Here is a 72089-nt window from a genome sequence, read left to right as displayed (position 1 = left end):
ATTTATTTAGTCGTAAAAGTGAGGAGCCTTATCATTATTAGAATTAGAATGTATAGATCTGGAGACTTTTTGGTCAAATTATGATTAAGCTTATTAGGATTTTTTTTCATGTTTATAAATACCATCTATTATTGTAATTAGAGATTGTAGTATCATATTCTTTTTATAAATTTTCCATAGAAATATCTTTGGTTTGGTAGCGCTACGAAATATAATCTTAAAAAATTTAATTGAGTAACTAATTCTCATGTGTTTTTATCTCTTTTTCTCGACTTTGTGTGTAATTTCCTTAGAACTAATATCTGGACATACAGGTTCGGACGAAGTAAAATTAAGTTTTTTTAAGATGCTAGATAATTACATTTAAGCTAGTAGTAGATTCTGCGAATGGAAGAATCCTGGTTACAAAAAATCTTTCTGAGTCAGTTCCTTATATAAGAAAAGTAAGGTTCACAACCGAGATAGATATGAATAATCTATTTTGAATGATTGTTTTATCGATTACGAGACAGATGATACTAGGTTTAGTAAAGCATTGAAGTGGATCGCAATGAGATAAGTTTTTATATGTTGGGAAAACCAAGTACGAGGTCTTAGTGATTATTTATCTATGGATTTCATATAATACTTATGCAATACTTTAACTTATCAGAATTTATGAGTTTACTGTAACTCCATATTATTTTTCTAGATGACAAATAAATAAAAATTTAAAGATCGTGTCATGATGAACTCGAACCTTTTGGCCTCAAGCATTTACATTTTAGCCAACTCACACAAAACAACAATCCTATATTCTTCATATCTTGGATAGTGGTGTATATAAAGTTCATGGTTCTTTGTGTTAGAAAGGAAAATATGTAAGTAAGGAAAATAGGTAAGCAAGGAAAAAAATTAATTAGGGAATGAGTATTATGGCAAATCTTGCCAATTTTATGTAACCCTTGGCCTATTTAAAGGAAGTGTACCTATTGTAATTCTCTGAACAAGTTGAATGAATAATACTCATATCTTTCAACATGGTACCAGAGCAAAGGCTCATAACAAAATCATCATAGCCTAATACCTTTCCCGACCAAGAAGACGGTTATTTTCAACCTGCAACATGTCAGACGATGAAGAAAAACCAAATATGGAGGAGACACGATTAAAGATGAGTAAGAATGTTACTCTAGCCGTTAAACTCAACGGGATGAATTATCCCCTATGGAAACGGCTGATGAGAGTAGCCATCGTGGGAAGACGAGCAAACAGGTATATCATAGGTACACCGCAGCCGCCGGAACCTGGAATGAAGGGGTACACAGAATGGGAGGAAGCCGATATGACAGTGTTCTCATGGATAATTGACAACGTCGAAACAGAAATTGTTGTCGACTTTGCACATCACCAAACCGCGCAAGCTCTGTGGGAGAGCCTACAAACTACATTCGAAAGTACTGCAGATCCATATCTGTTGTACGATCTAGAGGAAAAGGCAGGCCGAATCGTGCAAGGGGAACATGGGCTAGAAACATATTGGCGACATCTCCACGGAATCTGGGTGTCAAAATTGACCGATGCCAACATCAACCTGTGGATTGCTGCGACAAGGGGATTAGCCAACTTCGAACGTATGTAGCAACAAGACGGCTGTTCAAATTTCTAACAGGCTTGAATGCAAGATATGACGGGATCCGAAGGGATATTCTCAAGGAAACCCCGTTGCCCTCAGCCGAGACCGCATACGGTCATGTAAAACGAGAAGCTACACGGTTGAAAATCATGCCGACAGCAGACATCGATCTCCAGACTGGCGCAATCAACGATGGATCATCATTGGGCCAAGTCGGACACGGGTTCGCCGTCAGAAACCAGCCACCACCGCGACCAAAACAACCACCACCACGAACCGCCGCGCAACAGCCCAATCGCCAAGGCGGTTTCAAACCCGACAAATCAAAATTTTGTTGCTCTCATTGCGGAAAACAAAGACATACTCGAGATACATGTTTCATCCTCGTTGGATTTCCGGAATGGTGGGATGAAAATCAAAAGGCTAAAGCTCGATTAGCCATCGGAGTCGAAGATGGAGGCGGATTATTTCTGCAAGGAGCAGGGAATAGGGAGATGACTAACACCCGTGGGAGAGCAGGAGATACCGGTCCTCAACCGGGTGGAGGCGGCAGGCCCGGCGAGGCAGCCTTCGTGGAGAAGAAATGAGGCGGGTCATATGGAGGTAACGGATTAGGGTTGAGAAACCCCGATCCCCAATTTGATTTTCAAAATAAACCCCAAAGCATGAGTAATTTAATTTCTGGTCCTTATAGTTCAGAATATATGCAATATGACCCGGGAAAATTACAGTTAGGACCCCAGAAAAACTATATTCCACGTTTGACCCCAAAACTGTCTGAAAGTTCCGTCTTAAGCCCAAATCGTTTTGCACCCTTGGAAAATATACCTATTGCATGCATTGCCCAAAGTAAAATTGACCCTAAGGAGAGTGAGTGGATTTTTTATTGTGAGGCAACTGATACTATGACCTACGATCTGAAAGATTTTTGTGAATTTAATGGGGCAACTAAAAGCCAAATTCAAACTGCCGATGGAGAGTTGACCGCTGTGGGTGGGAGTGGAAGCATTGAAATATCCCCAACCCTGAAGCTTACAAATTGCCTCTATGTGCCCAAATTATCTCATAAACTTATGTCTATCAGCCACGTGACGAAAGAATTAAACTGTACGTTACTAATGCATCCAAATTTCTGTGTATTACAGGATATCAGGACGAGGAGGATAATTAGGCGTGGCACTGAGCGTCAAGGTCTTTATTATGTGGATGAGATTACTCAACAAGGTGGCACCGCGATGCTTGCTCACGGATCTGCAAATCGGGAAGCTTGGTTGTGGCACCGCAGATTGGGGCATCCATCCTCGGGGTATTTAAAATTGCTTTTTCCAAAGTTTTCCCATTTTAAGGATGTTACTTGCGAATCTTGTGTTTTGGCAAAAAACCACAGACAATCCATTAGATCAAGTGATACTCGTGTTAAGACTATTTTTTCTCTAGTGCATGCCGATGTTTGGGGTCCAGCTCCTATTGTTGGTGATCATGGTTTTAAATATTTTCTCATTTTTGTGGATGACTACACTAGATTGACTTGGGTATATTTTTTGAAGCATAAATGTGACGTTTTTGAAAAATTTACCCGTTTCTTTACAATGATCCAGACTCACTTCCAAACCACGATCAAAATTCTTAGATCCGATAATGGTAGGGAATTTGTTAACAAAGACATGACTGATTTTTTTAAAGAAAAGGGGTTAGTTCATCAAACTACATGTCCTTACACTCCTGAACAAAATGGTGTAGCTGAACGAAAGAATAGGATAATCCTAGAGGTCACGAGAGCCCTGTTTTTTGACTCAAATGTTCCTAAATTTTTATGGCCCGAAGCTGTTGCCACTGCTGTCTACCTGATTAATCGTTTGCCTACAAAAATTTTGGGTATGAAAACTCCTTTGCAGACTCTCGCATCCCTTACTGATATTCCCCCACCTCTCATACTTCCGCTCAAAATCTTTGGTTGTTCCGTTTATGTGCATGTACCGAAACACGAAAGAGGAAAATTTTCTGCATGTGCAATAAAATGTGTTTTTTTGGGGTATGGGGTAAATCAGAAGGGCTATCGATGCTATCACCCGGAGTCTAGGAAGGTTATAACAACCATGAATTGTAATTTTCTAGAAAGTGAATACTTCTATCACACCCAACCTCGGGGTCAGGGGGGAGTGTTGTTCAGGGGGAGTGTGATAAAATTGGACCCCTCAGTTTTCCGATGCCACATCCAAGTATCTCGAACGTGGAACCAACAGAATGCAGCAATTGATGGTGATACCGGCCGCTATATACTCCCCAACAGAACTACTCGTGGGGTCCCGGCTAAGAGATACAGTCCTAAGAGGATTAGTAGAAGCCGATATTCTATGGCGAATCTGGCTAAAGCAAATCTAACAGAGATGGCTAGGGCGTTTGAAGCAGCACTTTACGAAGAAGAAGAAATCCCATATACGGCCGAGGAGGCTATGAAAATTGCTCACTGGCGAGAAGCAATGCTAGTAGAAATGTGGGCTCTAATGAAGAACAATACATGGGAAGTATGTCTTAAACCTGATGGAGTTCGAACTGTGGGATGCAGATGGGTCTTCACTATCAAACGGAGGCCAGATGGGTCGATTGAAAGGTATAAGGCGAGACTTGTGGCCAAAGGATACACTCAGACTTATGGAGTTGATTATGCTGAAACATTCTCACCGGTAGCAAAAATGAGTACTATTCGAGTGCTCTTCTCAATAGCGACAGTCAGGGAATGGCCACTACATCAGTTCGACGTGACAAACGCATTCTTACATGGGGAACTGAAGAAGCCCATTTACATGGAGCCACCACCTGGATTTGTTGGAGATTTAGAAGGAGGAAAGATTTGCAAACTAAAACGAACACTATATGGGCTAAAGCAGTCACCTAGAGCTTGGTTTGGGAGATTCTCTGAGGCATTGAAGAAGTATGGGTATGAACAAAGCAACTCTGATCATACATTATTCTTGAAGAAAAGAGAAGGAAAGATTACATGCCTCATCATCTATGTAGATGACATGATTCTCACGGGAGATAATGAAGAGGAAATAAGCAAGCTAAGGAAGAATTTGTTTGCAGAGTTTGAAATGAAGGACTTGGGATTACTAAAGTACTTTCTGGGTATAGAAGTGCTAAGGTCAAAGAAGGGGATCTTCATCAGTCAGAGGAAATATGTACTTGACTTGTTAACCGAGACAGGACTACTGGACTGTAAGCCAGCAGATACTCCTATGGTTCAGAATCATGGTCTGCGGATAGTTGAAGGAGCTGAAGCCACTCACCGCACGAGATATCAACGTTTAGTTGGGAAATTGATATACCTATCCCACACTAGACCCGACATAGCTTATGCAGTTGGAGTAGTTAGTCAGTTTATGCATGCACCTCAAGTAGCTCACTGGGAAGCAACACTGAGGATTGTTCGATATCTGAAAGGGACAGCGAACCATGGGATTCTATTCGAGAATCATGGACATTTAGAGATTCATGGATTCGCGGATGCTGATTGGGCAGGGAACCCAAATGACAGAAAATCAACTGCTGGATATTTTACCTTTGTGGGAGGAAATCTTGTCACGTGGAGAAGCAAAAAACAGAAAGTGGTAGCCTTGTCAAGTGCAGAAGCTGAATGTCGAGGGATTAAGAGTGGGTTGACTGAGATTCTGTGGCTGAGGAAATTGATGACTGAGTTGAACTTAAACTCACAGAAGTCGTGTAAGTTGTTCTGTGATAATAAGGCGGCAATCAGTATATCTGAAAATCCAGTTCAGCATGATCGGACAAAACATGTCGAGGTGGATCGACATTTCATCATGGACAATATAGAGGCCAAGACGGTAGAACTTCCTTTTGTAAGATCTGAAGATCAGTTGGTGGATATACTCACGAAAGCTGTCGATGCAAGAAGCTTCCATGAGGTATTGGGCAAGTTAAGTATCGGTAATCTCATTACTTAACTTGAGGGGGAGTGTTAGAAAGGAAAATATATAAGTAAGGAAAATAGGTAAGCAAGGAAAAAAATTAATTAGGGAATGAGTATTATGGCAAATCTTGCCAATTTTATGTAACCCTTGGCCTATTTAAAGGAGGTGTACCTATTGTAATTCTCTGAACAAGTTGAATGAATAATACTCATATCTTTCAACACTTTGTTGTAGTAATAAAAGTAGCAAGCACTCGTCTATAAATATAAGATATGCCATTAAAGGTATTTTCTAATCCCTTGGAGTATGCATATAACTTACTTTTATTTCAAATCTGATGTTTTATCTATTTGGGTTCTAGTTCGGATTTAATTTTATGAATTGATTTGTAAATTTTCGTAACTCCTCATATTTGATTCTCAAGAATTGAGGATCTTTGATAAATCTCACCAACGATTACATATACAATCAATTTCCAATTTAAGTTTGTTGTATCGTGATAGGAGATTAAAATTAAAATCTGTAGAAGAAATTCTAGTCAGATTTGAATTTTTCAAACTATAAACTTTCTCGTACATCATATTTTATCTAGTAATTTTCTAGATATTTTTGGCTCGATAGTACTTCATGGGATATAATCTCGTAGACGAATTGAGTAACTAATTCTCTTTTTTTTTTCAAGATGCACATGTATTATTTCCCACAATTGGATGTGTAAATATGGTTAAAACTCAAGTCTGATTCTAGTGATCAAATAAAAGTTTTGTTTTCAATAAATAAGCATCTGATTTAACACTTTAATTATATATCTGCATTATTCTTCAAACGTTGGAGTACCTTTATACAACCAAAGGTGGGAGTAAAATAATATCACTAGGGACCTCATGATGTGATTAAGTTAAAAAAGAAAAGTAGCGTGGCCTAATTGTTGTTTGATCTTTTCCATATTCTATAATTGGAGTAATATTAAACATTTAGTGAGGTTAACGAACTCAAAATAATATTGAACGACATATATCTGAGGCCCTATTATTCTATTTGATAATAGGATACACTTATCCTAGAAATATAATTAAAAAAGATTAGATCCGATAAGTGGCTTTTCAATTAGTAGTAATTAGTAACTGACTTCTACACCTTGATTATAAGGTTTATGCTAAAGTGAAAAAATTAAATTTACAAATAATTACTTTGTACTCTACCTTTATCTTTACGTACTTAGTACTTTAGTTTATTTTAATTATATATGCAATGATATTTAATTATTTTCATATTCTTCGTGAGTTCATATAGCTTTATGGCACAGGAGGAAATTGTGTTACTTCAGTTAGGATTTTTACTTTACGAATTAGTATACTACTTATATATGAGATATCATAGAAAAGAAAATGTATCATTTTGAATTGGATATATCTAACCTAATTTTTAGTCTAACTATTGTGTGTATTCGAAGTCTAAACTAAAACTAACACGTACATAGTATCGGTTGTAATTTATTTATGGCTCGGCGTATTGTAGCAAGTGTTCTAATAAACTCTTCAGACGTAAATAGTATTGGATGTAGTTTATTTATGGCTCGAATGTCGTTAGTGCTTTAATAAGTTGTTCAGATGTAAATAGCATTGGTTGTAGTTTATTTAGGTTATCCACAATGGCGCCTAGCGCACCGCCTAGCCGAGCGCCGGCGCTAGGCGGTGGCTAGGCGAACCATTGCAGCTTCCGAAAACCGCCGAGCGGTTTTTCAGAATTAAAAATCGCCTAGCGCTAGGCGGTCGACGGGCGCTGGGCGATCCGCTCGGCGCCATTGCAGCGTCGGGATCGCCCAGCGCATCGCCCAGCGGTTTTTTTTTTTTTTTTAATTTTCGAGACAGTATATATACGCGATTTGCACTTTATTTTCATTCGCACCACTTGTATTAACGAGTACTCTCTCTATCTTAATTTCTATACAAGATCAACACCGAGAAATGAGTAACGCGGGAGATGGTAGTGGAGGTAGTGGGGGGACGCTGAGGAGTACGAACGTCGAATGGCCGAAGCGTTTGAGGCATATACCAACCGCGGGATAGACCAATGGATGCAAAGAGCCTTGCAGCCGACGGTACCTCGACCTCGGCCAGTTGTCCATCGCCGACAAGCGATTGATCGTGATCACGTAGCTGCACATCAGCGCCTATACGAAGACTACTTCGCAGAGGAGCCGCGGTTCAACGCCAACATTTTCAGGCGACGTTTTAGGATGAGCAGAGCCATGTTTATGCGTATTGTTAACGCCTTGGAGCAGCGATATCTGTATTTCCGCTTCAGGCACGATGCTGCTGGCAAACCCGGCCATACACCAATTCAAAAGTGCACTGCGGCAATCCGGCAGTTGGCTTACGGAGGCGCGACAGACATGTGGGACGAGTACCTCCACATCGGTGAGACGACTTCCCTGGAATGAAGCCGGTCCAAGCCACGGCGTGGCCGTCCCCAACGCACGGAGTGGGGTACCTCACGATGAAGCCGGCCTCCTCCAAGCACATGCCGACATGCGCCAAACGGAAGCTCATATTCGACTCCAAAAGGATTTAATTGAAGAGTTATGGGCGCGGAGGACTGCTCGGAGTTAGTTTTTTTTTATTTATGTAATTTTGTAAAATGTACTTTTTTTTAATGTAATTTTTATTATTAATGTACTTTTTAAAAATTTTAGTACTTTTTAAAATTTATTGTACTTTTTTAATTTATTGTACTTTTTTTAAAATTAAAATAGTATTATTAATGTTTCCCGTATATGTCTCGTAAATTAAATTCCGTATATTGTGTTATTAGTGATGTGGCTATTGATGTGGCTGTGCTATTTATGATATGGCTAGGCTATGGTTGGGCTATTTCTGATGTGGCAGGAGGATTTTTAGTATTGATGATGTGGCAGGAGGAGTTTGTGGCTGGGCTATGACTGGGCTATCACCACTGTGTATACCTTATGGCTCGAATGTTGTTATTTTATTCGAACGTAAATAGCATTGAATGTATGGCCCGACTGTCGTAGTATTCTAATGTGACGTAAATAGTATTGATTGTAATCTATTTATGACTCGAATGTCGCGAGTGCTTTAATAAATTATTCCGACATAAATAGTATTGGTTGTAGTTTATTTATGGTTCGATTGTCGTTAGTGCTCTAATAACTTATTCCGATGTAAATAGCATTAGTTGTAGTTTATTTATGGCTCGATTGTCGTTAGTGCTCAAATAAATTATTCAGATGTAAATAGTATTGGTTGTAGTTTATTTATGGCTTGATTGTCGTTAATGCTCAAATAAATAATTCGGACTGTAGTTTATTTATGGCTCAATTGTTGTTAGTGCTTAAATAAACTATTTGTACGTAAATTGTACTCCCTCTATCCCTTTGTAGCTGCGTCCCACTGTTGCTGACTTGATTCCTTTTTTGGCAAAACGTATTTACTCTCTCTTCATTTCTCTATTTTTTCCTTTTTACTTTATTCTCTTTTTACTTAATCTATTTAAAATAAATTTTTAAAATTTCGTGTAAAAAAAAACACATCTATTCTAAAATAACTTAACCTATTTAAAATAAATTTTAGAATTTTGTTTCGGAAAAAAGCACATTACTCTAGAATAACAGAGGAAGTATTAATTGTAATATATTTATGGTCCGAATATTGTGAGTGTTCTAATAAACTATTCCGATATTATAGCAACTTCCACAAGAAATATGGGACATAGAGATTATTAATATAGTTAAGAATTGAGGCAGGTTAAAAGACAGTCAGGTGTTAATTCGATTATATCTCAACTTATCTCTGAGTGTACACAGAGCTGAGGTCACGTGAGTTGAGTGTAAAGTCAAAATGCAGAGATAGATTTCATAGCTGTTGGGCACGAGGCAGCAGTCCCTTTCCTTTGTAATCGGTCAAACCTACGTTTGACTGCCCCTCCACGTGCCCTCTCCCACTTCTTACTCACACAATTCACAACCTCAATTATGTGTAATAAATTCTTTTTACTTCTTTAATTGTAAACTTATTTCAGATATGTTAATTTTTTATTTCATTTTTCAGTTATTGTCTAATTTCATATTCGTTTTCAATTTTATTATTGTATAAATTAAAATAAATAACTCAATATGACATTAATTAAATACCAAAAATTACATAATGCATCTTCCACAAAGTTACATAATTTAAATTTCAATGTAGAAATCTAAATGAATTGTTGTTTCAGATGATTTATAGAAATAGTAGTAATAAAATTTTGAATAATGCTATGCGGCCAGATTATGGCCAGTCATAAATTAATTAAATAACAAAAAAATTGATTTTTTTTTCAAATTTTTGGTTTAATACTACTTGATTTTACTTTTATATCATCTTCATTATATGTTGCTCAACATGTTAGTGTTGCTCTTTCGTAGTTTTTGCTCAACTTATTACTACTTTCATTTCTTGATTGTTGCTCAACGTATATAGTAATTCGTGATATTAATGTGTTTTACGTAATGGAATTCAAAGATAAGTATCAACTCACAAGTCCATTCACACACATATAAGTTTATATCGGTAATTCTAATTTTTTTATACATGTAAATGGACTAAATTAACTCTTTATGGCCGGCCACATTATGGCCATTTAGCATCACTCTAAAATTTTAGAATTATAAAAAAACTCACCTCCAACCCACATTGGAGTGCGGTTGCGATCTAGTCACACCACACCTCTCTCCGTGGTCTATGACCACCGCAGAGATGTGAATCAAGGCCTGAACCAGACCCTACTTTTGCAGTCCCGCCTCAATTTTTATACTTATTGATGCAAGTGTTTGCAAGCTAGCTCTAAATGTTTGAATACTCAGTTGTTCAATTTATAATAAAATAGCATCATAAAAGGCAATAATAATTCATTTAGAGCAGTGGGACGACATTGATTGTGGAGCTATAATTAAGTGGAGTACTCTTTTGAAAGATGTGGAGTAGTATTGTTTTGAATAATGCTTTTCCAGAGTTAGTTTTACATAATGATTAATTACTGGACCACACCAACGCAAGTACTTAAAACAAAATTTAGTGATGTAATTTTTTTTAATATTAAAGCTTAATTAACGGATAGGGTTTTCAAACTATAGCATTGGCTGAGATATCTCTCACACATATATGTATAGGACTATGAAAGAGGCAGACGCAATAAGTTTAATGGAGTACGATATTTGTGATAGAAGGGGCTTTTGTACAACGATTTCATAAAGTACTAAAAAATCATCATATTTTATAAGTAAAAGCAAAATATAATATTGTGACAGTAAGTTTAATACGATTTTTGTAATATTGTACGATTCAATAAAATACTAAAAATTCAATCATATTTTATAAATAAAAGCAAAACATAATATTGTGACAATAAGTTTAATAAAAAATTTGTAATAGAAGGGGCTTTTGTATAATGATTCAATAAAATACTAAAACTTCAACCGTATTTTATAAATAAAAACAAAAAATAATATTATGACAATAAGTTTAATATGATTTTTTAATAGAAGGGGCTTTTGTATAACGATTCAATAAAATACTAAAAATTCAATCATACTCACCTACTAGAGTGTGTATCCGCCTACGTTGATCTAGTAATTAATCATGATGTACAATAGGGTCTTCATGTGCCACATCAAAAATATTAATGTAAAAATATATTAAGCATCTAGTGAGTTACTATTCATATAAACAATTAATATTATTTTGGAACATTGGAGTTTGGTTTATATCACCTTCACGTATCAAATTCAAGTAGCAGGCCCCTAAAACTATAACCAAAATTAAACTCCGGAAAAACATTCTTCCAAACATTAATTAGAAACTTTTAATGAGGTAAGTTCAATTTTATCGTGAATATAGTGATTTTATACAATGATTTTATACATTCAATGACGTCATAGTTTTCACAATAACACGTAATGTGTTATATTAACTCTACTAAATAGGAGAACAATATGTTCTTCTTTATATATTTACATATTTGCTTGAATGGAGAATGGATTATAAGTATGTAGTCTTATTTTTGTTAGAATGTACTACAGGCCATCTGCAACGCTCTCTTTTATCCGTTCTTTAACCGTCTCTTAAATTACTATTCTTGGACCCACTGTACTTTTTACTTCATTTCTTAACTAAGGGACAAAACCTGCAACCATCTATCTCTTATCCGTCTCTTAACCATCTCTTAAATTACTATTCATTCATTTTTTATTTTTATTTCCAACAAATTCAATTAATAAAAACACATTTCATTAAATAAAATAAATTTACAACATAAAATTCTTTAAAAATAAAAAAACATAATTAAAAATCCTAAAAAATGAAAAATACATAATTTGATTTCTTCCGCTCACTCTCACTAAATTCAAAATCTTTAAAGCTCAAAGAAGCAGAAGAACGGCGATGATGTGCGTCTACCGGTTGCCAAATTTTGCCCAAATGTGCTCAATTAGATCATCTTGGAGTTGGGCGTGGACGGTAGAGTCATGTGTCCTTGCTCGAATAGACAACCGTTCTTGTATAGACGGATGCACTCCACTGCGAGGCGGACTACTTGCGGTAGAGCTTCCAGGGGCTTCAGGGTTGAACCAGTTTCCCGCCTCGAGTCCTTCGTCTTGGACAATTATTTTGTGCAAGATTATGCATGTATACATGATGTCGACCATACTCTCCATAAACCACGTACGAGCCGGGGCTTTGATAATGTTAAAGCGCGCTTGGAGAACCCCGAACGCCCTCTCCACATCCTTGCGAGCAGCCTCCTGCTTCTACGCAAAAAGAGTCTGCTTTGCGTTCACAGGCCTGCTGCACGTCTTCACGAAGGTTGGCCACTTCGGGTAGATGCCGTCGGCAAGATAATACCCCATTTTATACCGCCGGTTGTTAGCGATGAAGTTGATGGCCGGCGCTTTACCATCCAAAACTTCGGCGAAGAGGTCGGATTGGTGGAGCACGTTTACGTCGTTGTTCGTTCCGGGGACCCCGAAGTACGCATGCCAGATCCATAGCTGGTAGTCGGCAACGGCCTCGAGTATAACGGTGGGGTGGGTGCCTTTATGGCCGCTCGTGTACGACCCCCTCCACGCCATAGGGCAATTCTTCCATTGCCAGTGCATGCAATCGACGCTGCCGAGCATCCCGGGGAATCCGTGCACTTCTTCGTGAAGGTGGAGCAGAAACTGGCAATCTGTCGTGCTTGGCTTCCGGAGAAATTCGTCGGTGAAGGCTGCCCGGACGCCTTTGTAGAATTGGATCAAGCACATTCTCCCAGTGCTTTCTCCAATGTGGAGGTATTCGTCGAACACATCCGCCGTTTGTCCAGTCGCAAGCTGACGGATTGCTGCAGTACATTTCTGCAGCGTCGTGTGGCTGGGAGGGCCGACGGCGTCGAACCTTTCTTGGAAAAACTCTTCCCGGACTGCCAATGTATTTGCGATGTGGAGAAATAGCGGTTTCCGCATGCGGAAACGGCGACGGAAGTAGGTATCTCCCCAAATCGGGTTATCGCAGAAGTAGTCGCGTACTAACCTTGCGGTAGCTTCCTCCCGCTTACGATGGATGTAAGTCCGGGAGCGTCTTTGGGGCGGCGCGGCTTCCTCCGCCTCCCGGCGTCGATCTTCTTCAAGTGATTCTTCCATTATTCGACGCATTTGCTCATATGGATCCATTAGATCGATTAACATTGGGGAAAGAATAAAATAGTTGATTTGAGATGAAAATTGGAGTGGAAAGAGAGATGATTTGAGAATAATAGATGTGTGTTTCTGTGTAAAATGAGGATGAAATATGAGTATTTATAGAGTAAAAAAATTTTTAAAAAAAATGGAAAAACTGTCGCAAAAACGGTAATATTACCGTTTTTGAATTTTAATTTTTTTATTAAATAAATTATTTTTAAAAAATGATTTATTGCGTCAGCGTGACGAAACCCACTCGCGGGCCAGCGAGTGGGCGTCACGCATCGCGCCGGAGGGAGCCACAACGCGCGCGCGTGGCGAGACAGCTCGCGGGCTGTCTCGACGAGCCGGGCGTCTCGGCGGGCTGGGGACGAGACGGGACTGCAACGCGTCCCGCGCCCGTCTCGTCACGGAGGGAAGGGATTCGAGCCACCCGCGTAACGCGTTGCGGGTGGCCTTAATAAACACCAATTTTCTCAATATACGTGCTGGACTTGTGCCATAATATAATAACATGCCAACCAAGACAAATTGGAGTGCCTTTCTTGAAACATAATTGATTGTACGTACAAAATCTAGTGAGCTTTTTCTTCAGGTATAATGAGCTTTATCTTTGCGTAAAGTCCTTGATGAACGCGAAAAACTATATACATACACAACAAGCATTTTGGAAAATATATGTGTACCACAAGCATTTACCGAATTAATAAATGAGCAACAAGTAATAAATAAATCCACAGACAACAAAATTCATGTACTCAATTCATTTGACCTATACATAAAGGGGATATTCGAATGTTCCACTATGATATGTTATTGATTTTTATGAAAATCAAGATGCTTAAGGCCTTAAGCCAAAATTAAGCGAGTTATAAAAATAATACTCCCTCCGTCTCAAGTGATTGACTATTTCTCGGCACATATTTAGGGAAAATGATAATAAATAGTTAAAGTGAAAAAAAATTAAGCAAAGTAAGTATATAGAATATTGTAGATATGACACTCTTCTATATTATTCTCTCTCTTACATTACTTTCACTTCACTTTAACTATTTATTATCATCTTCTCAAAACAACGACCAAAATGAAATCAATCACTTGAGCTGGAACGGAGGTAGTATTAAATTACAAAACCAACATGATCCTTGAAACCGCCTGCCACCAAGAGTAGGGGACGGAAAGAACAACAAAAGAAAGCAAAAGAAGGTAGAAACCAACGCAAAAACTCACCGCATTACCAAGACAACAATAATGCCACAAGAGAAGGTAAAACCAACTATACTATAAACGAAAATGGAAGAATCACTTGCTCTATTATTAGTCATCAAATGAGTTGGGTAGGTACGGCCCGGCGAGGACCGGTTCATGCGACATTTTTTATATGCTACACGGTATTAATGTCTCTGTCCACCATTACTTGTTACTAATTTCCTTTTTAGTACGTCCGTCAATAATTGTCTAACATTTTTATTACGTACTCCTTTTGGTAATAAACCTCACATTCTGCTAATTCATTCCCACGCTTATTTTATTATAAGGGCGTGTTCACCATATTAGATTTCCAATTGTAAAATCTCCATGAATTGAATTCTTTCTAGAATTGATGCACTATACTCCCTCCGTCCCACGTTACTTGATGCGTTTCTTTTCGACACGGGATTTATGAAAGTTGTGTTTAGTGAGTTAAATAAAGTAAAAGAGAGAATACAGTAAGAGAGAGGAGAAAAGGTAAAGTAAAAGAAAGAATAAAGTAAATATGATTAGATGTTTTATTTTTAGCTAAAAAGAGAAATGACTCAAGTAACTTGGGTCAGAGGAAGTACTATATATATAATTTTTGTCACTTTGTTAAGTTCACATGTTTTGAACTAAAATATAAAGGAAAATAGTAACCCCAAATTCAAAGTTTGACTAATTAGAAAAGAAAATAACAAAATTAACCCCCAAAAGAATGAGAGAGAAGGTAGTGAGGTGAAAAGTTTGGGCAAATGTGGTAAATCAACTCTAATTCTAGTGGAAAAATCAATGCTGAAACAAATCTTATTTATTGTCCAAGATTTCAATTCTTGTCAATTTCTATGAATAGTGCGGGTCTTTCCCTAATTCTAAGGCTTCCTCCAATTAATTAATGGAAGGTGAACAATCATAACTCCCCCAATTGGGCCAAGAATTGTCCAATGATGCCAAAGTGAACACGTCCTAAAACTAATATATAAAAGAATGACCGATATTCCACTAATTTTTTCAACTTATTTTCAATTACATTTTTTAAAATCATATTAAGTCAAAGTGTGGTAATTAAAAGGGAAGATTGAAGGAGTAATGTAGATTAACAAAGTTTATGGAATAGTGAATATGAATTGTTGGTTTTCCTTTTTGAAGAAAGAGGAATATGCAAATAGTAAAAAAGAATAATTATTGGATGAGTAGTAGGTAAAGTGTTGGGACATAAAGCTGTAAGAGCCTCAGTTCTCAAAACCTTAAAAACCCCACCCCACAATTTCCCGGCACCCTAACCTATGCTAAGTCCCTTTTTTTTATCAAATTCATACATGCCCACGCCACAAACTCCACTTTCATTCATTTATTTCCCACAAATATAATCTATTTTATTCGGCCTTCTGTCACATTCTGCAAGCTGCCAAAACAACATGCTTTCTGCTAAGAGCATACGCAACGGAGGACGTTCCGGCAGACATCAGATTGGCGTGTGGGACGTCCGCGCGAGACGTCTGCCATTAGGCATGTGATGGGCGGACGCGGACGTCGGCTGCAGACACCACAGCAGATCCGCAGCTTTCCGACGACGTCCGTCTGGACATCCGACGTGACATCCGCTATTGCGGTGCCACGACGGACGTCCCGATTTTTTAATTTTTTAATTTTTAAAAAAAACACTCTATATACGGCTCGTTGTAAACTCTATATACGACTCGTTGCAAACTCTATATATACGATTTTTTTAAAAACTCTAACACATGTATTATCGTCCGAAATGAATGCCTAAAACAAAAACATATCATACCCCGTTCGGCTAACGGAAAACTATAGAGATTCAAGGCATAACATATACTTTGTTTGAATTGTTTTTTGGTTTGAGTTTTTTTTTAGTGAACTATGTACTTTTTTTAATATAAATATGTATGCTTTCTTTAAAATAAAATCATTGCATTTTCTCCGTATTCGTGTCAAAATTTTAATTATGTAAATTACAAATTTGTGAATTTTTGAATTTTTATTATTGTGGATGTCCGCCGGAGGTCCAAATCACGTGGCAGTGTAGTGGGAGGTCCTTATCACGTGGCAGGAGGTGTTTTTGGAAAGTTCGATGGGATGTCCGCCGAGACATCCGCACCATTGTGGATGCTCTAAAAGAGTGGAAGGTTAAAGTAAAATTATTACAATTAGAGCATCCACAACGGCGGTCGTCCCGGCGGTCGTCCGCCATTAGGCGCTGGAGGGACGGTTACGGACGACGTCCGTCGTGACGTCCGCCATTGCGGGTTCCCGACGAACGTCCCGGTGGACGTCCCGATTTTTCATTTAAAAAAACTCTATATATACATCTCGTTGAACTTCATTTCATTCGCACCACTTGTTTTAACGAGTTTCTCTCGCTCTACGTTTCTTTTATATATTCAGAATGGTTATTGGTAGTGGTAGTGGTAGTGGCGCGGGTGGTACTCGTGGAATTTCTGATGACGTACGTCGGCGAATTAGAGAACAATTGCGGGCCGTTACGTCCAGGGAGATAAATCTCGCGATACAAGCGTCCTTGTAGCAGCAGCCGGCGGTACCTCGACCCATCCATCGTCGAACTATAGTACCCCGGGACCACATACAGAAGTGCACTGCCGCAATCAGGCAGCTGGCATACCGGGGTGCGGACGACATGTTCGATGAGTACCTCCACATAGGCGAGACGACTGCTCGCGATTGTCTGAAGTATTTTTGTGAGGGCTTTAGGGAGATATTCGGGGATAGGTATCTTCGGAAGCCTACCCCCGAAGATTGTCAGGCTCTGATGGATATGCACGGGAGTCAGCATGAGTTTCCGGGAATGTTGGGCAACATAGATTGTATGCATTGGGAGTGGAATAACTGCCCCGCCGCCTGGAAAGGGGTGTACACTACCGGTTTCAAGGGCAAGAATCCCATGATGATCCTTGAAGCGGTAGATGACTACCGGCTGTGGATTTGGCATGCGTATTTTGGAGTAGCCGGGTCGAACAACGATATCAATGTCCTCCAGTCATCGCCCATTTTCAACTACCAGTGTATGGGTGTTGGTCCAGCCATCAGTTTCGTCGCCAACGGCAACCAGCACAACATGTGTTATTATTTGGCGGATGGGATATAACCTATGTGGCTCGGCTTTGTGAAGACGATTAGATGCCCCACAGAAGAAAGAAGGTCTGTTTTGCGAGTCGTCAGGAGGCAGCGCGCAAGGATGTAAAGCGGGCCTTGGGTGTGCTCCAGGCTCGATGGGCGGCAGGGAATGGTCCATCACGGTTGTGGTATATTGACAACATCGATGATATCATGTACGCATGTATTATCATGCACAACATGATTGTCGAAGATGAAGGTCCAACACTGGCTGATTGGGCCAATCATGATATTGATGCTGCCGGTCCAAGCCACGGCGTGGCCACCGCCAATGTACGTATGGGGATACCCCATAAAGAGGCTGATCGAGTCTGTGCATTTGCCGACATACGCCAACGACAAGCCCATATTCGACTCCAGAATAATATTATTGAAGAGATACGGACGCGGATGGGTAGTCGTTGATATTTAGAATGTAATTTGTTTAGACTTTTTTTTTAAATGTACTTTTTTTATTTTTTTATTTAATGAAATGTATTTTTTTTTATTTAATTCCGTAAATTGTTTAATTCCGTAAATTGTTTAATTTGGTGAATTTGTGAATTTTTATTATTGTGGGATGTCCGTCGGGATGTCCTTGGGGATGTTTACCATTGTGGAATGGGATGTCCTTATAACTTTGCTGTGTAGTGGGATGTCCTTATAACTTGACAGGAGGTGATTTTGGGAAGTCGGTCGTCCCACCGTGGATGCCCATAGGGTTTTCTGTTCTAAATCCAATCGGCTTCCAGCAAGATCTACCAGTCCCTTCATACTATCATTTCAATCTTGTCAACATCACAAATCACAATCACTCTTTTGCATACACCATTATCTTTAAGACTATATTATACAGAGAGTATTATTTCACATCAAATAATTAAATACTCATAATTTAGTTAATTGAAAGAATCATGGCATAAGAATACACTTTTTTAATGAGTTCAAAGATTAGAAGGTCACAATAGATGGATGTGTACAGATGTTGTGGATAAAACTAAAGAAACTTGTGACAAATACTATATGGTGGACGGAAAGAGTACTAGCTAGTATTAATTTGTTTTGTTATTACCTAAAATTTATAGTCATTCAGTAGTACATTGGTCCAGTAGTTTTTCATTAAACCATAACATTTTTCATAGATAGATTGTTGAGACTATTTGAAGAGAAAATAAATAAATTCTTGGTTTTATGGCATTTTGACAAAAATAGAAATAATTAGTTATTGGGTGTATCTATATAGGGGTTTCTACAGACTACAATTGCTTTCTGGATAGTAACGGACAGCTGCTAATTAATGAGGTCTATTCCAAGTTTAAGAGCATCTGTAACGCAAGAGGCCGGGCCGCATCTCGCGAGTCCCGGCCCGTCCCAAGCGTTGCACGGAGGAGAGTCACGGCCCAGGCCCGTCCCGGGGCCGCGTTCCCGGCCTGTCGCGCGTCCCGCGTCCCGGCCTGGGACGGCGTTGCACGGTGACGGGCCGCAACTGTAGAGTCCCGGCCCAGCGTTACACGCTCCTCGGGCCGGGCCGCAACCAATTTTTTTTTTAATTCGAAATTTTTTTCTATAAATACTACTCCATTTTCATACACATTCAACTTCATATTCAACTTCAAATCTCTTCCTAGAATTCGAAAAAATGCCTCCACGTCAAAGAATATTCGAAGATCAAATGTCCCGGTCATTAGCAGAGGCGCTACCGGCAATCCAAGAAGAAATCAACAACGAAGTTGAACGCTACCAAGCTGTTATTCAATCTTGGAACGAACAACAAACCCGGGTACCACGTACCCAGATGTATATTCACCGAGACCGTGAACAAGCTGCCTTGCGGCTTTTCACGGATTATTTCTCTAGAGATCCGCGATGGAGTGATCAGATGTTCCGTCGCCGGTTCCGGATGCGGAGGCCGTTGTTCCTATGCATTGTCAACGCAGTTGTAGCTCGTGACCCGTATTTCTACCAAACTACCGATGCTGTGGGCCGGGAAAGTATATCGACGTTGCAGAAATGCACGTCTGCCATTCGTCAACTCGCTTACGGAACTACATCAGATATGTTCGATGAGTATCTCCATGTAAGCGAGCCTACTGGCCGGGAGTCCCTCGCTAGATTCTGTCGGGCAGTCGTCGAAGCATTCAAGGATACGTACTTGCGAAAGCCAACGACCGACGACGTTAGGAAGTTGGTCGACATGCACGAGCGGGCCCACGGCTTCCCGGGGATGCTTGGAAGCATCGACTGTATGCACTGGCAGTGGAAGAATTGTCCAACGGCATGGAGAGGACAATACACTAGCGGGCACAAGGGCACACATCCCACGATTGTGTTGGAGGCCGTTGCCGATTGCAGATTGTGGATTTGGCATGCCTATTTTGGTGTCGCGGGGTCCAACAACGACCTTAATGTGTTGAACGAGTCTCCATTGTTCAACGACTTGTGTGTTGGGCGAGCACCGAACGTAGAGTTCACGGCCAACCACCGTCGGTATAGTATGGGGTACTATCTGGCAGACGGGATCTTCCCTCGATGGCTCGTGTTCGTGAAGACTATCACAGCTCCGACAACCGATCGGAGGGCAATGTTTGCCCAAAGGCAAGAGGCGGCCCGGAAAGATGTCGAGCGTGCATTCGGAGTCCTCCAAGCGCGGTGGGCTATCGTGAAGGGAGCGGCCCGTGGTTGGCAGCAGTCAAACATCGCCGACACAATGTATGCATGTATCATAATGCATAACATGATTGTTGAGGACGAGCAAGATAACGTCACTTTGTGGAGCGACGATCCGCTCGCCAGCACCGGGAGCAACTACGTTGTCACCGAGCCGCCCGTGCAAGGCCTTCCTCACGACATCCGCAATGTCATGGCCCGTTCAGCTGCGATGCGCCAAGAGGAACAACACACTCGCCTCCAAGCCGATCTAATCGAAGAAATTTGGACTCGCACCAATGTTTTCCAGAATTGACGTTATGTTTTTATGTATTTTATTTTCAGTTTTAAAATTTCTATGTTGTAATTTTACAGTATTCGATGAAATTAAATTTTCCGTGTTATAAATTTCCAGCGTTTTTTATTTTACGAGTTAAATAGGTTGGAGTTGTGAATAGTGTCATTTATTAGTTGCGGCCCGGGCCGCAACCTGCAGGGTTACAGCAGTTGGGGCCTGGGCCGCAACTGTAGAGGAATGATGACGTGGAGGGGACTTGGGGCCGGAAATGAGGACGGGGTTAATGATGCCCTAAGTGCTAATTCTGACAATTGAAATTGGGATTTATTTTATTATGAAATATTTTAAATTATATTCGATGAACACAAAGGTGAGAGAGGGTGTGATTGTTGTGTTAACTTCTGTTTCTATTCTTTTTTCTTCTTTTTACAGAATAAATGGACTCTCCTTAATTAATTATTTGATGCAGCAGTTGGTTAGTAGATTTCATGATTTGGAGAGTGGAATATTTTAATGTTTCCTTAGCGAGCAATAGATTATTTTGGTACTTCTTTCAGTAATTAATTCAAAACAATAGCGATGTTGTCATTATTTGACAGAGTTAATTTATTCAATGTGAGCATACTCATCTTTCAATTGAATCGGTCAACTATGCCTTGTGCCAGCGACACATATTAATGCCATAGATTTATTTAAGCCATAATGAATTTCAGTGTGAACGAAGATGTTTTCTTTATTTTTTTATGTCAAATCTCAAACAATAAAATTCTACTACCTTCTTTTAAAAAACCTTTCTTACAAGGTTGACCTCATTGTAACAACTAACAACAATGTTTTTCTATATCAATATTAATTCACTACTCTGAGTCGATTATTTTAAATTCATATCAAATAACCTCAAAATTATTGTACAAAATAATTGCATAATTGCAGTTCTTGTCGCCGCCAGGTTGAATTCAATGCGACGAATCTTGCATCATTTTTTTATAATCCATGTAAAAGTACGTTTAGGAATAATAACATTGCTAGGTAATAGTTTTAACTAGTAAGTTAATAATTATCATGATTAAGTATTATATAAAGCGAGCTACCATGAGCAATATATAGTTTGTCACATGCAATATTAAAATTGCAACTTTTACCATGATGTTTAACTACTAGAACTAATCATTAAGGCCATCCACAACGTTGTCATTAAACCGTCTCTTAAATTACTATTCGCGGGCCCCACTGTACTTTTTTACTCCGTCCCTTAACTAAGGGACGAAACCTGCAACCCTCCGTCACTTATCCATCCCTTAACCGTCCCTTAAATTACTATTCATTCAATTTCATTTTTTAATTTTTTTCCAACATATTTAATTAATAAAAAACCCACTTCATTAAAAATAAAATAACATCACAACATAAAATTCGAAAAAAATTAAAAAAATATAATTAAAAATCCTAAAAAAATTAAAAATACATAATTTAATTTCATCCGCCAAAGTTTGCCCAAATGTGCTCCATTAGATCATCTTGGAATTGGGCGTGGGCGGTAGAGTCACGTGTCCTTGCCCGAATAGACAACCGTTCTTGTATAGACGGATGCACTCCACTTCGAGGCGGACTACTTGCGGTTGAGCTTCCAGGGGCTTCAGGGTCGAACCAATTTGCCGCCTCGGATCCTTCGTCTTGGACAATCATGTTGTGCAAGATTATGCACGTATACATGATGTCGACCATGCTCTCCATGAACCACGTACGAGCCGGGGCTTTGATAATGTTGAAGCGCGCATGGAGAACCCCGAACGCCCACTCCACATCCTTCCGAGTAGCCTCCTGCTTCTGCGCAAAAAGCACCTGCTTTGCGTTCACACGCCTAGTGCACGTCTTTACGAAGGTTGAACACTTCGGGTAGATGCCGTCGGCAAGATAGTACCCCATTTTATACCGCCGGTTGTTAGCGGTGAAGTTAATAGCCGGCGCTTTACCATCCAAAACTTCGGCGAAGAGGTCGGATTGGTGGAGCACGTTTATGTCGTTGTTCGAGCCGAGGACCCCGAAGTACACATGCCAGATGCATAGCCGGTAGTTAACGACGACCTAGAGTATAACAGTGGGGCGGGTGCCTTTGTGGCCGCTCGTGTACGACCCCCTCCACGCCACCGGGCAATTCTTCCATTGCCAGTGCATGCAATCGGCGCTGCCAAGCATCCCGGGGAATCCGTGCACTTCTTCGTGAAGGCGGAGCAGAAACTGGCAATCTGTCGTGCTTGGCTTACGGAGAAATTCATCCGTGAAGGCTGCCCGGCCTTTGCAGAATTGGAGCAAGCACATTCTCCCAGTGCTGTCTCCAATGTGGAGGTATTCGTCGAACACATCCTCCGTTTGTTCAGTCGCAAGCTGACGGATTGTTGCAGTACATTTCTGCAGCGTCGTGTGGCTGGGACGGCCGACGGCGTCGAAACTTTCTTGGAAGAACTCTTCCCGGGCCGCCAATGTATTTGCGATGTGGAGAAATAGCGGCCCCCGCATGCGGAAACGACGACGGAAGTAGGTATCTCCCCACACCTAGTTATCGCAAAAGTAGTCGCGGACTAACCTTGCGGCGGCTTCCTCCTGGTTACGATGGATGTAAGTCCGGGAGGATGTGGAGAATAAATTTGGGGGAAGAATAAAAGAGAGATGATTTGAGATGAAAATTGGAGAGGAAATAGAGATGATTTGGGAAGAATAGATGTGTAGTTGTGTGTGAAATGAGGTTGAATTAGGAGTATTTATAGAGTAAAAAAAAAATGGAAAACGGGTCCACTTTGTAATTTTTTTCATTTTTTTTTAAAAAATGATTTATTGTGTCAGCGTGACGAATCCCACTCGCAGGCCGGCGAGTGGGCGTCACGCATGGCCTGGGAGTGCGTGGCGAGCCGTCCCGTGCCGCGTCTCGGCGTGACGGGCGATCTGGCGAGACGGTGACGGGACGAGACGCTGCAACGCGTCCCGCCACAGTTCCGTCACGGAGTAACGAGATTCGGGCCACCCACGTAACGAGTTGCGGGTGGCATAAAATTGCAAATTTTACGATGATATAAATAAAATAACGGCGTATCAAGATGGAATCGGCCACCTCAGGACAATGGGGACCGAAAAATTCAATTAAATATATGTAGCTTTTAGAGTTGTCATCAATCCCACAATGCCACAATTCATCGACCATAATTGCTAGCAGCGATGATCATCGTTGCACCGCATCTGCCTTTGATGTAATCGACAACCTTATTCATTGTGTCTCACTCACAAGCTCTATTTCCTCAATTTTTCATTGACACATACAAAAATATTAGACCTAATTAAGTTTTTGGCCTTTTCTTAGATGTAGAGAAATGACCCCTCAATCCGCTAAAAGTTGCTTTCTCAATTCACAACTTGGACAGATTGTTTCAAAGCAAATACTGTCTTAATTTTCATTCTCGCAAATCAAATATGAATCGTTTGAACACTTGCGCTAAACTTGTCGCCATGTGCGCCTTAATTTATCATTAACTAACAACTCTTCTTGATAATCTCAAAACCAAGTCACCATCCACCAATAGGAAGGCGTCTACGGACTCAAATAAAGTTATTAATTCCTCCTAATCACATACTTAAAATCCGAGGTCCCCACCATGTTTCTCACCTAAACAATACTATACTCCCCCGTCCCCAATTAATTGTCACTCTTTGACCGGGCACAGATTTTAAAAAAAATGTAAAGAAAAGTTGGTTGAAAAAGATAGTGGAATATGAGACCCACTTTTTTATATTAATTTTATAATAAAATGTGAGACCTACTTACCATTTATGGTAAAAATGAAGTGTGACAGTTATTGAGAGGCGGACCGAAAAGGAAAATAGTGACAATTAATCGGGGATGGAGTGAGTATTTTTTAATACATGGTGCTAATGCTAAATGTAGTTGTTGGTGCACCAATCACAATGAACCGTTGAAATAAACAAGTCTACAATTATAATTCTAAGTATGTAGAATACAAACGATGAGTGAAATTGTTATCAAATTACTTATTTGTGGTGCGTTTTGGAGTGATTTCACAACATAAGAAAAAATGAGAATTGATAAGATTAATTGGTGCACCTGTCACACTATATAGGGTGAGTTTAAAATATTCTTGGTCTAATTAGGGTGAAAGATTGGCCCATTTAGATTTATTGGTTATACCAACTTTTATGCTGATTTTAAGCAACTCCAAGGTTTTGTCCAAGTGATGGCAATTATATCTACCAGCTAGATGTGGACCTTGATTTTATCAATTATATTATTAAACATTAAACTTTAGTATTTAACCCCATCCACTCAATATTTTTTATTTTCGAAAAGTAGACTTTTAGATGGCATCACTAGGTGGTGAATATAATTAATAAATACTGGGTTTTGATGTTGAGCATGAAATGAGAGGTTTAGAGTGCATAACCATAAAACATGTTCGTAATTAAAAATGTCAGTGATTTTAAAAGGAATAAAAAGAGGATATAAATAAGAATATTTTTAAGAATATGTACTATTTTTGGAATCATTTGGAGATCTATTGGTGAGGAAGAAATAGTGATTGAAATGCCTGGATTTTAGCATGATTTAATCTAGCAATCATTAGATTGATGATTAAGTACATTCAACTTTTGATTTAAAAAACATGTGCATTTCTTATTTCACAAATTTAGAAATAGGTTATGGAGTGGAGGTAGATATGAAGATATCGCATTGTTATTCTATTTAAAGAAGGCAAATGAATTGATTATATTGAAATAAATTAAATAATCAGCATAGGTAGTACACTGTACATAGTTGTTTATGTATTCCCCCTAAAAGGGTAACTATTTAATTAAATTTATTAAAATAATATAGTATGTACGTACCCTGTCGAATTTCGACGACAATCGTTTGGCGCTATAATTTATAAATATATACTGAAATTTGTATATTATTTTCGCATAATCTGTAGACGTGTCCAATTTTTATTTAAAGGTACTACTCATGAGCCTGATTTACATAAGTTATAAACACATCGAGTTTGGATAAAACAGTAGCATATTTTGTACTCCCTCCGTCCCACTTAAAATGACACATTTTCCTTTTTAGTTTGTCCCAACTAAGAGCATCCACTATAGGAGGAAAGGGGGCGGACGAAAAAATGGGGCGAGGGTGGGGCGGTCTATAGTGGAGAGAACGTCCGCCCCGTGGCGGACAAGAAAAATGGGGCGAGGGTGGGGCGGTAGAGGCTTCGCCTCCTACGGGGCGATCGCTGGGCGATGGTGGGGTCCGCGGGGCGAAATGGGGCGATGGGTGGGGCGGTCTATAGTGGGGCGCCGGGCTATGGACGTCCGCCCCACTTTGATTTTTTTATTTTTTTTTAAAATTTTTTCGAAAATTACATCTATAATATTTCGTTGTATACTTTTACCCCCACTTTAATACAACGAAAATGTGGTGTTTAATTTTAATTTCTTCACTTATACCCGTGTTTTTATAATTACGTATAGTCCGATAAATTTAATTAATTATTATAATTGAATTAAAATTAAAATAAAAATTGGTTATAAAATTTTGGGGCTATTGGAAGTGTCCGCATATAGTGAGGCAGTGGAGGAAAAAATTGGGGCTATGGACAAAAAAGTGGGGCTGTGGACAAAAAAAGGGGGCGGGGCGATTGAAAGCATCCGCCTATAGTGGATGCTCTAAGATGACACATTTCCTTTTTGTGAAACTTTCTATCTCCAATTAATACACTCAACCACTTTTTTTCCACCCCTATTAAAATATTCATCTTTCTTTCTCTCTCTATTTTAATACTTCCACTCACCTTTTCTCTCTCCAATTAAACTCACTAACCAATAATCCCATGCCGGCTAAGGAATGTATCATCTTAGCTGGGACGGATGGAGTAATTTATAAGTAGAAATTAAAAATTGACTTGAATTCATTATTTTATTTGGAGCATGAAAATTGTGAGTATTATTTCATTTGAAACTTGAAATATCAGAACTAGCTTTAAATCAACATAATCTAGTGTGGATTTTGAAAGACCATATGAGTTCTTAAACGGACTAATAATTGTGATCTCCAAATTCCAATACCGAATTACTTACAAAATAAAATTTAAATTTGAAAGGTAAACATAATATGAGATTTTTTGCTATTAACGAAAAGATTCAACAGACTTTAATTTTATAACATGTTAAATGCATCCACGCACATTAATTCAAAGAAGTTATTCTCAACAAAAAAGTAAGGAAAAAAAAATCGAAGACGTTAGTAAAACGTAGGCCCAATATGATAGTGTTAGGCCCATTTACGGTCACCCGAAACCCAATACATTTATTGGGCCCGAAGCTTAATTTATTGAACAAATTATGTTGCAGAGTTATCGTATTCTTAATATTTTCAACATATTTTAGCAGCAGCTCATGTCCAGTATGAGCCGGCTCAAGCCCAATCAGAAACAAAGCAGGTCTTGACTGGGCTTACTATTGAAGTGGACTTTAATTGTATCTTTTTCACTCACTCAGCCCAACCCAATCCCAAATAAGACCATAATTACAAATCCTATTCATCTTCTAATTTTAATATAAAATTAATTATGTTTAGTCATAATATTCTATTTTATAAATTCCTATTAAATCCGATTTTTGAAACTAATTATAATAAGATGATAAATTTGAATGTATAAATTTATTTAATACAATACTCTTTAGGGGAGTGATCAATTGTTAACTTATCATTTATTGCTGACTACAACTAATTTAAGACTATAAGATTTTAGAAATCTTGTGGTCTACAATTTGTCATGTGTAATTTCATTTTTCATTTTTAATATTAAAAATATAATAGCAACTATTAAATTTAGGGTTTAGAAACACAATATCAATACAGTGTATGAAATACATCAACACAAAGACATAACAATGTCAATACAATTTCATATTGACATTGTACAAGCATTGTATTGACATATTATGTGTCGTATATTGATATAAAGCTGTTAACGAAATTTATGAATATTTACGAAATTTTTTTCAAATTTTGACATCGAAACATATGCATGTTGGATCCACATATAAAAAAATTAAAATGTATCCTCCATCAACCATTTAAATTAATATTATTCTGACTTGCCACCGGCTTTAAGAAATTGCTTAAATTTGTGAAGAAAAGTAAATGGAGAATATGAGGCTTATTTTAGTATTAGTTTTATAATGGATTGTGAAGATAAAAAATTAGTAAAATGTAGGATCCACATATTAAAAATGAAAAAAAAAGTAAATATTCCTTTATATCGTGAACAACCAAATTGGGAAAATGGCTCTCCAAATAATAAATAATGGAGGGAGGAAGTAAAATTTATTTTTCTTTGCAACCAAGTCCAGAGTCTTGTCCAGACAGCCCACTTACTAAGAGCGAGTTAAGGCCTAATTTAAAAGAAAACACAGCCCAACCTACTTTTGTGTTGGGTCTGGGTTGGGCAGCAGGCACCAAGTTGACTGGTCTAAGCCAGTCCGGCCCAACCATAGAAGCCCATGACGACTGAGGCAAAATTTATGTGATATACATTTGATAATTAATCATTTCAAAAACTTTGGATATTTATATGTATAAGATAAAAAACTTTAATTTATGAAGTGGAAAAGCTTCAAACTTTAGTACTCACGACTCTCCGCATTCTCCCGGATTTCCAAAAAAAAAAAGAAGCAGATATCCCCTCCCAATCCCATAAATAAGTACTCTAAATATCGAACAAAATCTTTGCTTTACTTACGTTCTTCCAAATATCCGCTCTTCCCAAGTGGAGGTCGTGGCGAGGTTCTGCAGGCAGTGCGGGGCGCTGCTGCTGGAAGAGGCCCCGGGTGAGCTGAGGGAGATGCTTGCTGAGTTTCGCGGCCTGCTGAGGAAGGGCGAGCTGGAGCCGCGGCCTCGCCTCTTGATCGGGTGCGTATAGAGTGGCGTTTAGGGAGTCTGCGAGAGGGTTGAAGGTTGTGGATGATGAAGAGCAGATCACTCACCGTGTCACTCTGTTGGAGCATATTGATCCTGAGACCTACCTGCCTTGATGGATTTCACACCAATCCACATCTTCATTCTTCAGTCCTAGTTGCTAGTTTGGTTATTGTTTCATGTTGAGTCATTCCAATTTGATTTCCTAAATTCTTTCATCCTTGATTTGTGTATCCTACAATCATTTGCATTGTAACTACACAATAACATTCTTGTCTTTGATTCTATCTTACATCTTCCTCGCATCATCTAAACTTCTGCATTTGCTCTACATATCGATCACAACAGTCCCCGCCCGACAATTCAAACTAGATCGACAGCCAAGATGAGAATCGATCCACTTGCGTAATTCAAGGCGGAGTGGCCTCCCAAGAAGATCCACTGTTGTCATTTTAACACACCCCTACTACTATATCAATATATTTAATGTTCATCCTATTCGTTCCAACTTTTCTAGCCTTTTTTTTCTCTAACAAATTGGTACAGGGAATGTGGAAAGAAATGGTGGAGGCGTTAGAGAAAGCGGTGGAAAAGCACAACGCTCGTATGGATGCTATGAATTCCTACAACAAGACTTTGTTCGAAAACATCATACTCTTGACCATTGTGTCCTTGTAGAGTTCAACTCAGAACGAGGCAGCTGGGGAAATCAATCCCCTGATTTTAGATAACAGTAGCACCAGAACAGTGTCCTTCCAACTCTGTGGTTCCATCCAGACCTCATCCACACTTTTCCCTACAACCAACCTGATTACGTGGCAGCACCTGCTACTCGTTTCGAATTGACACTTATGATTGTTTCAATGCCTGAAATTATTACCAATGTTCAGTTCTCTTCCATCACCAGTTCTTGGAGCAACAACTAATGTTTTTTCCCCTCCACGTCGGTTAGATGCTCCATCCCTGTCAATCCTCCACTACAAGTTCCTCTCCTGCCACCGCAACAACGTTTCGTTTCAGTGTTTGTTACCCACCAATCCGTATTCAAGCATCTATTCCTGTATATTCTTGGGCCTCTTCATATACTCATACAGTATGTTTTTATACTCATGTCCTGAAACTTGAGTATGAGCCTCGCTCCCTCATCAATGCAATGTTTTTATGTTTCTATCCCGGTCTTGAGGACAAGGCTGTTAAGTGTAGGTTTTAAACCCAGCCTTGAGAGAATGAGGACAAGGAAAGAGGGCCTTCGTTTGAAGAAGTTTCCATTCGCTTCTTCTCTCTAACATAACAAACTGCCCCCATGGTAGCTTCATCGGGCTTCATCATCTGCCTGATGAGAACTATGGCCTCATTCGGCCTTCCACACCGCGCATAACCATCAATAATGACGCCAACTTGTCACGTCCATCTCTTCCATTTTTCAAAAAATGCTCTTGCCTCATCAACATTCCCATTTATTCCATATCCAATTATCACTGAAGAGAAGGTAATCAAGTTCCTCTCAACCATCAAGTCAAAGAGTATACGAGCCAAGACAATGGCCCTGCCTCTTTCGTAATTCTGACATATCTATCCGAGACAAGCCCAGATTCGTGAGCATAGCAATGCAGGGCTTATCCAGTTACAGGCTTTGAGGGCAGTAGCCTGCATAAATGCATTAGGCTCTAATTCCTCAATTAGCATTTGTACATATAAATTAAGAGCTTGTTCATAGATTAGAGACAATGTAACCAAGATATATAAAACATATATTCACAAAAAGATCAAAACAGAAGATGGCACATGCACAATCAACCATCATTATTAGGCTATCTATTGTGGTTGAGAGCAGGGCATGACAGTAACAGAACATATGGTCTCATATAATAAAATCTGCATTGAATGCCCATGAATTTTCATTTATGTAATGTACCCACTGAATTCATATTAATTTTCCGTACAGATTCCCTAAAACGAGTCAGACATTTCACCGAACACCTTGCACCAAAATTAAAGAATTGAAGCCCATAATCGGCTGTTTGTTCCTAACAGAAATTACTGCCAAACTAAAATTACACTCTAATTGTTTACAGGAAAACTAAAACATGTGTTGAACGAAGTCACGAAATTCAACAAGCAAAACCATAGAATCATGAGGGAAACGTTAACGGACATGCGAAAGCTGTTTTGGCATATAGTAACGAAAATGGTTCGAGGATTGAATTTCATACGCTGAAATATGTGGTTAACGTTATTGTCAGAGACATTACTCCATTTTATTAATTATTTAGTTGATTTGGTCGTCATGACTCACTCACATTTACTTTTTACATTTATTTTAATTTTAGTACACTATAGTACTTCAAAAATGTATATAATAAATAAAAATCAATGCTCAAACCTTATTCTTTTATTTAATTATTTGAAGTACAAGAAAGAATATACATCAAATTATTCATTAGTTTATAAATAATAATGTGATTGTATTTCATTAAGAAAATGTGGACAGAATTGCAGAAAAGAATAAAAGTGTTCACAAAAATTGTTATTCGATCGATATATATATATCTTGTCAACAATAATTAACGTGATTTTTTTGTTATACACACCGATGACATCTACTTCATTATTCCGACTGTCCTAGGAAATTGTGAGAAAATTGTTATTGATTTTATTAATTTTGTAAACTACTACTCACATAAAATTGAAGGTTAAATTTATTACTATTATTTCTATTTATTGAACTTAAAATGAATAGATGGAAAAAATGATTAAAGCAAATTTTGCTTTTATATAATTTGAAAATTAATGAAGCCAATAACAATTTATTATACATAAGAATTAATATAAATGTACTCCATATAACAAAAGAAACAATAATGGCAGTGCTCACAAAGTATGGCAGGAAACATTTTTTTCATCAAATTATATGGAGTATTTTTTTAGATGATAATTTGGGTACAATTTTATTTTACTTCATACAGATTTAGATTTCGAAAGTTGAAACATTCTTTTCAATGTTTTTTATAAAAGACTGATACTAAACGGTTATAGCTATTCATGTAAAGCAATTTTTATTTCCTATTCCCATTTTGTAAACAAAATTTGCTATTTCATTATTTAAAAAACTTGTCTAGCTACTCATGTTGTTATTTATAAAATTGTAAACAACCCTTTATTTTCCAATCTAAATAAGATTAATGTTCAATTAGAAACAGCAAATAACAGATTTGTTTCCCTTTTTTTGAGAGAAGAATAAAGATAAATGTACATAAACTGTATAATATCCTTATATTTTAGTTTTAATTTTAATTGACTAATTTATAAATAAATCTTGTTACCATTAGTTATGTTATTCTATATCAATAAAGAGGAAACGATGTGAATAATTTGTGATAATTTTTCACAATATCTTAAGCGTAATTCGAAACAATTATACAACATCAACAACTTATTATTTTTTCTTGAATATATTAGTATTTAATTTAAAATTTTAATAATTTTCTAAATTGATGTAGAATAATTAGTACTACTATGAGATTTATTTTAAATTTCAAAAAATAATTATATACGTACAATTTATGTACGTTATCACTAATCGAAAAGGAACATACTTCGTACTTAATTTTCCTTTTTTTGTTTTTATTTTGTTGCCATATTTAATGTAAATCTAGTTGTATCGGTTTTAATGCATGCAGAGATTTTTGACCAACCTTCCATTTATGCAAATTACACCTTCGTAGAAAATCTTAAATAGATTGTGTTTCACAAAAAATCGTTTCTTTATAGTTTTATTGTCATTTTATGATGTGTATCACAAAGCCCTATTTCCTGAAATTCTAGAAACAACAAATTTTGAAATTGAAAATAGAAATTGAATCACAATCCCTACTTCATCCACTACTGCGACGTTTTCAAACTGACTTTTCACATTTTACATATTGCTGAAAATGCAACACTGAATTGATGGAAGAGAAAAAGGAGAAAATAATAATAGTATAAGTTTCCAGCGCTCAGCAGCTGACTTTTCACGCCTAATACTCTCTCGCTCTCGCATCATAGATCAGTCCCTGTTTCTTCAATTTAATGTGGCTGCGAATTATTGAGGTTTTCAATCATAGTTTTCAGTGACAAATTGCAGCGGTAAAGGAGCCCCCACTAATTTATCATCTTTGTTGAAATCCTTGATTTTCTAGAATGTGCGGTGGATTTATGTGATGCGTATTTGTGCTTTTGAAATATCGATTGCATGAAATTGTCGTTATTGGAATTCGAGTTGTGTTTGTTTTTATGAATCAATTGGACGATGTTAGGTTTTAGTGTTCGTTCTTGACATCTCTGGGTCTTTCCCTTCTCGTCTTATTCACTTGATTTCATCTTTTGTGTAGTAATTGATACTACAGTTTTTCTTTTCTTTTCTTTTCTAATGGTGATGGATTTCAAGCACAATTGTTTGCTTACTGTTTCGTCTGTTTTAGGAGTCATTTGAATTTTGAGACACTGTGCTTGTTTAGTGAATTTGGATTTTGAAGTCATGTATGGTTTTTTTGTTATGCACCGTATTTATCCTCGTAATGTAATGAGTGATTTTCCGCGGTTATGCAACCTTGTTGAGCTCTCATATTGAGTGATGGTGGCATACAAGTGGAAGCATATGAGTAGAAGCTCTTGAGTATTTTTTTTTGTTTTTTTTAGTTTGGTAAAATCTGCTATGGAAATTTGAGCAATGTACAAGGGTTTTCTATGGTTGTAGTCCCTTTTTTCCTTCCATTGTTATTCTTATCACGGAGTTAGAACTTTGTTGTTAGCTGTCACTTTTAACCTTAAATTCTTGTGATATCTTTTTGCAAAAATTAGAGAATTTGAAGCTGAGAATTTTGGAGATTTCTTATTTCATGCCCACAATTTCTAAAGCAATGCTTACTATTTATCGAAGTGCATAAGTCTAGGAGTGAACTTTCTAGTGGATCTTGACTCTTTGGTCTGCTGCAACCTTTTCATCTCAAACTTATTCTTTTGCTCCTGTAAGTTAAAACAGTGTGCTATGAAGTAGTCAGCTTTGGTTTAAATGATTTTGGGCATCTATATACATAGTCAAAGACTTTAACTCAGTTTATCCTCTATTTCACTATCTGGAAGCATAAGTTTTTGGCTTTGGTGTTGATGCTGGAAATAAATGTGAAAACTTGCGAATAAGTTGTTCTGCTTACAATGAATTGAAAAAAATGTAGAAAAGTATTATTTTCAGCTTGCTGCCCATATAAGCCATGTAGGTTTTTCTGTGTGAAAGGTCATAACTTATGCTTTTTGGTTTGATTCTTTATCTCTAGATTCATGGTATTCGCTTGGAACCATACAAACAAATCAGATTCTAATTAAAATTTTCCGTGGTTGATGGGCTTCTCAGTTCTCGCACAACTACGACTCTTACAAAAGGGCAAAAAAGAAACTGAAATGAAAGGCCTTCTTTGTGCCAGAGTGTGCTGACCTTGAATGTTCCGAGTTTGCGTCTTCTGTGGACTTTGACCTATAGGGCAATGTTGTCTGGTAATAATCCTGCTAATGGCCACAAGGATAACGGTGGAAATCAAGAACGAAGCTTGGAATCTGCAAGCAGGTAATTGGTCAATCAACTTTTAAGGAAGAGGTAGTAGTTGATTGTGCCTAGAACTTGTTCAAACAAAAACCTATTTGTCCACAGTTACAACCTGGAAGCATCTTCTGGACCTAAAAATTCGAAGGGCAAAGAGAACTTGAGCCACTCGCAAGACCAAGAAATGATGGTACTATATTTGTTCAAAAGATTGGTATAGGTATCAATTTTGAAGTTCTAAATTGAATGAATGCTTCATAGGAACTTTACTCCCGGAAAAGAGCTCAAGAGAAAGAAATTATGTATCTTCGTGAACAAATTGCTCTTGCCAGTATCAAAGTAAGACATGCTTTTTGGCTTCAATGATAAATCTTAGTCTGTATGTTTTCCACTTGGCTTATATCGTTTTATATGATTGAAGGAATCACAGATGCTGAATGAGAAATATGCACTTGAGAGGAAATTCTCCGAGTTACGTATGGTATGTGCCTGCCATCCACCTTTCCTTAATTTTTTGTAGTCCTATATTGTGTAACTTATTTTTGTTTTAGGCTCTAGATGAAAAGCAAAATGAAGTTATAAATTCTGCATCAAATGAGTTGGCACGGAGGAAAGGCGATCTTGAAGTAAATTTAAATTTGCTTAATGAATTAAAGGTAAATATTTGGTTTGATCACTATTTGCTTTTCTCAGTTTTGCTACTAGTTACTATCTGGTTCTGCTGTAAATTTATCGGCTGCAGTTTTTCCAGGCAGACAAATTTCTGTCCCTGCACTCTTGTACTACTTTATGGCACATATGTCCAACTGCAGCTTAATTGATTTGATATCTAGGATAGTTGGAAGGTGGAACCTTTCTTAGGTTTCGGAATTCCTATACTCCAATGGAGTCGAGCTTTGAAAGCTGGGTTTTTCATATCAACATTCAGTTGTAGGTCTATTATATGAAAACTATTTGATTAAAGTAATCACTGATGAAAACCCACGACATGCTCTAGTTCCAATTGTTCTTTCTTCTAAACTTTGTGATTGTGGTGTACAATTCCTTAAAAGGCTGGGTTCAACTTTCATTGCAAAAAAATTCATTATACTTGGTATATGCCAGAAAATGCAGATGCATTGTAGTTATCTTTCATGTAACCTATTTTGGTTGCGAAGAACAAAGCCACATTGTTCCCATTAAAATCTCTTAAATTATGTCCACATCGACTTGGTGAAGATCCCATCTTATCTATATAAGCGTGGACAATTCTCCCCCTTATGAGGCCTTTTAAGGGGGTGAGTGACCCAGTTCTAATTGTTCACATTGTTACTAAAGATCTAAAAGACAGAAAGATGTATACTCTGCCTTATATCGTCTTCTTCTCTTTTTGACGATAAAGTAGACTAAGAGAGCTTCATTGTGGAAATGATGAAACACGTACTCTATCAGTAAGTGAGTGAACATGTAGAATCATACACTGCACATGAATTCTTAAGATACTCCCTCCGTTCCACACTAGTATAGTCGTATCATTTCTCCACTCGTTTTTGGGAAAATGATAATAAATAGTTAAAGTGGAGAAAAAGTAAAGTAAAAAAAGAATAATATAGATAAGAGGCTTCTCTACATTATTCTCTCTATTACTTTACTCTATATCTACTTTAACTATTTATTATCATTTTTCCAAAACGAGTGCAGAAAATGAAATGACTCTACTACAATGGAACAGGGGGAGTATGATATATATTCTTTTATTTGTTTAATATTATCATTTCCAGATTATTTATTTTAGTGGCGGAGTATGTAATGGGGCGATTGTCAGTGCTCTACTTAATGAATATGTATCTCATCTCCTCTGAATATTTGAATATTTCCAGTTTAATCAACACAAAATTGAATATTTGAGCAAAGCTTATGTCTTGTCATTCTGCATATGAAATGAATTTTAGACTTATTTTTCTTCAATATATATCTCTTTACCTCCCCACTTTTATCCATTTCTCCTACATTGCCTGGATTTTCATAGAAGCATTCACATGGGCCCAGGTTGCTGAAGATGAGAAACATATCTTCAAATCATCCATGCTTATGATATTGGATGAGTATGGTGCTTTGCCTCATGTTACCAATGCATCCGCCCTTACCAACAGCATCAAGGTATTTGTTTACATTAAAGTTCAGATAATTTTCTGTAAGTTTTCTGTGACTCCACAGTATCTTCATTCTTCACTCCACTGAGCCAATGCTTAACTTATTGCAAAAATGTTGACACTCTTTTATTGCAGCACTTACATGATCAACTTCAGTTGAAGATAAGAACATCACATGTAAGCTTGTACCATCCGTTTATATTTGCTCATTCTGTCACTTTGTGTTTGTGGCATCAAGAATCTTAGCTCCTGATTAGTTTTTTTTTGGTTCTATTTGATACTTTTCCTTTTTGTTTGTTGAGTAGCTGTGAAAGTGTGGATATGGTGTGCTTTCTAATGAATGAGATGATGCTCTCATGCGAGTGCGTTTTGCTTATTAACCTTTATCTTCATTTTGATAGAGTGAAGGGTTTATTGAGATAAAAGATTAACAAAACGAACTATGTACCCTTAGGAACAAACTCTGAGAAAGAAGGAAAAAACTTGCGGGGAACCTGTCATAACTGTGAGTGATGTCAGGAATATTACTTCCTGCCCAAGCAGAGAAATCTGCTGCAAATCGTTTACCAAATCCTAATCCTGCTAACTCAACTAAAGCATAGGTCATGCAAGGGTCCTATCATCTAAAATCCCAAACTCAATGGAATCTTATTACTAGAGCTAATTTATAGTATATTTTAACTGGAAATTAAGGGTAATGTGCACAGGACTGGATCTTAGAAGAGTTCATAAAGATTTTCATTCCATTTATTTTTATGCTTGTCTATCATCACGCTACGTAGGCTTACAGTTGGGCATCATAACTTCAATCAAGCTAATAAGAAATCATTAAATGCAGGCCAGACTTGTAGAGTTGAATTCCATGATTGGAGATAATTCCAGAAACAGTTATATTGATAAAGAAATTCCAAGTTTAAGACCCGAGAGTAGCTCATTTCCTAGCAGTTCAGTGGTAATTGCTGCATTTTATTTTTGTTTCTTGCTTTGGTCTTTGTTCACGCTGAAAATACTATTATCTGTTCCATTGGTTTAGGAGTTAATAGGTTGGCTTACTCATCATTTGTGGACAAAGTATTTTTTTTTGCAAATAGACATTGTTTCTTTATTGACTTCCTTCTGTAGGGTTTCCGCGGGTTTTCTCAGTATGGGCATTATATTGATGGGAAAAATATGGAACCAGCTGATGACATGTCAAGATATATGCAAGCTGACGATTCTAACAAAAGCCTGAGGCAGAGTGTTGAGATGCATCAACCACCTGATAATGAGCATTTTCAAAGGACATCTCCCAACTTTGACAGGTTCCCTATGATTGTTCAGAGTTACTCAATTTTCAAGGAGATTTTATGTACTGCCACAATTTTGTTATAACAACTCGAATAGGTTCATGAAGTGCTGGAACTTTGTAAATCCTACTTAGGCTGCTGCGCTTCAATTTCTTTATAAACTTTATGTCAGTACTACAGAACTGGACTGCAATGAATTTTCTATTATCTTACTAGTAAAATTTTTGTCAGAAAATATGTGTGGGGATGTGCGTCCTAGTTTAGATAAATCGTTGATTCGTGATACCTTTGCACCTGTTATTCAGGTCAAAAATAGAGTACAGAAATCCCGAAAGCCATGTGGCAGATATTATGCCTGAAAGAAATGGGCTCTTGTCAGGATCTGAGCAAAGAGCTGTTGAGCAATTTCCTCGTTCACCGATGATGCAAGTAGATAGAGTAGCTTCTTTTGGTTCAGAAGGTAACATGCCTAATTTCTTGTTAATAAGTAGCATATCTTCTTGTGTATAACACAAGTTCTACCTCAGAAGATGGTCCTGGAATTGAGAACTTTCAAATAATCGGGGAAGCTAAACCAGGATCCAAACTGTTAGGCTGTGGATTTCCTGTACGTGGAACATCTCTCTGCATGTTTCAGGTATGACAAATATATTCACTCAATGTTTTACATTTGGCATTACTTTTACTGATAAGTTGCTATTTTATATGCTGTCTCCTTCTAATTAGTGGGTTCGTCATTATCCAGATGGTACAAGGCAGTATATTGAAGGTAAGTGAATGAACAGATGCACACGCGTGTTGTTATGCACATATTTGTAAATGTGACGTTTTTAGGCAATTTATCATTCAATTTTTTATTTATTTCAGGAGCTACCAATCCAGAGTACGTAGTGACAGCTGATGATGTTGATAAAGTTATTGCTGTTGAGTGTATACCAATGGATGAACAAGGACGACAGGTAATGTAGCTTTGTTTCCTCTATTACTCTTGCATGACTTACTAAGCACTTTTAGAAAGCGCATCTTAGAAATAAATAAGGAATTGTAAAATGGTGAAAATATAATAAAGAATCAAGCAGCTTGTGTATTAGATATTTGATTGGGGGCAGCACATATGATTTACTGTGTATGCACAACTGACTGATGATGGATATCATATTTTTTATTTTATATCAAATTGCATCAGGGTGAGCTCGTCAGGATCTTCGCCAACGATAACAACAAGATTACTTGTGGTGAGTGCTTCCATTAACTAGATTATTTTATAAATATTTTTCAACTGTAATGCTTGAAATTTTGAAGACTTTTACCATATTTAGATTTCTCTATTACCTTGTTGTATGAACACTTACTTGGAATGTTATGAGTTCAAAAGCATTCTTGATGATTGTGTCCATACATGTATGTATTGTGTCTGGTTTTATACCTAGATGAACTTATGAAACTTTACAGTTTTAAGAAAGATAAGTTGTCTTGACATATCATGCATGTTAAGCCACAGAACTCTGATTCCTCTTCTTGCAAGTTGTTGGTTTGGTTGGAATTTTTATCTATATGAGCTACTGCTTTCCTAATCGGTCACCTGGCCTTCATGTTAGATATTGCCGAATGTTGTCACATTTTATTTTTAACAGTATGTAGTACTATGTACCATTCAGCCAACTCTCTTTACTGGTTCTGTCTCTTTTGGCCATACCTCTACATTATATGGTATCTCATATGCGAATGTAAATCTAATAACAAGCAAACTTCAAATATTACCACAGAACTGACACCCATAAAAGAGTCATAAAAGAATAGCACTGGAACCTGTATATGTTTGAGAATTGAGTTCTCATGAGGTCAGTTAGTTAACATGTCAGTTTTCTGAGACTCGATTTCATTTTGAAATAGACTACATGTCAGTTTTCTGAGGTCAGTTAGTCAACATGTCAGTATATGTTTGTAACCTACTTCTCAAATAAACGTTGTAGATCAGGTATGTATGAACTTTCACCTGTTTATGAAAAGGATATCTAAACTGATGCATGTTCAACCCTTAATGGGGGAAATAACCTGGTCTTCTTGTGATACTTGTATACAAATTTTTCAAGATGTAAAAATGTTTGAAAGTGTACATGTCTGCTTCATTGGAGAGAAACTTGGCTGCCTGCTAACTGCTAAGAATGAGAAGGACCTTTTCCTTGTTTGATGTACCTGTGCAGAAAATTATCCTCCCACCCTAAACATGGCAAAAATGCACTAGGAACATGACAATTTAGAGAATGACAAAAGGATTCTGATCTTTGTTGTGAACTTGTGTTATGCGAATCAAGTCAGATCAGTATAAGCAGGCCTCATCTTTGTTGCACATCCAGTGATAAAACTGGGAAAATTCTTCTTCTTAGTTGTATATTTGATGAGTGGTATGAAAAATGCAGATGCGGATACGCAGGAGGAGATTGATGCCTATATTTCTAAAGGATCGGCAACATTTCATGTCCTAATCATTGTATGTACTGATAATTCTTCACTTGTAGCATTACTTCATGTGTTGCATAATTTCAAAAGCTAGTTTGAACATGTTTATGATATTCCTCTTAAAGTTATGCTCACAATTTCTCTAAAACATTTTGACAGCTAGATGCTTCTGCTGAGAATTGGGAGCCAGCAACTCTATTCCTGAGGCGGTCGGGTTTTCAGGTTAAGGATGGGAGAAAACAGGATGTTATAATCTCAGATAAATTTTCTAAAGAATTATCGGTATGGTACTCTTTAAAGACCACCCTTGTCAGTTCCGTTTTCTACATTGTAAGCATGTAACAAATATATATTTTCCTTCTTATTTACAACCAAGTTCTATCAGAAAGATGTCACTTAAAGCTGAAGCTGGTAGTATTATTAGAATGGCTGTCTTATGTGCACCCGTGTTGTATTTGATAGTAAGGGTTTGGTTTACTATATAGATGGCGTTTATTTTGAGTGATATGATAGATTGATAAAAATAGAATTTGGTATTTGAATTATAAGATGATAAAACAAGCCCAAAAGTAATCAATCCATGATGGTAAACAGTGGATTAGTGGGGATTATTGTTATTAATCCATCCTATCACTCAAATTAAATGCCTCCAAAATCATGAAAAGACTTGTATATTCAAATTACGAGATCTTGACACTATTATGGAAATTGTTGTCTATCTTTCCTTTTTGGTAATGTTTACTTTAAGACTTTAACTTAAAATTTTCAGATCAAAATACCAATCGGCTTGCCAGTGCAGTTTGTCCTGATCTGTTCAGATGGCTCATCTTATCCTTTCAGTACAAGTAATGACCTACGGTAATACTTACTTTCACTTCTTATATCAGCTTCTTCTATCATGTTCTTTTCATGATTTAAACTTTTCATCATATGACTCTTAATTAATTGCATAAAAAAGTACTCCCTCTGCCCATTAAGTGGCTCGTATTCCCTCTTGGGTCGACCGACTCGTCCCACTATTAGTGACTTGTTCCCCAAAAAGGAACAACTTTCTTAATCTTCGTGCCCAAAATAAAAAGCCACTTTTAATGGATGGAGGGAGCACTATATTTCCAACTTGGTTAATGCTTAGGTAAAGTTTTGACCACATTTTTGTTGTTCAATATGTTGGGTTCATCAGGTAAATCAAGTAGTAGTAAAGTAAATTGTGTATGGTCAATCTAATTATAAATACAGAAAGCACTTTATACAGATAGAAACATCTAGCCTTTTTTCTCAAGTTCTCAATTATGTGAAAATCATTTCTGTTTAAATTTGATCGTATGCGACATACTGGTGACCAATTTGTGGGTAATGTAAGTTCTTGCATATATTTCTAACTTGATTTTTTCGTTTTCCTATGTAGACTGCGAGATACAGTTGTGCTGACAATGAGAATCTTCCAGAGCAAGGTACCTCATCCGGCATAATAAGATACTCCTAAAATATTTACAGTCAGAATAATCCCATTTTTTCATTAATGCTGCCACTGAGAATCACTTCTAAGAAGTCGATTTCACATTCTGCTGAGTAGTTTAGTTAGTTAAATAGGTTTGTGCATGCCATTCTAAACCGGTGACTTTTTTTGTTCGATTCAGATAAAATTAGTTATTACTACTAGAAATCAGGCGAGAGATCACATAATGTTGCATTAGGGAAAATTGACCGCACTGATGATCTAGAGTCCCAAGATATATGACGAGTGATGAAAATGCGAGTTTCTTGATGGTTCCATGATCATTTCTATTATCTGTTGTGCCTGCTTCCTTTTTATAAACACTAGTCATTGTCGTTTGAGCCTATTGTGTGTAAAATAGATGAATTATGCAGAGATGTAAATGTCTCATCATATGGGACTATAGATATGCAAAACCAGTTGAATTCCTTTTATATCCTTCAAACAGGCTGTAGACGAGAAGCGGAAGAGTAAAGTTTGATCGGCCATCTTCTTGTAGGTGCAGTGTTTATAGCCATTCTTCATTCTTTCTTGGAATAGGAATACACGCAGTTTTGCTATATGACTGAGAATAAGTAATTAGAACAGAGTGCATCTCCATTTTCCTTGTGTTGTATTGTGACACTGTAAATGTACAGTCCCATTACCTCTCATCGATCACGTTCCGTTTCATTATGTTCATAGGTTTAGCATTCGAAGAGGAATTTTTGTATGTCAAATGCTCATTTTTGACCTTGTATTGTAGCTACACGGACAAGATAAATATAAACTTGTATCTTGTACATACTGATGGTTTTAACTTCTAACAGAAATATCTGTTTCTCACCATTTTCACATGAGAAATTATATTTGTGGATGCTACAATTCATTTGATCTTGGATAAAAATTAAAGTCAAAGATTAGTGCATAATAATGAAATTTGATGTAATTCAAAATGCTTCAGTGAAAGAGTTGATCACCATTTGACTAGCTTAATGAGAGACCATAATTAGGCGTTTACTTGTGAAGTCCACTGCCATTATAGAGTTGGAATTATTTGACAGCTAGAATGTCCAAAATATTCAACCAGTTAATGATGAGATTTCCTGTTTTTTTGTACCTAAATTTATCATTAGCTGTTAACTTTTATGATAACATTCATAGTATCATCTTCCCTATTCAGACATAAGAAGGAACCCACTTTTAATAAAGCAATTTATATTGGTATACACTGTTACCCTATTCTTTGGATGGATCAACACATTTTCCCTCTAATATTTTACTACCAACCTATGACTCCCAATTATTTTAATCAAAGTGCTCCCTAATATTCCACCTGCTTATGAATTTGTGGAATTAACAAAATTAAAGACAGCCCACATGCCAATGATTCAAGCTTGATTCGTCACACTCACTCTATGGTGGGGGGCTCCCTCTCTCCTCTGTTTTTCTCTAACAAGATGGAGTATTAATAATGGTCAAAATACAATTACTGATAACTAGGGACAAAAGACTAAAGTTTGATTAGGCATTGTTGCTTGAAGATATGTTGCTTTCGGTCACTGCTACTAACTTAATCACAAGGGCTAAGTTGAAATATTGTAGACCACACAAAGAAAGGGCTTAAAAAGAAAGAGTGATGATAAACAATTAAATTTTATACAACTAAAATAAAGTTATATTAATAATTTGATGTATTAATTATATATTAAAATAATAAATATAGTAAGTGGATAAGTTAAAAAGACTTAATAGCCTTCAACCTCATTTTTTATTTTTATATTTAAATTTTCTTTCTATTATTTTTAAAATTTAAATTAAAGTATGCACTAATTACATTTATGGTTCCAAAAAAGTAAAAAAATTATATATAAATTTTAAATATACGACCACATACACTTTCTAGGTACTATATATGCATCCATATATTTTAATTAAATGCATAAATAAACCTATTTTTTCTAATAAACTAGTTTTTGGTTGTATAAAATTTGATCATGTAGATTTGTCCAAAAAAAAAGCCAAAACATAAAGCAAAGTAGATGTGGACCATTCTCTACCTTAAATATCAGTAAATGCAGTTTGAATTGTGATTGTGCCACCTCCTTGCACAAAAATTAGTGTTGATGAATGTACTTTAGTTTTAGCAAATCTCAAATTGTTGTCATAAAAAAAGTATAGATTCTTGATACGATGCATAGAATAAATTTCCTGAAAACAAAAGAGAAAAGAGGGTAGATATCAACTTCCACTTTCACATTCCCTTCTCCTTTTTCCCCTTTAGTTTCCTTCCCTTCAAAGCTCTCTCTCAGCTATGCATTCATTGCTGCAATTCTAATCAAACTGTTGGTGTGAGTGTGGAAAATGGGGAGTGTTGGAAATCCAAATCCATGGGCTCCTTATGAGAACTACAGAGATTGCTCTCAGGGGATTTGCAGCATCTACTGCCCTCAATTCTGCTACCTGATCTTCCCCCCTCCGCCGCCGTCCGACGACGATTCCGGCGCCCCCTTCTCCCCTCTCATAATCGCCATCATCGGCGTGCTAGCCAGCGCCTTCCTCCTCGTCAGCTACTACACCCTCGTCACGAGGTACTGCCGGCGGCGGAGGAGCGGCGGCGCGGAGAGCCGCGGCGGCGGAGGAGACGAGTCGTCGCCGGAGCAGTGGCAGGTGGCGCAGGCCGGGCTGGACGAGTCCCTGATCAAGACCATCACCGTCTGCAAGTACAAAAAGGGCGAGGGTTTGATCGAGGGCACCGATTGCGCCGTCTGCCTCAGCGAATTCGAGGACGACGAATCGCTGCGGCTCCTCCCCAAATGCAGCCACGCCTTCCACCTCCCCTGCATCGACACGTGGCTCAAATCGCAGTCCAATTGCCCCCTCTGCCGCGCCAGCGTCGTCGTCGTGGTGCACCACCCTTCCCCTCCCCCTCCGATTCCCACCAATCCGACGGCGAATTCCTACCAATTCGAGAGGCGCGACGACGAATTGGTGCTGGTGGTGGATGATCAGAGCTCTCACTCCCAAGAGATGGCTGTGATCGAAGCCGACGCCGGCGAGGATGAAAACCCCCAAATTGGGGAGGATCAGTATAGACGATCGGTATCCCTAGACACATTCCCGCAGCAGCTCTTGATCTCTGATATTCTGAAATTTGAAGATATCGATGAGCAAGGACCGAATTGGAGAGGCGTTGGATCGTCGAAGGGCTTTCTGCGAAGCCCGGCTTCGATGAAGAGGTCGATTTCGGCCGGCGGATTCGTGTTCCGAATCAATGAGGCCGCTGCCAAATTTTAGTGTAAGATGAGATACTTTTTTTTGTGGAGAATCAGTGAGCCATTTTACTTCCACGTTTATTGTATGATATGATGATTGATAAGTACACAAAAGAACCAACATAATGTCAGAATTTGAGAAACTGCTCCTCTTTATATAGAAATCAATATTTGGTGTCTTCACAGATCATTGTTCTTGTAATGTTTCCTACTTGTTAGCTTTTACATTGCAAATCCGAGCTTAGTAAACGACAGGGGAGCGCGCGCGTGTAAATTCCTTCGAGATCAACTAGAAATGGCTCTAAAGCTCAAGTTTTGTCACAAGAAGTGTTGAGCAGATGAAGTGTGTTTGTCTGGTGAGATTTGGAAGGGGTGGCATTGCCATTTGTGTTGGCAATGTGCAAACAAGCACATGGATACAAGGCTTGTACCTAACCCACATGTCTCACCAATATTTTCTCAATCATTTACCTATCTTCTTCCCATATCTGATTATCTCCCCACTAGTCAATGCGTGACTAGGCTTTTTAGGGTTGCCCAAAATATCACTATATGCCAATAATTGAATAGGTTGAGGCCATGTTGTTACCCAGAAAACAAGGCCACCCAATATAAAGTTTATAAGTTACTAGTCATAACTGTCTGAATCGAGACAGCATCCCATTTTTCTGAGGTGGATTTGGTCAAATAAAATACTCCACATAAATATCAGAAGTAGTTATACTATTATTGAATAATCTTTGCTGCCCAATGCTTCACAGAATGCATCTTATGTTTTTCATACTTTGGAAGAAGATTCTTACATATTTTATTGGCACCAACTCATTAATAAAATCAAGAATCAAATGCTTTTTGATAAATCCAAAAGGAAGGTGAATAGCTCAGCTTAAGCTGTTTCCAACTCCTCTTCTTGTTTCTGCATTCTCATATTTATATCCACAAACACACAAAGAAAAAGAAAAAAGGAAGAACCATCAAACAAAAATATCAAAAAAATGCCTGAGACTCCCACAGAATACCCCATCAAGACAGTAGTGATCCTAGTCCAAGAAAACCGATCATTCGATCATATGCTAGGATGGATGAAGTCCATCAACCCTGAAATCGAAGGCGTCACAGGCCAAGAATCAAACCCTCTATCCACCACCGATCTCAGCTCAAGTCGCGTTTTCTATGGTCACCAATCCGGAAATGTTGAGCCTGATCCCGGCCACTCTTTTGAAGCATGCTACGAGCAAATCTATGGCGTTCCATGGAGTCAGGAGTCAGCCTCTAACCACAACCTGCATCCTACAATGGAAGGCTTTGCGCAGCAAGCGGAGACCATCGAGAAAGGAATGGCCAACATAGTGATGAACGGCTTCAAACCGGAGCAGCTGCCTGTTTACAAGGAGCTGGTGTCGGAGTATGCAGTTTGTGATCGATGGTTCTCTTCCGCTCCCACTTTGACACAGCCAAACAGGCTCTTCATACACTCTGCAACGTCCCACGGTGCAACAGAAAACGACACGAAGATGCTGATCGAAGGCTATCCACAGAAGACCATCTTTGAGTCTGTGGAGGAGGGAGGTCACTCATTTGGGATATACTATCAGTATCCTCCTTCAACCCTCTTCTATAGGTAGCTCCATATACTCATGAAGCATCAATTCCTTGATTTCTTTCAATCTTAAAATTTCTTTATTTATGCTTTCAATCAGTTTTTAGCCATTAGCAAGTGATTACACATGCTAGTAAAGCTTAAAATTTCATTCTTTTTTGTTCAAGAATTCAAGAATTGTCACTAGCATACTACTACTACCAATGCATTACCACCAATGATATCAACATATGTTTAATCCTATTTGATTAGGTAAAGGATTAGTTAGATATGATGAATGGAAGGACCCCACCATCACCTTGCCTTCTCTTTCAAAAAACAAGATAAACTTTTTTCAATGGTCAAAGCCACCACCTTGCCTTCTCTTTCAAAAAACAAGATAAACTTTTTTCAATGGTCAAAGCCACCAATCAAGACTATTTGATATTGCTTTTACTTTTCTCCTACTATTTTTTATAGCATATCTAGTTCTTACAAAGCAGTAACTCATAAATTCTCTTGCAAAATGTAGAACATTTCTAACAGAGTTAAGTGACAGGAACCTGAGAAAATTGAAGTACATAGACAACTTCCATCAATTTGATCTGAGCTTCAAAAGGCACTGCAAGGAGGGGAAGCTACCAAACTACGTAGTGATAGAACAGAGGTATTTCGAGACAATACTGGCCCCGGGGAACGACGATCACCCGCCCCACGACGTCTCAGAAGGCCAGAAATTCATCAAGGAAGTGTACGAGGCACTCAGATCAAGTCCACAGTGGAATGAAATCCTATTCATCATCATATACGACGAGCACGGCGGATTCTACGATCACGTCCCCACCCCTGCCACCGGCGTCCCTAGTCCGGATGACATCATTGGCCCCGAGCCTTACAACTTCAAATTCGACCGCCTCGGCGTCAGAGTCCCCGCAATCTTGATTTCCCCTTGGATTGAGCCTGGAACAGGTTCTTGCAACTTATCACAACCTTTCATTATAGTTATAACCAAATCTTTGTTACTTATTTTAGTATAGTCTGACTGCACATTAATTTGATATTGTCCGCTTTGGGCTAAACCTGCACGAATTTATTTTTGAGTCACTCATATATTGCTTCCAACTTCCTTCATTATCTGATTTGAGATGGCCAAGCCTGCACAGATTTGTTTTTTTGTCACTCATATATTGCTTCCAACTTCCTTCAGTTGTGAGATGGCCAAGTCTGCCCGAATTTGTTTTTTATGCCCTCATATATTGCTTCCTATTTCCTTCATTTTCTGATGTGAGATGAATTTGCAATCCAACAATATATATGTGATGGGATTGTAATGCAGTGCTGCATGGACCTTCCGGGCCGTACCCGACGTCGGAATACGAGCATTCGTCGATTCCGGCGACGGTGAAGAAGATTTTCAATCTGAAAAGCTTCTTAACAAAAAGGGACGCTTGGGCGGGCACGTTCGAGTGTGTGATAAACAGGACTAGCCCAAGAACAGACTGCCCCGGTAATAACATTACCAAGTTTCATACAGATTTGTTTTTTAGTCACTCCAACACTTATATACTGCTTTCAACTTCCGTCATTTTTTTATGTGGGATTAGTTTGCAACCCAACAAATACATACATGACATGAATATTGATGGTGGTGCAGTTGAGCTGTCGGAGCCGGGGAAGATGAGGGTGAGGGAGGCGAACGAGGAGGCGGAGCTGACGGAGTTTCAGAAGGAGCTGGTGCAGATGTGTGCGGCGTTGAGAGGCGATCGTGGAGAGGTGAAAGATATGAAGGTGGTTGAGGCGGTTGATTACGTGGGAGGCGCGTATCGGAAGTTCTTGGATGATTGCGACAGCGCGGTGAAGAATGGAGAGGATGAGTCGCATATCGTGTGCCTCGCGCATCAGACACAGCAAAAGCGTGTTTCAAAGTCATTCGCCGGGAAACTCTTCGCCTGCTGCGCTTGTGGCCGCGATCAGGCGGTTCAATGATTTGATTTGATTTTATTTTATTTTATTTTTTATGTATGTATTACTATTTTAAATTACAATAAATTTGAGTGCAACCTGTTTATCTTATAAATAAATATTTACTGTTTGTTAATTTTTGGAGTCAGGTGTATTTAATTTGACTTATTAATACATGGAGAGTACTACTCTCTCCGTTCCATTTTAGGAGTCCCGATTAACTATATTTAGGTGTTTCACTTTAAGAGTTCAAATTGAAATATTCCATAAATACTAATAAGTACACGTTCTATCAATATTTTTTTCACTCACATTTTATCATAAAACTAATATATAAAAGAGTGAACTACGCAAATGGTCCCTAAGAGCATCAGCAGTGGCGGACGTCACCGCGGAATTACCACCGGGGTGTGGGAATTCCGTGGCAGACGTCCGCCATTGTGCGTGGCATGCACGGATACGGAATTCCGTCGAGGAATTCGCAGTTCCGCGGCATTCCGTGGAATTCCGCAGGGAATTCCGTGCGGACGTCCGCCATTGCGTTGGTTCCTGCGGAATTCCCGTTTATTGCATTATTGTGGGAAGTCCGTTGGAAATTCTGAGGGGAATTCCGCCACTGTGCAATGGGAAGTTCGTATGACGTGACAGTGCAGTGGGAAGTCCGTATGATGTGGCAGGAGGTGTTTTTGGGAATTCCGCGGGGAATTTCGCCAGGAGCTCCGCGCCACTGCTGATGTTCTGAACTATGCGTTTTGCACACAAATAGTACCTAAACTTTAAAAATATCGTGGATAGTCCTTTAACTAAGGTGTAATCACATTTTTTATACTTTTTCACTATTCATAATTATTTTGCATCTAAAATGCCCCCAAGGCATGAAGAACATTTTTTTACTTTCATATCTAGGTACTAGATTTGATATTTTCTTTATCTTTCTCTCTAGTACTAAATATGATATTTTCTTATAGTTTGAGTACCTAAAATGATATTATTCACTTCACTTTTTTCAATCACTTTATGTCGTATCTTCTTTCTCTCTCTCTAAAAATTTTAGGAAGTAAAAAATTAAAATAAAAAAATACACTATGAAATTCTTATATATGGAATAAAATCTAAAATTATAAATTTAATTATCAAAATAAATTTTAGCTAAATTTAATTTGATTTTGGTTGAATAATTTTTTTAATATTAAATATTATGATTAATTGAAAATTAAGAATTTAGTTTTAATTAAAAAAAATATTAAAAAATAATCTAATCACAATCAAAATAAAATTTTGCTACAAATTATTTTTATAATTAAATTTATAATTTTAATTTTTATAATTAATATATATAAGAATTTCATAGTACTATCTTTTATTTTAATTTTTTACTTCCTAAAATTTTTAGAGAAAAAGAGAGAAAGAAGGTATGATATAGAGTGATTGAAAAAGTGAAGTAAATAATATTCCCTCCGTCCCGGGCTAATCGCCCCTTTCCTTTTCGGCACGGAGATTAAGGAATGAGTATATAGGAAAGTCAAAAATGACGGCTGTAGGTGAAATTTTTTACTAAAAATGGAAAGAGTGCAAGTAACTTGGGACGCCCAAAAAGGAAATAAGTGTGAGTAGTGCGGGACGGAGGGAGTATCATTTTAGATACTGAAACTATAAGAAAATATAATATTTAGTACTAGAGAGAAAGATAAAGAAAATATCAAATCTAGTACCTAGATATGAAAGTCCAAATACGTCGTTTACACTTTGGGGGCATTTTTGGTGCAAAATTGTGATGAATAGCCAAAAAGTATCAAAATGTGATTATACCTTAGCTCAGGGACTACCCATGATATTTTTAAAGTTTAGGTACCATTTGCGTGCAAAATGCATAGTTCATGGACCATTTGCGTAGTTCTAAAAATAGGATTCACATTTCACTATCTTTTTTCACTAACTTTTCTTTACATTTCTTAAAATCGTGCCAAACTCAAATGAAACTCGTAACGTGGGACCGAGGGAGTAGTATTTTCCTATTTCTAGTGCTTGTGGGCCCCATATAGGTTAATTGAGCCTAAGTTCTATAACACATTGGGCTTTTGGTCAGTGCGTTTCATAATCTTATACTCCCTCCGTCCCATAGTAAGGCCACCCACAACGCGTTACGCGGGTGGCTCGAGTCCCGTCCCTCCGTGACGAGACGGGCGCAGGACGCGTTGCAGCGTCCCGTCCCGTCACCATCTCGCCGAGACCCCTGTCACGCCGAGACAGCGCGCGAGCTGTCTCGCCACGCGCTTGCGGGACGTGGCGCGCTCCGGGGCGATGCGTGACGCCTACTCGCCGGCCCGCGAGTAGGTTTCTTCACGCTGACGCAATAAATCATTTTTTAAAAAAAATTGAATTTAATAAAAAAAAAACGTTTTCCCTTTTTTATTATTTTTATTTTTTTACTCTATAAATACTCATATTTCATCATCATTTCACACACAAACGCACATCTAATCCTCTCAAATAATCTCTCTTTCCACTCCAATTTTCATCTCAAATCATCTCTTTTATTCTTCTCTCAAAGTTAATCGATCTAATGGATCCATTTGAGCAAATGCGTCGAATAATGGAAGAATCACTTGAAGAAGATCGACATTGGGATGCGGAGGAAGCCGCGCCGCCCCAAAGACGCTCCCGGACTTACATCCATTGTAACCGAGAGGAAGCCGCCGCAAGGTTAGTACGCGACTACTTCTTCGATAACCCGGTATGGGGAGATACCTACTTCCGTCGCCGTTTCCGCATGCGGCGACCGCTATTTCTCCACATCGCAAATACATTGGCGGCACGGGAAGAGTTCTTCCAAGAAAGGTTTGACGCCGTCGGCCTTCCCAGCCACACGACGCTGCAGAAATGTACTGCAGCAATCCGTCAGCTTGCGACTGGACAAACGACAGATGTGTTCGACGAATACCTCCACATTGGAGAAAGCACTGGGAGAATGTGCTTGATCCAATTCTGTAAAGGCGTCCGAGCAGCCTTCACCGACAAATTTCTCTGGAAGCCAGGCACGACAGATTGCCAGTTTCTGCTCCGCCTTCACGAAGAAGTGCACGGATTCCCCGGGATGCTTGGCAGCGTCGATTTCATGCACTGGCAATGGAAGAATTTCCCGGTGGCGTGGAGGGGGTCGTACACGAGCGGCCACAAAGGCACCCACCCCACCGTTATACTCGAGGTCGTTGCCGACTACCGGCTATGGATCTGGCATGCGTACTTTGGGGTACCCGGCTCGAACAACGACATAAACATGCTCCACCAATCCGACCTCTTCGCCGAAGTTTTGGATGGTAAAGCGTCGGCCATCAACTTCACCGCTAACAACCGGCGCTATAAAATGGGGTATTATCTTGCCGACGACATCTACCCGAAGTGGCCAACCTTCCTGAAGACGTGCACCAGGCCTGTGAACTCAAAGCAGGCTCTTTTTGCGCAGAAGCGGGAGGCTGCTCGGAAGGTTGTGGAGCGGGCGTTCGGGGTTCTCCAAGCGCGCTTCAACATTATCAAAGCCCCGGCTCGTACGTGGTTCATGGAGAGCATGGTCGACATCATGTATACGTGCATAATCTTGCACAACATGATTGTCCAAGACGAAGGATCTGAGGCGGGAAATTGGTTCGACCCTGAAGCCCCCGAAAGCTCAACCGCAAGTAGTCCGCCTCGAAGTGGAGTGCATCTGTCTATACAAGAACGGTTGTCTATTCGGGCAAGGACACGTGACTCTACCGCCCACGCCAAACTCCAAGATGATCTAATTGAACACATTTGAGCAAACTTTGGCAACCGGTAGACGCACATCATCGCCGGTAGAAATTAAATTATGAATTTTTCATTTTTTAGGATTTTTAATTATGTTTTGTTTTATTGTTTTAAGAATGCAATGTTGTAATTTTATTTTATTTAATGAAATGTGTTTTTATTAATTGAATTTGTTGGAAATAAAAATAAAAAATGAAAATGAATTTAGAGCATCAAAATATACAGAGTTGAATGACCTGACGTGGACTTCATCAAACAGCGATCGATGACGTTTGCTTTTTCTCATACGCATCTATTATAAATTTGGTTTGACTAAGATTTTCTCCCGTCCGTGGAATTTTTATGGTCAATAATTTACATTTTAATTTCTAATATTTTAAATTATGTCTTTTTATTTATTTATTTTGCCATGAATTTAATTATGTATTTTTTTTTGGATTTTAAGTTGTATTTTTATTTTATTTAATGAAGTGTGTTTTTTATTAATTGAATTTGTTGGAAATAAAAATAAAAAATGAAATTGAATAAATAGTAATTTAAGAGACTGTTAAGGGGCGGATAAGAAATGGAGGGTTGCAGGTTCTGTACCTTAGTTAAGAGATGGAGTAAAAAAGTACAGTGGGCCCATGAATAGTAATTTAAGAGATGGATAAGAGACGGATAAGAGACAGCGTTGCAGATGGCCTAAATGTCACACTTGGAAGATGGCACGAGATTTTAGGAGATGTTATTTCGTGTGTTAAGTGATGAGAGAAAATATAATTTTATAATTGATGTGAGAAAGAACTTTTTCCAAAAGAGGAGATGTGACATCTTTTATGGGACAAACTAAAAAGAAAAGTGTGACATCTACTATGGGACGGAGGGAGTACTAAGATATACTCCATCCGTCCCTCAAGAATATGCACTCTTTCCTTTTTAGTCTGTCCCACAAGATTATGCACTTTCTAATTTTGAGAACTTTATTTACTTTTTCTCTATCTCTCTCTTCCTCTACCAATTTTACATTCAAATTTGTGCCGACCCCAAAGTGCATATTCTTTTGGGGACGGAGGGAGTAATTAAAGAAACTTTTTTTTTCTGAGATTTTATGGCTCAGCTATTACGAAAAAAGGGATAACTGCCTTAAAAGTCACCAACTTTGCCCGAATTCCGGTTTTTCCCACGAGCTTTAAAATTGGCGTATAAAGTCACGAACTTTGCATTTAGTCGCCGATTTCCCATGATTGTTTTTCCGGTGAAATGGTGAGCAGACGTGTAGTTTTTAAATGATGTGGTGTCTCGTGGCCGCTTACATGGACATCATGTAGTGACTGTGAAAAAAATTAAAGAAATAAATTTAAAAAACAAAATTCAAAAAATAGAAAAAACTTTAAAAAACTTAAAACACAAAATTAAAAAATTAAAAAACTTAAAATTTTAAAAAACTTAAAACACAAAATTAAAAAAAAAAACTTAAAACAATTACTCCAAAAAACTTAAAAAAACTTAAAAAACTTAAAACTTAAAACACAAAAACTTAAAACACAAAATTAAAAAACTTAAAAAAACTTAAAACACAAAATTAAAAAACTTTAAAAAAACTTAAAACACAAAATTTAAAAATAAAAAAACTTAAAAAATATTTCTTAAAAACACAAAATTAAGATTGAATCGACGGCCTTTTGGTTCCTGAGGCGATCTGCGCCGCCGCCTCCGGGGAGAGGCGGTGGTCGTCGATTACGAACTTGGTGACAGTGAGGTGGTCTAACGGCAGATTTGTGAAGGTGGTTGAGAAATAGGGGGAGGCAGAGAAATGAGATTTGAGCAGGAGTGAGGAATTGTTGGCGGAGTAGAAGGAGATTAGAGTGCGGCGGAGAATTGTGGCCGCCATGGGAGGAAGATTGAAGCTTGAGCTATGAATTTGTTTCCAAAATCGCCATTAATGGAAGAATTAGGGTTTATGAGGAGCTGAATTTAACAGTTAACACATAAAATTAAAAAACACCGGCTTCTGAAATTCTATGTTCCGGAAATGGCCACATTTGCGGCAATTGCGATTTAGCAGCCTCAATTCCCCCATTTCTGCAGCCGTCTGTGGTCGTCAATCGCTCCCCTTCAAGAGGTTTGCGGCGAAGTCTGTTAGTTTTCGCCATTGTTGGAACAATTGGGATAATCGCCGGAATTGCGGCTACGATTTATTGTTTATGGCCTTGTATCTCCACCAGGGCTGTTGACGATGGCGGGGGTGGGGATGTGGCGGAGGAAGGGAGGAAGAGGGCTGGCGGAGGAAGGGAGGAAGAGCAGCTGCGTAAAACGATGTCGTTTTAGGTGTTAGAAACGACGTCGTTTTACGATTTTCCGATGCCGGACACGTCAATATTCAGGCATGCCACATAGGATTTTGAGTTGCCGGAAAACACAGGGTCGGGTCGGGTTGGGAAATACCAGACTAAATGCAAAGTTCGTGACTTTATACGCCAATTTTAAAGCTCGTGGGAAAAACCAAAATTCGGGCAAAGTTGGTGACTTTTAAGGCAGTTATCCCAAAAAAAATATCCTTCCGCGTGATAATCCCCTAAACCTTTTTTTGTTGGGCTTGATTAGGTTGTGTATTTCTATGTGTATATATTTATGTGTGTGTTTGTAGATTTTATTTGTAATATGATTAGCTTATTATAGATTTTATTGTTCTACCCATCAAATTCATCGTGTTTACTTTATTGAACATACAAATAAAGTCAAAATAAATCAGGAATTAGTTATATGTTGAATATATCAGTAAGGAGCTTAGACATTAATGTATGAGGTGCCGAGTTCGAGCTCTCTTGACATCAGTTGTAATTTCCGACTTTCTATTGTATATGAGTTTATTTGTAATTTCCTCCTTTATATAGGAGTTAAATATATATCGGTAGATAAAACAAGATGGATTTTGCAACCACGCCCAAAATAACATCTTCTAGTATCCAACAGATTTGTTTTCTGAATATCTACACTAGTTTCTCCAATCAATATATTCTTGTTGACTTTCATTGCAGTATATTGTTATGATCTTATTAAGACAAGGTAATATGTATATATTATATCCAGCTATATAAAACCCCTTAAGAAAAGAATATTCGTAGCGTATGGATATATACTGTTGACCTTAATTTAACAGTTTTTTACATCTGACTAGTAGTATTAATTTTAACAACAATTTTTAAAGTATGCTTCGAGATTGGAGGAAAAAAGCACTTTTATAATTGTGGTGCACAAGGAATAATTGGTTGGGCCTTCCTATGATTGTGGTGTAACACGTATGAAAATCAACTAGTTTGATATTATATTAATTAAGATTTAAGGTTACGTGCAACGTGTTGAGACTTGAGCGGCACTATTCCTCATCATTTGAGGATTAAATTTTATATTTGATTCGATCAAATCTAAGTTGTTTATAGCATAAGTTTCGGTGTGTTTATGATGCCACTATTTTGATTTACCTTCACACAGAATTAAGATCAATAATATTAGAATGTGATTATTATATACATGCATGGAATAACGGAATTTTGTCATGTAGATTGACGAATGATCCAATTGTAGAAGAGAATTTGAATTTGAATTTGATTTGTATTTATACGTATGTGGTCAAAATTTTGAAATCCAGTGCTCGTGCCAAATTATGTAAACAAAATTAGATGAAATTGATTGTCGATCATATTAATTACTAGGCGAACCTCATCTAAAATTACTATTTCAAGTAATTTTGTTTTATAGATGCCGTTGTTATTAGGTAAAGTAAATCTTTTAAACCAATCAATTTTCACGTGGCTTTATGAATTTGAAATTAGTCGAACACGTTTTGATTGAATTATTAGAAATTTAGAATTGCACCCATTAATAGGAATTAAGAGCATCAAGTAAAGATTCCCAAATTTGACACGTATCATATTTTCATTTTTCTTCAACCGAGGGAAAATAATTAAATAATACTAGTAATATACAATTCGTGGTTGTTGGATATATATTACACATGCTTAGCGAATAGGATATACTTCATTGATCCTGCATAACAAACGTGATGACCTCGATTTTGCGATTATCTCTAACACAGACAATTTTAAATCCAAAGATATTACATCACTCAGGAAACTCGATAGATATTTTTCACACCGAATCTCTAACAATAGATATTAGTAAATATAAAATGGAATGGAGTTTCCAACAAAATCAAAACACGAAATTGTATTTATATTAATGTGAGAGCAAACTTTTTCTATAAAAGGAAATGTGACATTTTTTTAGGACAAACTAAAAAGGAAAATGTGACATCTATGAGACATATGGTTACTAGGAAGCTTAAAATTCAATTAAGAATAACCAATTGCTACAAAAGTAAGGTCACATCTAAAAGTGAGAAAATGACCAAAGTTAAAATTAGCAATCCACTTGTCAATTGTCGACTTACTAATCATCTAATGAAGGTGTCTAATAAAATAGAACCAAGCCCACGTTTAGAGATAAGGGGTGCATGAGTTGGTTCGAATATAACATGTGCAAAAACCAAAAATTCAACGACGTCGAGGTGACTAAAACAACGCATTTTATTTATTTATTTATTTATTTTTATTATTTTTTTTTTTAAAACAACGCATTTTACTCAAAAAGCTTTTTTAATTGTTCATAAATAGAGAATTGTCTCCTCAATAATTTGATGTGGTTCCCATAGACCATAATAGGTCTCACCTTATCATTGAAAAAAAAAACAAATCCCACTATAGTTTTCTTCACCGCGTTATCCTCATTTCAAATTGCACAACTTAACATCATCACAACAACAAGACAAGCAACCTTAACATCTCAATTTTTGCAATCTTACGTCCATACAATATTACTTTCAATAAATTTGTTCCTTCTCATAACCTATATAGACTATATAGTCACTCCCAACTACCAAAACTCATCTCCCAACAACCAAAACCTCAACTCCAAGAAAAAAAAGAGAGAAGAAGAATGGCATCTCCGATCAAAACAATAGTAATTCTAGTCCAAGAAAACCGGTCATTCGACCACATGCTAGGATGGATGAAAACCCTAAACCCGGAAATCAACGGCGTCACGGGCTCCGAATCCAACCCGCTCCCCGGCTCCAACGGCCTCCTCTTCCGCGACGGGTCGGCCTACGTCAACCCGGACCCGGGCCACTCCATCCAAGACGTCTACGAGCAAATCTTCGGCGTCGAGTGGACCCCGGAGGCCGCCGCCTCAAACCCCGAACCCACCATGACCGGCTTCGCCCAAAACGCCGAGCGCAAAGAGGCCGGCATGTCCTCCACCGTCATGAGCGGCTTCTCCCCGGACTCCGTCGCCGTCTACAAGGAGCTCATCTCCGAGTTCGCCGTCTGCGACCGCTGGTTCGCCGCGGTCCCGGCCTCCACCCAGCCCAACCGCCTCTTCGTCCACTCCGCCACCTCCAGCGGCGCCTCCAGCAACGACACCAGCCAGCTCATCGCCGGCTACCCGCAGAAAACCATCTTCGAATCCCTCCACGAAGAGGACCTCACCTTCGGAATCTACTACCAATATCCACCATCCACATTGTTTTACAGAAATTTAAGACAGCTCAAGTTCATTTTCAACTTCCACCAGTTCGATCTGTCGTTCAAGCGCCACTGCGAGGAGGGGACGCTGCCGAACTATGTGGTGGTGGAGCAGCGCTTCTGGGACCTGGCGATACTGCCCGGGAACGACGATCATCCGTCGCACGACGTCTACGAGGGCCAGAAGTTTGTGAAGGAGGTTTACGAGGCGCTGAGGGCTAGTCCGCAGTGGAATGAGATGCTGTTTGTGATTATTTATGATGAGCACGGTGGGTTTTACGACCACGTTCCGACTCCGGTCACCGGCGTTCCTAGCCCCGACGGCCTTGTGGGCCCCGAGCCGTACAATTTCAAGTTCGACCGACTCGGGGTTAGGGTTCCGGCCATTTTTATATCCCCGTGGATCGAGAAAGGCACCGGTGAGTTATTCAATATATCAAATTAAAGATAATTATTGGCAAGTTTCATATGATTGCGAAATTGAAAATTGTACTAATATGTTAATTATTTAATTTTGAATGGTTTAATGGAAGATTAATATGGTTGTGATGATTTGGGCAGTTGTACATGGGCCTTCAGGGCCAACAGCAACGTCAGAATTCGAGCACTCGTCTATACCGGCAACCGTTAAGAAGATATTCAATCTAAAGGAGTTTTTGAGTAAACGAGACGAATGGGCCGGCACTTTTGACGTAGCTTTGAACAGGAGCAGCCCTAGAACCGATTGCCCCGGTACACTTCTGCTTTTATAAAACACTCATTCTTATTTATGCGTTACACTTCTATTTTAATTAATACTACTATACATAACACTATTAAATACTCCATTTTAAATAGCGCATGGCACGTTGACCTGCTCCGATACAAGTCATTACTTTTTTACTTTTATTTTGTTAGTACTAGTAATTACAATTACAATAATGATAATGGAACACCATTTTATGTTTGCAGACTGACATGTATCTGACTTTTATCACATATTCTGTCTATGGAATCAACCCTGTGTTTCAAACTAGTGCTTAATTTCACGTGCTAATTGATTCTAACTACGGAATCAACCCTCTTTTTCAAACTAGTGTTTTATTAATTATATGTTGTAGTAATTGTTGGATTGTTATTTCCAAACTCTTGTTATTATCATTTGAATTAAGAAATTAAACAAGTTCTGATCAATTTTACGAGGAACGAAAATAAAATAATAAATCTCGAAGTTATAATTTTATCAACTGTCTAATATGTGTACAAAATGACATCTTTGGTGATACAAGATGACGTTCTTTCATTAAAATAAATATTTTATTTTCATTTCTTGATTTAAAGAAACAGTGTCGTTTTTGAAACAGTGTCACCAAAATATTTCATTTTGTACACATGAGATAATTGTAAAAATATGAAACTTTGCAATGTACTACTAGTACTTATTTCATTTTTGAAACCTTACCGGATTTGCTAAATTTTGATCAAATTATGTTATTTAAATGGCTATTACTAATTTTAAAAATACATAAGTGACAATTATCCAACACTTGAAATAAGATAGGTGCATGCATACATAGGAGGAGTATTTGACATTAGGCATGAGTTATGAATATGGCAATGTGCAATTTGGAGCATACTAATTGAACCTCACAATATCAACAACGACAGTAACCTTAGGGGAGCCATCGAAACTGCGGGAGGCAGGGGCGAACGAGGAGGCGAAACTATGCGATTTCCAAGAAGACCTGGTGCAGTTAGCTGCGGTTCTGTGCGGTGACAAGCGCAGCGACGAGGACTTCCCGCACGAGCAAATCGAGGAAATGACGGTGGCACAAGGAGCCGAGTATGTGAAGACTGCCTTCGACAAATTCCTGAACGAATGCAACAAGGCCAGGGAGGAAGGCGCCGATGGATCCACCATTTGCATACCTAAAACCGGCGACGCCGCTGTCAAGCCGGCTGATTCCAACTCCTTCGCCTCCAAATTGATCGATTGCCTTGGTTGTGGTCGTGATTGATTCAATGTTTTTGCGTGTGTTTTAATACTCGTCGCTTTTTTTTTCAAAAAAAACTGGATCCGTTAATTCCTTGTTTTGTTTCGTTTGTGGCTGCTGTTCAAGTGTTTGATGATAGCGTTGTTATCTTATCGAATTTGATTCGTAATTTTCTTTATGTCATAAGACAAAAGGTCACACCATTTTGTGTTTTCTATTTATGTATCTTGTTAGTGTCAATATAAATTAATATGATAAGGAGAATTTAATATTTACCTATACGGAATTACGGATAGCTCAAATGGTCTTCAAGAAAGAAATTTAGTATGAGTTCAAGGAGAGGAAAATAAAATGAAGAGAGAAATAGGATGTTGCATAATTGCAATGCAGAAATGAGAGAGCGAAATATGGGCCTCCTCTACTTATGGCTTCAACAATTAAATTGTTTGGGCTAATAATTTCTGGGCTCATCAATAGCAAAGGTTTCAATTAAATGCCAATTACAGCGGCCGTCGATGGCCCACTAAATGAAGACGTGGGCTTTCAGTCAAGCCTTCAATACTTGAAGCATTGCAACAACACCTATTGTCGTTGCAAAATCCGAAAAAAAAGTCTAATAATATATGAAGAAAATATGATTTTTTTGAGGTAATTACATGTTTCATACAAAATGTTTTATCTTTATTTAAATTTAGTACAATAAGTATTAAGTTTACATATTACATAAAATTTTTTTTACTAAGTGTTCCAAAATAATACATTGAGTCAAGTCCCCACTAACACCATTACTTCTAATTATATCATACATACAAAAAGTTGCACTAGTGTTTCAGATTTATACAAAAAGTTTTAAATTAAAACATTCCATTAATTATATCAAGCAGTTATTTTACTCACAAAAATGGAAAATACAGAGAAAAAATTCATCACTCTTCACCATCAAATTAGCGAATTGCATTTTATTGTCTAGCCTTTTCATATAACAATGGAGAATACAACTAAAAAATATTGAATCTTTAATCTAAAAAATAAATATTGACTTATTACCTGTTCGAAGCTCAAATTAGCCATTTTATAAAGATGAAATATGGACTTATTTTATACTATGTTCTATAAAGAACATTATAATAAAAAATAGAGTATACTGAGAGACAATTTTTTTTAAAACTACGATCAATTGCTGGAAGAATTGATATAGATTGTTAGTTTTTTAGAGTGATTAATTGTATTAAATCTCTAATTATTCTATAATTATGCTGATAAGTTGGACAAATTATAAACTAACTAACAATGTTTAAAATATTTAACAGAATGTATTAACTTAAAATATTTAGTAAACTTTTTGGATGTAAAATGTAAACTTAATACTTTTTATACTAAACTGAAACAAAGGTAAAACATTTTGTATAAAATATGAAATTAGCCCGATTTTTGGATATGAGCAAAACCGGCATAAATTAGCTTCTTGAATGATTTAAATTTTCAATAAAGCATAAAACCTTCTTAGCATGAGTTAAAACCGTCACTAAATAACTAAAGAGATCATTGATATGCATCCAAAATTAGCACTGGAAACTAAAAAACTATTTGAAACGATTCTAAACTTTCAATGAAAGAGTTTAAACTTTTAAACAAGAATGAACAACTCATTGATATGTGTCTGGTCTAATCTTCAATGAAGGAAATGAAGCATCTTCTTAATACAAGCCTAAACCATCAATCTAAAATTGAAGAACTCAGTAAATGCGAATATAAATTATTCAACAAACAAACCCAAATTGACGATCATTGTGTTGAAATTCCGAGTATTTAATTTGAGGAGGGAGTGTCGGAATAATACAATCTATTGAGAGACGATCAAGCCAATGACACGAAGTATTTCATTAGAATGGTATACAAAGCCCGTTGACATAATAAGGGCATCCGCAATGGGGCGGACGATAGGCCACCCGATGCCTCGGGCGCGCCATCGTCCGCCACTGTGGGTGTGCGGACGATGCCCGATGCATCATCCGCGCCCTATAGATCGTCCGCGCCATCGTCCGCCCACTGTGGGCGATAAGGACGATGGCGCGGATGATGCAACGCGTTTTCATTTTTTTTCGAATTTTTATCTATTTAAACCTCGTTTCTCATTCTATTTTTCATACTAACATTTCTCTCATCTCTCACTTTCCATACGAATATTTCGATCATCTCTCACAAACAAAAATGAACCACGACGACGACTGGAGTACCTCGGAGGGCGTTAGTCGGACCTTGACTTGGGCCTTATTCGATGTCGTTAATGACGCAATGGCGGATTGCTTAGCCGAAATGCAGCGCGAGGAGGAGGCTGCCGCGGAGCAGATTCCCAGGCCTATTCGACGTCGGACATTTGTCCGCCGCGACCACGCCGTAGCTCACGAACGTCTATTTGCAGACTATTTTGCCGAGCAACCATAGTGGGGCCCGACTATTTGTCACCGCTGGTTTAGAATGCATCGTTATCTTTTTCTCAGCATTGTCCAGACGTTGGAGTCACGTGATGAATACTTCCAGTATCGGGAAGATGGCATCAGTAGACCCGGACTTATGTCGTTGCAGAAGTTCACGGTTGCACTCCGGCAGTTGGCCTAAGACACCACGGCGGACATGTTCGACTAGTATCTTCACGTCGGGGAGACAACTGGCCGCGAGTACCTGAAGAGATTTTGTAGGGGAGTTGTGGAGGCTTACAACGACACATATTTGCGAAAGCCGACTGATGTGGATTGTCAGGGCCTAATGAAGATTCACGAGACGGCGCACGACTTTCCTGGGATGCTAGGAAGCATCGACTGTATGCACTGTGAGTGGAAGAATTGTCCGACGGCGTGGAGAGGCCAATTTACTAGTGGATACAAGGGCAGCCACCTGACGATGATCCTCGAAGCCGTCGCTGATCATCGGCTCTGGATCTGGCATGCTTACTTTGGTGTACCGGGGTCGAACAACGACATCAACGTCCTCAACTCATCCACCCTCTTCACCGAGCAATGCAATGGCAACGGCCCGACCATCGAGTTCACTGCTAACAAGCCCCAATATCACATAGGGTACTACTTGGCCGATGGCATATACCCAATGTGGCCTGTTTTTCTGAAGACGATCAACTGTCCAATGGGTGAGAAGAGAGTTTTATTTGCGCAAAAGCAAGAGGCGGGCGCGGAAGGATTTGGAGCGGGCATTTGGTGTGCTCCAATCACGGTGGGCAATAGTGAAAGGGCCGGCGCGTCTCTGGTTCAAGGAAGTCATCACCGATGTCATGTATGAGTGCATAATCTTGCACAACATGATAGTCGAACACGAAGGTGGAAGCGTCACCGATTGGGCCGATGATGAAGGTGGATCTAGCTCCAGCACGGCGACTGCGCCCCACGCTTGAGGATTACCGACGGGCTTCAATTAGGTTCTATCTAGACATGCCTCAATGCGCAACCAACAAGGCCATGCTCAGGTCATGAACGACATGGTTGAAGAAGTTTGTGACTGTAACCGCCGTCGTTGAGAATGCGTATTTTTTTTAATTCGTATTGTAATGTATTAATTTTAAATGAAATGAAGATTTTTTTCCAATTTTTATAGTTATCTAAATATTCAAATAAAGAAAATGCTTAGGGCGGTTCTTAGGGCGGCTTTTAGGGCAGCTTATAGGGCGCCTCACTGCAGGTGGAAGGGTAAGAGGATAAAATGATGATGTGGCGATGCATAGGGCGCCCTATAGCCCTAAAGACTCATAGGCCCATTCACTAAACTCAAAAGATACCAACCACTCAATGGGCTCGGAAATAAATGGAACAATCCATGAACTGGTGTCAAAAAAACAATAGAGAGGAAGAATGTAGTATACAATTTCAAAATGAAATTACTGTCGAACAAATTTAGGCTAGCTTTAGGGATCTTCAATTTGGTTGCCAACGTCGGTTAAGTGTAAAGTTGTTTTCGGTCAAAAAAGTCTATGCATTAAATTATTTGACAATTTAGACTCGGTTGGATTAAATGTTTTCGGTTCATTCTTGACTTTTTGGTTCTTGTTTTTCACTTTCTTTTACTCAAGTTGTGTGCTGTCGGATGCAATATAATGTAATAACAACGAAAGAACACTATGACTGTTTTTACATAAATATACACTATCATTTGCCTCTTTTTCTTTCTTCAGTTCCGCTCATTTTCATCTCTACTTTGGCATAATGGCATTTCATAATGAACATGCAAGGGTAAATTATACATATTTATAACTTACTCGAGTATACTATTTTGTTAGGTATAACATATTCTTGAAAAAAGAGTCTCACTTTAATAGGTATAATGTTTTCTATTTAGAGTTGCTAATATACACTTGATGATCAATTCTCAAGTAATCAATCAACAAACAACTTACCACATAATAGGTATAATGTTTTTTAGAGTTGCATGTATACAATTGATGATTCGAATTCTCAACTAATCCAATCAACAAATTAGAGGTTGGTGCTTGGATTTCTCTTTAACGATTGAAATATTTTATTATTTATATATATAAAATATTTTAACAAATTGCAATTTTATAAAATAATAATTATAAATTAAATAATCTATCTCTATATATGTTAATTGCAACGAAATCTTCGTATAATATGCTAGTTTTTTGCTTGGTAATTGGGTGAGGTGGAGGGTAGGAATTATATGGCCTCATCCTCATCAGTCGTGGATACACATTATTACGTATGCATTCTTATCCCCCCATCTAGTCTAGTGGCTCCATACTCATGCACCTGTTAAATAACACATGTAAAACAAATAATTAAACATAAATATTCACATAATACAGCACACAGTCACAGACCAAATGAACTGCTCTTTTCATTATGGGGAGCGGTTTGATTTCGTGGGGCCCACCACTCGACCTGACCTCCTTCTCATTGGCTCAAACCAAACCGATTTTCCATTTTTTTTAGTTTCCCTGTTCTGTCTTAAACCAAATTCCTAAAATAATGCATCGAATTAAATAAGGTGAGAATAATTGTTTCCTAACATGTACAATGTAGATAAAATATTACACAACAAAACCAACAGACATTGCGTGACCATATTTCATAAAATTGGTAAAATGGGTCCCACTGCCTCCACTATAAATTTATTTTTGTTAGTTTGGAATGATTATTATGAGTAAACCTCTAATCCAATATGTAGCTGTGAGCCACTTTCTAATATTGCGTCCAACTTAAGTAAGCCGTGGGGGCCTTAGAGCATCCACAACCGTGCTCTTGCCAGCGGCACGGTTGTGGGTCCGTCCCCACTTTTTCTGCCTGCTCTCTAGCAAGAGCACAACACCCACAGTTGTGCTCTTCCGGAAGGACGAGCACAATTAATTTAAAATTCAATTAAACAAAAACATTTCAATAATACTAATATTCATTAAAAAAACCTAAATAATATTACAAATGACAAATAAAATAAAAACGACATAATTAAAATCCTAAAAATTAAAATTACATAATTAAAATACTAAAAATTAAAAAAAACCACTAAGCGTTGCCGTATTTTTGGGATTTGGAAAATATTTTTTTTGGGATTTGGAAAATACTAAAAAAATCCTAAAAAAACCATTAAACGAGATGATTTGATGTGATAAATGGATGATGAATGTGTGTATTTATAGATGATTTTGAGTGAAAAAATTCAAAAAAATTCAAAAAAATTCAGAAAAAACGGGAAAAACGGCCATATTTTTTGGATTTGGGAAAATTTTTTTATTTATTCTTTTATCATTTTATATACTTAAAAATCGAATTTTAAAATTAAAAAAAAAAAAAATCAAAGGCAACGGCTATGCCGTTGTCCAATCGTAAGCCGCCACGTCGCCTGCTCGCTGGCACGGCGCTGCTCGATGCATCGAGTAGCGCCGTGCCAGCGGCGCGAGCACAGCGGCGGCGGTATGTGTCCTCGCCGCTGGCACGGACGGACGCGGGGCCGCCGTCCACCGTTGTGGATGCTCTTATGTTAGTCTGGCGCACTGATTTTTCACTTTTGGTGTTTAATTAAATCAGTATTTTGGTGAATTGAAGTTTTAAATTAGCATTGGATGGTCTAATTGTGTTTGGATTAGGAATTGTATAATCATGTGATTGGTCATTACTAATGAAGTGTTGTTTTTATTAATCTAACTATCTAAGAAAAGGTTCATACTTCATAGAGCCGTTGGAGAATTCTCGATGGAACTTATGGATTTAATTGAATTTGTGGACTTTAAACTAATGATCAACCATCATTGTCTTATTTGATTTAAGTTTTGAGTGGCTTTGGAAGCGTGTATAGGAGAGGTCAGGAACACACCAATGTTTCATTGGTGCAATTTTCTGTCACAAAAAAATGAGGATTTATATTTAAGGCACCCGTAGTTAAATATCTCATATTGCCATTTTAAAATATTGATCTCAAATGTCTCATTTTGCATTTATTATTTTTTATAATAAATCTCGCATTCAATAAATATATAAAATTAAAATTTATATTCCACTAATTATTTATAAAAAATTTTATTTCTTATAATCGGTGCTGAATGAAAGTCTTACATTTAATTGGAGACAAAGAAAAGAAATGTCATGTACTATATATCATCATGTCTGGCCAAAGGATAATAGATTCCGCTGAGATAAAAAAATATATTATTTTTATGATAAAATGTAGATAGACATTGTTTTCGATCCGATAATTTCCACGACATTTTTCATATTTCGGCTATAATCCAACTCAACCTTTAGTTGAATTTTAGGATAGGAAGTTATGATGACTGACGAGTGACGGGTATCAAACTACAAATAATGTGTAGGTCAAATTTTTTTCACGAATTTGATGGAAGACCAAGTGCCAGTAATGGCAGTAACCATCGAAATTTTCCATCTTTATCTCAATATAATTGATTCTCATATTCCATTCTACTTATAAATATAATCACTGTTTTTTTTCAATAAATAGATCAACTGAATCTTCTACTATTGTATTCGTAAATTTTACAGACTATTACCATGAAGTTGTAAAATTGGAAGCCAATCCCATGCGCTGCAAACCACTTATTAAAAATTCTCATATTACTAAATTAAAAAGATTAAGTCACACACCATGTGCATTACACATGCATTTAATGTTCTTTTTTCAATTCCTTAATCATTTAATCCGACATACTGGTGTACTATATATAATAAATATATTGTTAAGTATATTATATATACTTAATATATTCATTAATATAACAAAAACAAATATAGATGGAATTTATGTACATGCCTTACATAATACATATACCATGAAACCCTTATCTCCACGGCAAAGTATTTTTGAGTACATAATATTTTTGTGTAATAGTACATCCGTCGTTATAAAGAAGAAGACTATTCAAATGCTGTACTAATAATAATTGAAATTGCCATTTATAGGATGGTGATTTAGGCTAGCCTTATACTTCAAATAAGATTTATAATGTAAAAAGTAATTGCATCTTCAATTTTGCATCCACTTAAATAACTCTTTTTAAGTAATCAAGCATCTACATGCCTTAAAGAATCAAAATTGCCTAATTTCCCCTTTCCCTCATCTTCTATTTCCTCTTAACTTTTTCTGGATCTTTTCTATATTTTTCATGGATACACATCCTCAAGCAAAGAATTACACAGGTGGCATTTCTTGTATTCCTTAGAGCATCCGCAATGGGCGGACGATGGCACGCCCGATGGCGCGCATCGTCCGCGCCATCCATCGTCCGCACCCATTGCGGGTGCGCGCCATAGGGCGCGGACGATAGCCGCGCCCTATACTTCGGTCGCGGAGGATAGCGCGGACGATGGCCATCGTCCGCCCCATTGCGGCTGTCGCGGACGATGGCCGCGGACGATTGCCATCGTCCGCGCCATTGTGGAGGTCGCGGACGATCGACCGCGGACGATGGCACGCAGTTTCGTTTTTTTATAAATACCGTTCATTTGTAACATTTCATTTCGCGCGATTTCATTTTCGAAACTTACATTTACATAATTACTACGAAATGGATTCAAGCCCCAATAGTCCTAAGTTTAGCGCATGGGCGCATTGGCCGGGTACAGAACCCGGCGATTATCGTTCGTTCGACACCAACACCCATTACGATCCCGATTTCAGTACGGAATCGTATGGGTTGTCTGACATGGAGCCGTCTCCGCACCGCCCAACCGCAGCGGCCGATCCCGACCTCGCCGCGACCGCTTCCGCCCCAGCCAGAAAGAAGCGGAACCGGCAGCGGGCGCAGAAGTTGCCGCCTCCTGGTGATTGCGATGAGTACGCCCCCGACCGTACGAACTACAACGACGACGAAACTCTCACTTTGGCCCGGTGTTGGGTAGATATATCGGATTAATTAAACAAAACAATAAAATGATAATGTGGCGCGCCATAGGGCGCCCCACTGCAGATGGGGAGATAGGAGGATAAAACTGCTGACGTGGCGCGTCATAGGGCGCGCCTTAAGGCGCCCCATTACTAATGCTCTTAGAAAGTAGGCCCCAATTGTTAAAATGTAATCCCAATTTAAATGGTTGAAAATCTAAAAAATTGCTGAAAACGGCGGAGAAAGCGACCGGCCAACTAGTAGATTCCTCAAAGGGTTGGCTCATATATTTCCAGACAAATACAGCTACACAAACAATTTAAGATTGTGAAATATTCCTCCACTACAAAATAGTTTACTTATGTGTAACGTTTGGGATAATTATTTATACGTATTATTAGCATGAATTTTAATTTACATTACTTGGCCGCGCCCCGTCTTTTTCGTCAACAAATAATCTTCAACCATAATGATTAAATTGGGTAAAAAAAGACAATAATTGATTGATTCGTTTTATCGTATTATCTTGATGAGTATTTAAAGTATGACTATTTTGTTAAGTTGGTGCAACAAATCTCACGAACATCTCAGTTTTTATCAAGTGACAACAAGACACTTTCACCTAGACAATTGTTCTGCTTATATTTATTTATTACAAACAATTAAACAGGTCATCAAACATGTCTTTTGCTAAGTGTTGAGTTTGGGATTGGAGATTATAATCTTGTAATTTGTTTTAATACACAAAAAACAGTGTTTACGAATTACAAAGATAGTTGATATAAGGAAATAGTGCTCGGTAAACAGGAACTACTTTCTGAGCGCAACACTAGATATTTCAAGCACATAGATCACTCACTATTCGCCGGTCATAAGATTTATCTATCATAACCAAGGAAAATAATACTTATAAAACTCTCTCCAAGCACCTCCTCGTGCTTGGAATAGTCGGTTGTGTCGAATTTAGTCATCACACTGATAATTGCACGGGTCGTGCTTGTTCACGTACAACCGTGTTTAGTGTGCTATGAATAGAGGAGTTTGTTGAATTTTGTCGCGAGGGCTGCATGGGCCGTGTTTGTAAAAAATAAGCATGGTAGGGACTTAAGCCCCGGACTAATTTATAGTGGAAAACTAAGAAAAGAGTTTTTTTTCTAATGAAATGTTAGCTTCCAAAATAGGATGTATATTTAATGATAAGTGATAACTTTTCTATTAGAATGTGTACTTCTCACTCGTATAAAAATTAGAGATGTGATTCGATTCCTTCCCAATTAAAGAAAAGCGTCATTTCAATTCTATATATGCCAAATATGACATAAACCTCTATTTATTTAGCAAAAAGGCATTTTGCTTGCCAAGATAGGTTAGGAAAAAGCATTTCAAAAAACAAAGCTATCATTATAATGAGCTCATAATTTTCCAATTTCCAAATTATTTTGTCATACTCAGAAATTTGTGCAAGTGATCATTTGTCTCGTCATGTAATTAACATATATTTTTAGATTTTTGAACTCGAATAGGTACAGAACATCAATATTATGGCAACTCACGCAGTTCTGCGTGACAACTGTCTTTGAGCAAGTAGATTATACTGGAGTATTGTTTTTCTTAATTAATTTAAAAAATATTATGTAACAAGGCCATTGCAACTTTCTTAATTACTTAAAACTTTCGTGACACATTCATTATACACAAATTACTACTACTATATAGTGGCAGTTATCAAGCTTGATCAATCTCTGGTCAAATGGATTTAATTGTATAACTATACTGAGCCACGTGGACAGCTTGTTTCATACACATATGATGTTTTTGTTTAAAGAAAGTCAGAGCTTTGATAGATATTCAAATTGAGTTTGAGAAACAATAGAACTTTGTTTAATCAGTACAGATAACAGTCAGACTAGTAATCAATTTAAAAATTAATATACATATAAATATTTGATTTAGATGGCCTAACCCATCGCTGCTTCAATAAAAGAGAGCTATTTAGTCCTTTGATATGATTATTAGGTGGGAAAAAAGTTTTCATTTTCCAACTGCTATTAATTGTAGTTTTAATACATATGTGGTTTAGTGACAAGTAGTTGCTTTTCCATTTTCTTGACTTTTTATACTTTGGCGAAAGAGTGGCTCTCTAATTATTATATATAGATAACTTTAATGCCTAATGTTGAAAATAAATCAATAATTTTAAAGAATAGGACCATCAAATTGGGAAAAATATTTAATGAGATGTGTTATGTTAGGCATTAAGCTTATATGATATCGTAAACAAATGAGTACTGCTTTGATTTCAATTGTTTTATTTTATAAATCTCGAATATAATATTAATAGAATAAATTTAATAATTAAAAAGGAAGAATTTCATAAATATAGGATCCAAAAAACTAATTAGTGGAATTAACTTAATTAGATAAGATAAGATATCTTTATACTGAAAAATTGTCCACTACATAATGACAATTCTAAAACTGTAACAGAAATGTGAACATAAGTCACGATGCTGCGCATAACATATACCATAAACAATATAATTGAAATGGACATATTCTTGTAAACATACATCACTAATTCACAACACATTAAATACATGATGTAACATAATATAATACTCTCTCCATCCCTTAAAAATAGACTACATTTGCCATTTTTAGAATGTCCTTAAAAATAGACCAATTCTATTTAAAAAATTATTTTCTGTTTAATGAGACTGGTCTCATTCTATACTAATAATACTCAATCACTTTTTCTTTCCATCTCTTTCTTATTTTTACCAATGATACATTAAAACTCGTATTATTTTAGATGTTGTCTATTTTTTTTAGAGACGGAGTGAGTACTACATGATAAAACAATATTGAGGTTATAATGAAAGAAATATCATCATGGTTCACGAAATTAACTTAATTATATAATAAGATATTTCAATAGTTAAAAAGTGATATGGTCAATCATATTTGACTAATTTATATTTAATTAAGGAAATACAATTATGTAAAAAAATAATTTTACATACTGTAAATCATATTTAACTAATTCACATTAACAAAGGAGATAAAATTGGTGTGACCAATCGAATTTGGTATATCTACACAAGTATACAAGGTAAAAATTTAGAGACGTAGAAACCTACCATGATGACGAAATTATCTCATTGCCCTTTATGAATTAATTTATTCAATTAACAATTTTCATATAAGTAATTAGATATTTCAGATTTGATTATTCAATCGTCCATAAATAAAGATTTTTTATGTATTAGTAATTAGCGAGTATTATTGAATTATTCACCTATATATAGTGTTCGGATTACAAGATCATATCTCATGATTAAATATATGTTACGTTTGCTAATGGGGTAGAATCTCGCAACTTAATCCTGAATGGATAATCATATCATAATTAGTCATAATCATTTCCTCCAACTAAAATAATCTCATAACTTAACCCTAAATGGATTTATATGTGATAATTAATCATGAAAATCGAACGAACTTCTAGAATATTGTATATCTACTAAATAAGTTAGCAATAACCACTAAATTAAGAAGTATGAATATATATACATTAAACAATTTGCATGGACTTTTAAAAATCAAGGTGGAAGAATATGAGTGAGTAGTGAAATAATTGAGCAAGTCTTTCACACCGTTTCCAGAAATACCCTTCGATTGTAACTCCCACTTTTTCTTGTGTCCACTGATTATTAAATTATCGATCATCTCTCTCCTCTTAAACTACACATATATAAACTGTCTGCACAAAACAAAAAGAGTAGTATTTGCAGAGCAAAATGGATAAACTCAAAAATCATATGCTCCTCCTCCTCCATGTATTATGTTTATGCATATCCCATGCTGCAGCTTTCAATGACATCTCCATCATCCCTTTCACCCAAGGCTTCACCACTCTCTTCGGCGAATCCAACATCATCCCCTCCCAAGATGATCAATCCGTTCAACTCCATCTCAACCAATACACAGGCATGTACATACATATACATATCATTCAATTCAATCCATCATCATCATCATCATCATCATCATATGCGCATATATACATACATCTTTTTTAGTATTTTTATTCAAATATATGTTGATAATTAATTTGTGTACAAATAGGGTCCG

General features: G+C 37.6%; 5 protein-coding genes across 9 annotated transcripts in view; all 5 read left to right on the top strand.

The window, feature by feature from the left end:
* The first annotated feature begins 32315 nt into the window (after nucleotides 1-32315).
* On the top strand, nucleotides 32316-42306 carry LOC121777779. Of its 4 annotated transcripts, none has more exons than XM_042175137.1 (20): nucleotides 32316-32655; nucleotides 33920-34129; nucleotides 34214-34295; nucleotides 34367-34444; nucleotides 34527-34586; nucleotides 34657-34761; nucleotides 36134-36244; nucleotides 36373-36414; nucleotides 37076-37189; nucleotides 37360-37538; nucleotides 37829-37983; nucleotides 38054-38160; nucleotides 38250-38292; nucleotides 38391-38482; nucleotides 38710-38758; nucleotides 39944-40014; nucleotides 40143-40265; nucleotides 40753-40841; nucleotides 41389-41434; nucleotides 41927-42306. In XM_042175137.1, exons 2-20 carry the CDS (start codon nucleotides 34050-34052, stop codon nucleotides 41957-41959), a joined length of 1659 nt encoding a protein of 552 aa, XP_042031071.1. In that variant the 5' UTR covers nucleotides 32316-32655; nucleotides 33920-34049; the 3' UTR covers nucleotides 41960-42306. The 4 variants fall into 4 exon arrangements, with proteins under 4 accessions (XP_042031071.1, XP_042031069.1, XP_042031070.1 ...); XM_042175135.1 differs by having other exon boundaries at nucleotides 32317-32655; nucleotides 38051-38160; XM_042175136.1 differs by having other exon boundaries at nucleotides 32317-32655; nucleotides 33843-34129; nucleotides 38051-38160.
* A 1254-nt stretch (nucleotides 42307-43560) lies between these two features.
* On the top strand, nucleotides 43561-44922 carry LOC121777780 (RING-H2 finger protein ATL51-like). The gene has a single exon (XM_042175139.1). It carries the CDS (start codon nucleotides 43822-43824, stop codon nucleotides 44752-44754), a length of 933 nt encoding a protein of 310 aa, XP_042031073.1. The 5' UTR covers nucleotides 43561-43821; the 3' UTR covers nucleotides 44755-44922.
* A 589-nt stretch (nucleotides 44923-45511) lies between these two features.
* On the top strand, nucleotides 45512-48409 carry LOC121777778 (non-specific phospholipase C3-like). 2 transcript variants are annotated; one of them, XM_042175134.1, is made up of 4 exons: nucleotides 45528-46353; nucleotides 46871-47280; nucleotides 47648-47818; nucleotides 47966-48409. In XM_042175134.1, exons 1-4 carry the CDS (start codon nucleotides 45728-45730, stop codon nucleotides 48295-48297), a joined length of 1539 nt encoding a protein of 512 aa, XP_042031068.1. In that variant the 5' UTR covers nucleotides 45528-45727; the 3' UTR covers nucleotides 48298-48409. The 2 variants fall into 2 exon arrangements, with proteins under 2 accessions (XP_042031067.1, XP_042031068.1); XM_042175133.1 differs by having other exon boundaries at nucleotides 45512-46353; nucleotides 47648-48409.
* Nucleotides 48410-56810: 8401 nt separating this feature from the next.
* Nucleotides 56811-59882, top strand: LOC121776142 (non-specific phospholipase C4-like). The gene is made up of 3 exons (XM_042173283.1): nucleotides 56811-58042; nucleotides 58185-58355; nucleotides 59271-59882. The coding sequence occupies exons 1-3, from the start codon at nucleotides 57037-57039 to the stop codon at nucleotides 59618-59620; spliced, it is 1527 nt and encodes a 508-aa protein (XP_042029217.1). The 5' UTR covers nucleotides 56811-57036; the 3' UTR covers nucleotides 59621-59882.
* Nucleotides 59883-71700: 11818 nt separating this feature from the next.
* LOC121777296 (probable xyloglucan endotransglucosylase/hydrolase protein 30) overlaps nucleotides 71701-72089 on the top strand; it is a 2419-nt gene continuing 2030 nt past the window's right edge. The window contains exons 1-2 of the mRNA XM_042174496.1: nucleotides 71701-71945; nucleotides 72084-72089. The exon at nucleotides 72084-72089 is cut by the window's right edge and continues 95 nt beyond it. Of these exons, the coding sequence (XP_042030430.1) occupies nucleotides 71756-71945; nucleotides 72084-72089 (196 nt within the window). The 5' untranslated portion in view covers nucleotides 71701-71755. The remainder of the gene's footprint in view (nucleotides 71946-72083) is intronic.

The sequence above is a fragment of the Salvia splendens genome, chromosome 18, assembly GCF_004379255.2.
Source record: "Salvia splendens isolate huo1 chromosome 18, SspV2, whole genome shotgun sequence".
In the NCBI taxonomy this organism is placed as follows: Eukaryota; Viridiplantae; Streptophyta; class Magnoliopsida; order Lamiales; family Lamiaceae; genus Salvia; species Salvia splendens.
Note: the sequence above shows the minus strand (reverse complement) of the source record. Positions and strands in the feature narration are given on the sequence as shown.

Bases quoted from the DNA above. Each gene is read 5' to 3' on its own strand.
- LOC121777779 (XM_042175135.1), top strand. From the start codon at position 34,050: ATGTTGTCTGGTAATAATCCTGCTAATGGCCACAAGGATAACGGTGGA. The intron at 34,130-34,213 runs GTAATTGGTCAA...ATTTGTCCACAG, and splicing joins AGCTTGGAATCTGCAAGCAG to TTACAACCTGGAAGCATCTT. The intron at 40,842-41,388 runs GTAATACTTACT...TTTCCTATGTAG, and splicing joins AGTACAAGTAATGACCTACG to ACTGCGAGATACAGTTGTGC.
- LOC121777780 (XM_042175139.1), top strand. From the start codon at position 43,822: ATGGGGAGTGTTGGAAATCCAAATCCATGGGCTCCTTATGAGAACTAC.
- LOC121777778 (XM_042175133.1), top strand. From the start codon at position 45,728: ATGCCTGAGACTCCCACAGAATACCCCATCAAGACAGTAGTGATCCTA. The intron at 46,354-46,870 runs GTAGCTCCATAT...GTTAAGTGACAG, and splicing joins CCTTCAACCCTCTTCTATAG to GAACCTGAGAAAATTGAAGT. The intron at 47,281-47,647 runs GTTCTTGCAACT...ATTGTAATGCAG, and splicing joins TTGGATTGAGCCTGGAACAG to TGCTGCATGGACCTTCCGGG.
- LOC121776142 (XM_042173283.1), top strand. From the start codon at position 57,037: ATGGCATCTCCGATCAAAACAATAGTAATTCTAGTCCAAGAAAACCGG. The intron at 58,043-58,184 runs GTGAGTTATTCA...TGATTTGGGCAG, and splicing joins GTGGATCGAGAAAGGCACCG to TTGTACATGGGCCTTCAGGG. The intron at 58,356-59,270 runs GTACACTTCTGC...CAACAACGACAG, and splicing joins CCCTAGAACCGATTGCCCCG to TAACCTTAGGGGAGCCATCG.